The sequence below is a fragment of the Cryptomeria japonica genome, chromosome 11 (assembly GCF_030272615.1).
Source record: "Cryptomeria japonica chromosome 11, Sugi_1.0, whole genome shotgun sequence".
Taxonomy (NCBI): Eukaryota; Viridiplantae; Streptophyta; class Pinopsida; order Cupressales; family Cupressaceae; genus Cryptomeria; species Cryptomeria japonica.
The window spans coordinates 3,628,512-3,700,600 of NC_081415.1; positions in this window are offsets into that span (position 1 = coordinate 3,628,512).

A 72,089-nucleotide genomic window follows, 5' to 3' on the forward strand; every position below is an offset into this window, starting at 1 on the left:
TAATGCCTCCATTTCCTCCACACTTTGTGACGCCTAAATTTGACAAGTATAGAGGAAAAGGGGATCCTAAGGCACACATAAGACAATTTTTCACAGCTTGCATTGAGGTAGCAGAAAAAGAGACATATTTGATGAGATTATTCCCACAAAGCTTAGGTGATCAAGCTATGGAATGGTTCTCCCAACTTCCACCTGGTATTAAGTCATGGGGTGATCTAGCAGAGGCATTTATCCAACATTTCTCCTACAACATAGAGACGGACATATCAGTCACTACTTTGTGCAACACCAAGCAAAAAGAGGGAGAGTCTTTTGCATCATTTTTACAAAGATGGAGAAATCTAGCCAGTAGATGCTCTTGTGAAATTCCACAAAAACAAATGGTAGAAATGTTCACACAAAACGTTAACAAGGACATTGGCTATGATCTAAGGAAAGCTTGTTTGTCCACCTTCAAGGAAGTCATTGAAAAAGGTTTAGCAACAGAGAAGGTCCTAATTGAACAAGGAGTCATTAAGATATTCAAGGAGAACAAAGATGATTTTAAAGGAAAAGACAAGCCAAGATTTTGGAATAAAAACAAAAACACAGTCAATGATGGTGTTGTTGACGCCAACATGGTGCGACCCAAATTCGTCTTTTCAGGATCAAGTTCTACAAACAATCAAGTGAATACTCAAACAACTTCTAGATCACGAAGGAAGTACAGTCCATTGGGAGAACCACTTGAATCAGTCTTCAAAAAGCTTGTGGCAAACAAAGTGATTATAGTTCTAGATTTTCCTCCATATGAACCAAAGGTCAAACCAAATTGGTGGAATGATGATGAGTATTGTGAATTTCATAAGAGCAAGGGTCACAAGACAAGAAATTGTCATCGACTGAAGAACATAGTGCAAGACCTCATTGATAGAGGTGACATTGAGATTGAAGGACACTCATCTAACCAAGAACATGAGATGTTTAAGGAACCATTCCTAAAGCATGACAAGGGAAAAGCCAAAGTCACAGATGATCAAGCCAACTATACTAGAGCACCTTACAACTATGATTCAACTATCAATCATATCTCGATGGACAATCATATCTCTACTATTACCATCAAGAACAAAAATCCTGAGAATCCTCCTCAGAGACCCAAGATTGTCCTAAGAGGTGTTGGATCTTCTTCCGAACCGACCTCTGAATGTCATGTTACCACTCGTCGAGGTAAAATTATGTTGCCAGGTGCCTCCACTAAAAACATCGCTTCCTCATCAACCAAACCTGAGTATGACCTTGTAGAACAGTTAGGGAAGACACCCGTGCTCATCTCCATACTTGAGCTCTTACGCATATCCCCCGCTCATAAAGCTATTCTAGACAAAATCTTGAGAGACACTGCCATTCCTACTGATCTGAACATGGACCAGTTTCAAGCCATGGTGGGTTACCTTTCCATTCCACATTCCCTTACATTCACAGAAGCCGATGACGCCTCCGTAAGTCAGCCACATAATGCACCATTACATGTTGAAGCCTTCATACACAAACATAGAATAAAGCGAGTCCTGATAGATGGAGGATCTGGTCTAAACATTTGTACATTGAGCACTATAAAACAATTGGGATATTCTGATAAAGCTATGAATTCAACAAATCAAATCACCATCAAGGCATATGACGATGAAGAGCACTCATCCAAGGGCACAGTCACTCTACCTCTAAGAATTGGGCCAGTCACAAAGGATGTGGTTTGTCAAGTCTTGGATCTAGATCTCACTTATAATATATTGCTAGGACGTCCTTGGATTCATGAAATAAGGGCAGTCCCATCGACATATCACCAATGCATTAAGTTTCCTCACAACGGAGTCGAGGTAACAGTTAATGGTGATCCTAATCCGTTCATATATTGCAATAACTTGAGATCACATACTGAGACCATCATTCCCAGTAATCGTGAAGCTGTTCCTTCTTCGGCATACATTGACCCTGAGTCATTGAAACCTTCGACATCAAAACAAGGTGAACTTAAAGGCAAATTTTAGGACAAAGGCATGGGAGAATACACTTTAAAGAAGACCATGTATTTGCGACAAGTCATGAGCTCTCTAGAAGAATATGGAAGGCCACATCCTAACAAGCAAATATCCATCAGGGTACTCAAATGGGATCCTACTACCTTTCAAAGATGGGGCGAACTGGAAGAGGAAGGTTTATACAAAATGCTCTACAAAGAAATTGAAGATGACACACAAGATCAGATCAATATACCCTATGAGAAATATGGCAAAGGCTTCAAGATTCTACAAAAATTCGGTTATGATGGAAAAAGCCCTCTCGGGTTACAAAAAGAAGGCGTTATGGAGCCCTTACAACCTGAATTGACTGTAAAAAGGGAACGCTTGAAGGGACTTGGTTTGCTGACTCCCAAAATCCACACTAAAAGGACAGAAAAGGCATCACAAATCAAAGTTGCCAAAATTCAACAAGAGGATCACTATTCCACAGATTCCAACGAATTGGAATGGGGTTCAGACAAATCCTCCAGTGACTATGAGCTCACCGAGACATTCAGAGAGCTAGATGAACCCACAAAAGAAGAGGAATTTTATAAAATGTTCAGAGTTGGTCAAGAAACAACCCATAAGGATTCCACATAGGATGAGAACACCTGTCCCAGAATGCGCTACTAGTGATGACAATTTGGATTCACTTGTGATCAAGACTGATGAGGAGAGTGCCATCGATGACCTTGACGATTGCCTTGATATACCCGAATATAACCACATCTTCACTCTTAGCCCCGCAAACTCTGAAAACATTAAAGGCCTTCCCCTTGTTCACCACCAACTCATTGACTGGGATTATGAAGGATCAGCACAATTTGACACATTCCAAAATGACGAAGCTATTATTGACTATCTTGGCATACGAGATGATCTTCCCCCAGGGGACCATAAAGTAGGATACACTATAGAACTCAACAACATGGCATATTTTGGTGAGGGTGTCAGACCTTCCAGTCGTAAAAATGTGAAAATAAGAACAAATCAAGGGTCTTATGGCGAAAACCACACTGTGGCACTATCTGATCCCAAAAAAGTAAAAAGAAAGGACGTATCTGAGGGCGAAAACCTCTCTGAGGCACTCGAAGATGGAAGGCTTGACATTCTCCTAGCTTCATATGAGGAAAAGTCATCCATGTTGGTAGAGGAGACTATCAAAACAAACATTGGTACAGAAGAAGTTCCACACAACATATTCCTGGCTAAATCATTGACAGAGTCCGAAAGGTCACAGTTCATAAGTTTCTTCAAGGAACGACAAGTCAATTTTGCATGGTCATACGCTGATATGCCTGGACTAGATCCGGATTTGGTAATGCATCATTTGACAGTCAAACTGGGGGCAAAGCTAGTGAAGCGGAAATTAAGAAAAATGCATCCACAAGTGGCATTACTAGTCAAAGCAGAGCTAGAGAAGTTATTGGATGTCAGATTCATACGCCCAATTGATTATCCTGAATGGATCTCCAATGTACCTATCAGTAAACCGGATCGTAGCATCAGAATATGTACAGATTTCAGAGACATTAACAAAGCCTATCCAAAACATGACTTCCCATTACCAAATATTGACTTGATCATTGATCTCACAGCAGGTCACAAAATGTTATCATTAATGGATGGATTTTCTGGTTATAATCAAATTAGGATTGCACCTGAGGATCAACATAAAACATCATTCACTTGTCCTTGGGGAACTTTCTGTTGGAATGTCATGCCCTTTGGGCTAAAAAATGCAGGCGCTACATATCAAAGAGCAATGACCACTATCTTTCATGATCTCATGCACATAACTATGGAAGATAATGTTGATGATCTCTTAGGCAAATCAGTAGACAGAAATACACATTTGGACATACTTTCAGTCATCTTTGATCAGTTGGAAAAATACAAAGTGAGATTAAACCCCAAGAAATGTGTCTTTGGAGTAACCTCCGGGAAGCTCCTAGGATTCATTGTGTCCAAAAGAGGAATCGAGGCAGATCCAACAAAAGTCAAGGCTATCTTAGACATGCCGCCACCCAGAAATATTAGTCAACTTCGATCCTTACAGGGGAGACTCCAGTCTATACGAAGATTCATATCACAACTTGCAGATAAGTGTAATCCTTTCCAGCACCTGCTACATAAAAATATCAAGTTCAAATGGGATGATAACTGTCAACAAGCTTTTCAGACGCTCAAAGATTATCTTTTGAATCCGCCAGTTTTGATGCCACCAGTTCCAGATCAGCCTTTGCTACTATACATATCAGCTACTCCAACAGCACTGGGGGCACTCCTAGCACAACAAATTGCTGACGGCAAGGAAAAGGCCATATACTATATCAGTCGCACATTGGTGGGATATGAGCTAAACTACACACCAATCAAGCGTGCATGTCTTGCTGTGGTCTTTGCTTCACAAAAATTATGACATTATATGCTCACTCATAAGACTAAGTTGATTGCAAGAATTGATCCATTAAAATATCTCCTTAATAAAGCAACACTTACTGGGCGACTGGCCAAGTGGGTAATGATCCTTAGTGAATTCGACATCGAGTATGTGGACAGAAAAGCAATAAAAGGACAAGCCATCGCGGATCAATTAGTAGATGCCCCCATGATTGATGATGTTCCTCTAAATTCAGAATTTCCAGATGAATCCATTTTAACAATATCACATGCAAGGCCATGGCAACTATACTTTGACGGCTCATACACACAGCATGGGGTAGGAGCTGGTATTCTCTTCATAACTCCTCAAGGCAATTCTATACCAAAATCATACCGCTTATCATTTCCTTGCACTAACAATATAGCGGAATATGAGGCACTAACAACTGGATTACGAATTGTAGTTCAGTGGAAGATCCAGGAACTTCATGTTTTTGGGGATTCCCAACTTGTCTTCCGTCAAGCAACTAATGATTACCAAACAAAAGATGAAAAATTAATGCCTTACAAGCAACTGGTGGATGGTTTGAAACAACATTTCACAAAGATAGATTTTGAGCAAATACCAAGAGAGCAGAATCATGCCGCAGATGCCATGGCTACAATTGCTTCATTGATTGATCTACCTCAAAATGAGACCTGCTATGAGTTCTTGGTGGACAACCTTTTGGTTCCTTCATATGAGATCACTCCTATTGAAATGATATGTGTTGTTGGTCCCGAATCCCAGTTATATGGTTCCATCTTCACATACCTTCGAGACAACATCCTACCTCCTGATATATCAAATAACCAACGTCGCACATTCATTCACCAATCCTCTCGATATGTCATTTTAGCTGATACCCTATACCGGTGAGGTCTAGATGGCACTCTTCTTAGATGTCTAGAAAGTGATGAAGCTCAGATTGCGTTACGTGAAGTACATGAAGGGATATGTGGTTCGCATGCTAGTGGTCCTACCCTGGCCAAGAAACTCATTAGGACTGGATATTACTGGCCCAATATGGAAAAAGACTCATATCAGTTTGTCAAGAAATGTAAGAAATGTCAAATTCATGGAGACCTCATACATGCACCAGCACAAGAACTACAACCACTTGCGTCTCCTTGGCCCTTTTGTCAGTGGGGACTTGATCTCATAGGCAAGATTCACCCTCCTTCCTCTAATGGTCATAAATTCATTATCACAGCCACAGAGTATTTCACAAAGTGGATTGAAGCCGTACCTCTCACACAAGTCACTGGAAAATAGATTGCTACATTCATCCTTAACTATATCATTTGCCGATATGGTATTCCTGATTCCATTATTACTGATAACGGGCATCCCTTCAAAAATCAGGATGTTCGTGAACTCTGTGACCGCTTCCATATTTCCCATCATTTCTCCACACCATATTACCCCCAAGGTAATGGCCAAGCTGAGGCGTCTAATAAAACAATCCTTAAAATCCTCAAGAAGACAGTCGATGACGCTGGCCGTAATTGGCATATCCAACTCAATCCTGCACTTTGGGCCTACCACACAAGTGTTCGCACACCTACAGGAGCTACACCCTATTCACTTGTCTATGGCATTGAATCCATCTTGCCTATTGAGGTCGAGATACCTTCTTTACGGGTCTCTTTGCAAAACATCATCACTGATGAAGACTATAGGGTCTCTCGCTTACAAGAACTAGAACTACTGGATGAATGGAGACAAACTGCCTTTAATCATCTCAAGGCTTACCAACAATGAATGAGTCACAGCTACAATCACAAGGTCAAGCCTCACACATTTGAGGTAGGTGACTTGGTTCTCAGAGAAAACCCCAAGAATCAGCAAGACAGAGAGAAAAAGGGCAAGTTCGAACCAAATTGGCTTGGTCCTTACATCGTTACAGCAGCATATGGATCTAGGGCATATCAGCTCTCAACTACAGAAGGTGAACCTTTGGAGGATCCTATCAACAGCATGCACCTTCACAGGTTCTACACATAGCTCTTTGGAATATCCTAATTCAAAAATACAAAAAAATTGAAAAAATTCAAAAAAATACAAAAAAACTATAAAAACAAAACATCATTAATTGGTGAAAACCTGGCAAACAGGCACCTTGTGACACAAAAAACATTGAAAAATTAAAAAAGTAAAGAGAAATAATTTCGTCCAATGGTGAAAACCACTTCGGTGGCGCCCTGGGCAAGTACCATGGTGAAAACTGGGTCACCAGCGCCATGCGTAGAGACATTGCTCCTCCCTCCTCTAGGATTCACTTTCATCACTTCACTTTGCACACACTCACAACCAATTCATCCATAATAAACTTACCCATTCCCATCATGGCTTGTTCTTGATCTACCCAAGATTATTTTGCCATTCATAATAAACCTCCCTTTCCATCCATAATAAATCAGATCCTATCTGTGGCTAATGCAATTCCTATGTCTAGTGATGGGTGGGGAACTGAGAACATCACATGTTTCAAGGAGTATAGTTTCTTCCAGCTTCCTTCAGTCTATTTGCGCACAATCCACAATAAAGCAACATCTGCATCCCAGATTCACAATAAAGTATCAGTTTCATGGATTTAGTCAGTTTCAGATGAGACATCAGCAACAATGAGCTTCAACAAATCAAATCTTGCAACAGACTCAAACAACATATGGTTTAGTGCTATCTATCCTTTTTGTGAAAGTGAACATTGTGACCACAATCAAAATAAGACTTATACAAGTGACAAGAGACACTAAACTTGAGGACTACAGTGGATGTTGGTGTCAAGTCTTGGTTTTCTTTTGATTTTATCTTTCGTGGTGACATGTCTTTTAGCTTTTCCAGGATGTCTCTGACTAGAGATTCTATCTCCAGGATGTCTTTGACTAGAAAGGCGAGGATGGGGTATCATCACCTATTTTTGTTTTCTATTTGTGGATTGTCTCTTAGTAATGCTATGACTTGTCCAAGGATATGAGGACACTATGGGTCTAGTATGAACTGGGGCATTCCTTGCTCGTGACTGTCTTATCTCCATGCAAACAGGTACAATGACTTTCTGGGTCGAACATATGCCTTGATTGTCCTAACCTACTTGCCATAATAAGCTCAATGATGATAACGCACAAGAAACTCTCTCATGTTCATATCTTCTGTCTTTCATCCCCCTTTTCTTGATTGACTTCCATCTTCTTTTTTGAGTCCGCGTAGCCTGTTATCACATGACTGAGTATAATGACACACCAAAAACATTTGCATTTCATGTAGTTTGCACCTGCATTACCACATATAAGCATTTCATACATACATATAGATATCACAACTACATCACATCCTGCACACAACACCTGTTAGCACAATTTACATTTGCATTATTATATTCATCTGCATTACATACATTCACATTTGCATCATGCATCACATATATAACATAAAGGAACAAAAATATTGCATTGCATCATATACATATTTGTATCCATATTATAAGCATCACATAAAACATACATCATAAGAACATCTCATCACATAGGTATACATGCATATAGCTATCGCAAAAATGAATCATCTCATATATATAATCAAAAGTGTCATGATGCAATGATGTCAAAAAATCATATAGCTACAAAATCACCCGCAGGTGTCTACAATACAAAAATGGTACAATACTGATACATAGGGAGCCCCTCTAAGGCTATGATGAACTCCCTCCCTCGGAGCCGCCTGGCCTCGATGAAATCTGAGCCCTCGAAGGACCTGCCCCAGGATCATCCCTCCTGTCCCCTCTATTTGGTGGTGGTGGAGGACCCATAACCCCACCACTCGATGCCTGTCTCCTCTGGCTCCCTCCCGTAGCTGTCGCTATCCGTGATGGTCTATGGAAGCTCCTCGCCCGCTGATCTACTGGCATGACACCATAATAAAGGTCCCTCCAGTAGGCAATCTCCTCTCCTGCTCGTAGGACATATGCATAGCCTGCCCCTGTGTCCTCCACCGCCTGTCTCCCTGCCCTCAGCATTGTCTCAGCCTCTGTGTAGCACTGAATCGCCTGATCTCTCTCCCGCTCAGTATCCTTGAGCCTCGTTCTGAGCCGGTCTCTCTCCCTCTCCAGATCCTGTATCTCATCTGCCTGGCCCTGGCAGATCTCCCTGAGCTCAATCAGCTCATCCTCCTCTGGATCCCCACCCTTTGCCTCTGCCTGTGGCTCTCCCTCTGTGGGTGCCTGCCCCTGTACCTGTACCTGTACTAGCGCCTGTACGGGTACCTATCTCTGTACATGCCTCTGCGCCTGTACCTGTCTCTGTCCCTGCTCCTATGCCTTTACTGGCACCTGTCCCTGTACTTGTCTTTGTCCCTGTGCTCTGGGACCCTATGCTGCTGGTACCTGTAGGGGCAATCCACCACGACCCCTCACCACCTGGGCCTGTCCCTCCTGACCACCCACCCTCCGAGGTGCAACCCTCCTCTCCCCAACTACTCCCCTCCGCCTCCGTCGGCCTCTACCCCCATCACCTCCACCATCATCATCATCATCTCCTCCTCCATCTCCCTCCAGTAGCTCTCCTAGATCTGTCAATCGGGGGAATGGATGCTCTGCCCAATACGCTGTATACTCAGCATCCATCCCGGCATCCTCAATCTCCGGCCACATATCCCAGGGTAGAGGCACCATCTCTGCCAGCTGTGTCAGCGCCTGATCATATGACAATAAAGGCCCAAACTGCGCCTGATCCCTAACTGTACGAGCATACATGCCCGAGCATCGTGGCATCCTCTGGATCCTGCCATATTGCCTACATACCCTGTCCACCAGCTACCTCTCTAAAACATAGGGCGTCCGCACCTGCTCTGAAAGGTGTAGGGCAGCTCCACTGCATTATCCTCCCACTCCTTGCATCCCAGATACGATCTCCAGATGACCGCATCAATGTCATCTATCACTCACCGCCAATGCTCCAACCTGCCAATCCGCAGCTGCGAGGTGATCATATCGTATAAATGAACAAAACTGTGTCCATGACCTCTACCCCTGAAGTGTATCGGTTGGGTAATCGGCAGATGCTCATAGGCCCAAACCTGCAATAGTGTCACCCCGCAGCCCAATCCCACTGACCCATGGTATACAAACTAGTGAAGCTCGTAATATAAGTGGGCCAGCACACATGGGCCCCAAGCATATCTGGTGTGCTGCATCACCAGTGTCTCTAGTGCTCCTCCCTAGCCCACTACCAATCCCCGTGTCGCCCTATCCGGACACAGGAACCCACTGATAGCCCCTCTGATCACAACTGGCAATGCTAACCCTATGGCTATCATGGTGTCCCATGCCACATGTCCTGCCCTCATCTCTAGGCCGGGATCCTGAAACACCTGTCTCAATGCCTCCCTGTCTCCATCACAATCATAGGGAATCAGATCTCCATCAATCGATATCCGCAATATCTTGTAGACATCCTCCAGGGTGACTGTCATCTCACCCATCGGCAAATAGAAAGTGCATGTCTCAGAGTGCCATCTCTCCGCAAGCACAGTCAGCAAACCCATGTTTGCCCGAAACTCAGGTACATATAATATATGTCTCAAGCCCATCTCCTCGATAGCAGCTCGCTCCTCAGCTGTCAGCTCAGGTTGCAATCTCTGAGTCGACGGGAATCTCTCTCGTGACTCCAACATAGGCAAATACTCCTGCAGTCAAACAAATCAAATCATGTCAGTTATAGTGGCATTCACTGTTTATCACAAAATGCTACTCGCTATCTAAATGTATATGGCTATCTACTCTAATGACACTCACTGTTCATCACAAAGTGTTGCTTCTATCCTAGTAGTACTCACTGTTCATCACAAAGTACTACGTGTGTGACACTCACTGTTCATCACAAAGTGTTACTCACATTTGCAATCCCTGTTCATCACAAAGTGCTGCTCATACTTGGGTACTCCCTATTCATCATAAAGTACTCTATCTTGGTACTCACTGTTCATCACAAAGTGCCTTGATCTATCCTAGTCTTCCTAGAGGACCTGCTTGAGTGTATCCTCTCAGTAGCTTATCCAATCGACAGCATATGTTCATCACAGAACTGCCAATTTGACTTAGAAGACAAAACCTTGCATTTTTTGGACATAAACGCGCTTTTAACTCACAAACGCGCCTACAGACTGCACAAGTGTGCCTAAACAACACAGACACACTTGCATGACATAAACGTGCCTATATTATGCATAAATGTGACTTTGAGACACAAACGCCCCTGCAGGACGTAAACGCGCCCGCATTTGACATAGACGCAGTTCCAAGCACAGACGTGCCTGGCACCGACACAGACACGCCTGGCGGACACAAACGCGCCTGACACCGACAAAGACGCGGTTACACGGTTTTAGACTTTTTTGTACCCTATTCCTAAGCGCATTTATTGCTCTAACTAGCATGCATTAATGACAAAAGCAAATACCTCAAAAGTACGAGGAGGTTTGGTGGTACTTACTGGCTCTCTTGCCTCTGCTGGCCTTTGAAATCGATGAACGCAGTCGAATCTATACACGAAAGCCATCGCTACTGACTGTTGCTGCTCTTTTCTCGCTCTGCACTTTGATCTTGTGAAGGTGTAGATGACAATGACGATGTATTTTGCCCATGGTCTATCTTATAGCCTACCCTCGCCTTAGCCCTCATTTCCCGAGTCAGTCTTCTTCATCCCGTGACTTTGTCACTTTATCCAGTCAGTCCATTCTATCCTGTCTTTCTTATCAAGAGATTGTCTGCAATCTTTTCAGACATTTTCATCCAATCTCTCGAGGGGGCATATCATTCCCATACTGGGGCAACTCTGTATCAGTTCATCTTATCTTCTTTGAAACAACGCGACAAGCTGCATTGTCTCAAAGAGGGGCAAAATGTAGACACTAAAAAATTGTCATGTTTAATTAAATAAATATTTTATTTATTTAATTATCTAAGCCTAATTCTTCTATTAATTAAATAAATCTTTATTTATTTAATTAATTCATTTATCCTCTTCTAGCCTTATTTCTCATTTAAATAAATACATTTATTTATTTAAACTATTTTTTTTTCTAAATTAAATATTTTATTTATTTAATTGATCCCACTTTTTCTATTAATTAAATAGATCTTTATTTATTTAATTAATTCATTAATCCTTTTCTACACATGACACATGTCATTCATCTCTTAATTCCTACACTACCTACCTCTTTCATTATTTTATTATTTCTTCTACCTACCCTTTAATCCTAGCCGACCTCTTTTTTACACCTCTCAATCTTATCCCTCCATTTCATATAGTGTCTTCTATTTAAGAAGATGCCTCCTTCATTATCAAACCCTAATCACTATTCATGCTAATAACTTGATCAATTGGCTATACTACGATCCTACTTGCAACCACATTCCATTCTTTGTTGAGCTCTTGTGCACATAAAATCTGAGAGCAAATATATCAAGCAAGATCAATGGAGATAGGAAGAATGGAGATCAAAACCCTATTGGACATGTAATGGTATAATCTTTGTGATTTCATTTGATTTACATTGTCTTAGGTAATCTTCATATGTTATGGTCGATCTTTGTTGATTGTTAGGCTAGGGTTTGGTGGTTGAATTCATTTAGCCTTTCAATATTGTTATTATTGTATCTATTTTCACCATATACAGCTATAATTTTCTTTGTGCTCTCCAAGTGGAGCGAGGAAAAGAATTTCTATGTTGCTTGGCAAGAATACACGCTTCACATTTTTCAATTGTTTTAGGCAAAACAAGTAAGCCATCAACACCATTCTTTTGCAAGATATGAATGTTATCATAACCAATATGCCCAAGTCTTGCATGCCATAAAAGAACAAGAGATAGACTACCTTCTTCAGTAAGATATGCAAAATTATTAGAAAAAGAAGTGCCATTTAGTTTTAATAATCTCCCATCCTCACATTGAGTGAATGCAACTTGATTATTTGATTGTTTTCTAATAACAACTTGCCCATCTTTTAACATAATAAAGTAGCCTTGTTGTCGAGTCAATACTAGTGATAACAAATTATGTTGCAATTGAGGAATAAACAATACATCATGAAGCACAAAGTCTGGAAGATTAGGCGACTTAAATCGAACAGTTCCTTTTCCAATAGGTTTGAGACTTGATTTATCAGATAAATAAATTGGACCACATGCATTTTCATGAAATTCCTTAAAGTAATCACGTCGGAATGTCATATGTTGTGTGGCTCCAGTATCTAAGATCCAAGAATCATACCATGAGGAATTAGATGCAAAGTCAAAAATAGAGAGCACATATTGATCACCATCACTATCACAAGGAAATTGGGCTGCTCCTGGAATTTTATCATCTGAATGTTTATCATCATTATAAACTTTTGTTTTATCTTTTTGCTGAAAAGTATTTTCTGTAAAACTTTCTATCTTATCCCATGACAACTTGCATTCATGTGCTTCATGACTTCCTTTTCTATCACATCTTTTACAATATAAATTGTTGCCTATCATTTTGATTATAATGTTTCTTCCATTGACCTCTACCTTTGCCTCTATCATTATAACCTCCTCTTGAAGAGCTCTTATTTAGAGGTTTTTCTTGGTGAGCAAAACAAACATTTTCATTAGTATTATCTATTTTCCTTCCAAATGTTTTTTCACATCCAACCAACTTTTCAACCAATAAAACAAAAGTAATGGTTTTCAATTGGTTACTTGCTTGAAGGGACTCTAGATAAGTAGAATGTGTTGGAAGGAGTGCCTTAATAAAAACAGTGAGATAAATATCAACTTTCCCACCAGCAGCATTAACATCTTGTTTTATCGCTCTAATTTCAGAAGCCAAACTCATAACATCACCATTTTTTAATTCAAGATTGAACCATTTGAATTGTAACCGAATAAATTCTAATTTTGAATGAGAATCAAATAATTTTTTTAAATTGTCAAGGGCTTCCCAAGCGAATTTGCATCCTTGTATATGACGATATACATCTCCATTAACTGAAACTCTTATCAAAGCCAAGGCTTTTGAATTTTTATAATTCCAAATTTATTTTTCTTTAACATCTGTTGGTTTTGTAGGTTGGGCATCTCCATCACATATTTTGTACCATAAATCATTAAAAATTAATGTATTTTCCACTTTTCTATGCCATTCCAACCAAGTATCTTTTCCAATTAATATTTCCCCAATCAATGAAACAATAGACTGCATTGTAAATTGAAAATAAATGTATATAGAATTTGCACAGTTTGCAAATTTATAGGATTGCTCAAGATCTCTTGCCAAACTTTACCAAATATAACAAGATATAAAATTCTTGTACAAATAAATAAATTGATTTCACCTGAATCAATTTTTGTTTCTGTATTTTGATTCTGTAGAAAGCTGCAATCTTCAAATGCTTCACATAAAAATATACTCCAAACTCCAAAGCTCTGATACCACTATTAGCCCAGGCAGAAAATAACAATCTAGAATCTCTGTTAGCAGCAGATAGAAAAAAGAATGGAAAGAATGGCAATCTGAATATAATTTCTATTCAAAAAAAAAAACTGTACATTCAAAATAAAATAAATAAGCAGATATAAAGAGGAGGCAAAAACAGTTGTAAACTATTATACAAAACTGCGTGAACAGAAAAACCTAATAAATAAACTAATGAAAAATTAATCTAAATAAAATAAAACTAAACCTGTGAAGAGATATTAACACAAGCCTCCTGAATTGCAAATCATTGTTGTTACTAATAAATCTTGCCCAATGGATCCTTTCTTTCCCCAATGACACTATGTCCATGAAATAGAACGTTCAAGGCTCGAACTGAAAAGCTTGAGGCAAACCAATGACTCGACTAATAAGTGTTACCAAGTCTCCAAATTCTTCCTTGAAATCAACTCTGTGAAGACGGTTGGGAAGTGTAGATTGCCAAGTTCTTCTCTTTGACATCCAACACTTGTTGATTATTGCTTGACATCGGTCGGGATCATCCTCATAGACTGCCTTGGTAGCGTCCTTGCTCTTGTGTATCATATGGTTGAGTTGAGGTATATGGAAAGCCTCGACAATTGCTTCTTTGGAGAGATAAGCGAACTCTCTCCCATCAGGTGCCGTGATCACTCTTCTTTCTGGATCACAATGTCTCGCACATTCCACAATAAGCTCATTGCACTATACAGCTAAGGGGAAGCCTCTCGCCTTGATGATACCGCTGTCCATCATCAACCTGGAGACTCCTGATGGTTTGGTGGTGTAATGTTGCTCGATCAAGTTGTAATGATCTTTAAAAAAATCGATTAATTAAATTAATTTAACTTTAATCGCCAAGCATTAAGGATTAAATGTGGTCCAATCGTAGTTGCATCGCCACCTTTATTGATGACCAAAATCTAAATCGAGGCTCTTGAATTTGATCAATCAGATGCTTATATTTATCAATCGCCTCACTTGGTCATGAACAAGATGCATTGAGCTTTGTTCTTCATCGCACAAATGATTGTTTTGCAATTATCTCCTTAAATATAGTGCAATTATCGATTTGCAACTTGTCATCCAACTTCACCATTTGATTAAATGCTTAGCATTTGCTTTGAATTTCGTATGGATACTTGTGATCTTTGTTAAGTTTCAAATCGATCATTGTTTGCATTCTAGAGTTGCATCGTGGGAATTCCAAGTCTCATTTCCCAAACATTTGCATTGCACGTGCTGATGCTCATCCTTGAGCAGACTGATTGTTCGAAGGCCGAGACCTATGTTTGGAAGACAAAGCCTATGTTCAAAGGACGATACCTGTTATACTTGACGCTTTGCCTTGGACGGACTAATTGAAGGTATTTGGTCAAAGGACAGAGGGTTTGGTCAAAGGATGGGGTTCTTGACAAGAACGTCTCAATTTTAGCTCATGCCTTGGCCAAAAACCTTTTTTTTTCAATTTTGTTTTTTCAATTTTTTTTTTGCATTTTTGAATGTTATAAATTTTTATTTTTATATTTTAATTTTCAATTTTTTTTGTATTTTTTTTTTGTATTTTTGTATTTTTAAGATGACTCTAACTCTATATTAAACTAAGCTATGGCATCTAATTAAGCGAAACTTATAAAACAAATAGAGGTCCCCATTTGCAATGGGTCGATGTGTGATTTGGTCACAATAAATCCATAGCATAATGGTGTAAAATAAAGAAAGAATAGAACCCTTAAGGAGATGGTTAGTTGCATGATACATGCTTGTTCTCTTGATCCATCTTTTTGGATAGAAGCTACCAGTTGTGCCACATACATACAAAATCGGGCTTCCTAAAAAGATTTAAAGGTTATCACTCCTTTTGAGGCTTGGTGTGGTTGTGAGACATTTCAAGGTCTGTGGGTGTCCAACATGGGCTCATATTCCTCCATAGAAACATAAGGCATTGGAACCTTAGAGTAGGCCTTGCATATTTGTTGGATATCCCAAGGGTGTTAAGGCATATCAACTTATGGATCTAGAGACACATGAGTTATTTATTAAGAGGAGTGTTCACTTTGAGGGAAACTCTCTTAGCTTAGCCTCTCTTCCTCCACCTCCTTCCTCCATTGTGGATACTGATGATATTGACTCAGATGATGAAACTACCTCAACTTCAACATGCAGGGTCACACCTCCGTAGGGTCCACTTGTAGCTGAGGAAGCTCATCCTTCTTCTCCTCTTAAACCTCATTGTGATCGACAAAGTCTTGAGTCAATGAGTTCTCTTGTTGGGGATCCTTCTGATACTCAAAGGAATCATTCATAATATTGGGAGCTTCTACATGCTTGCATCGCTATTGTTTTTTATCAATAGGCCTTTCAAGAAGCATCAAGAGTTCCCAAAAGGGACTTAGCCATGGAGGAAAAGTATAGTCCCTGGATGAGGAACAACACTTGGGAGTTAGTCACTCTCCTTGTAATGGTGAAAATTAGGGTTTCCACCATTCGGTGAGTAAAACCATTAATTTTTCTTAGGGACCATCACATTAGGGAAATATAGGAATTTGATAGATCTAGATTTTGATCAAATTCCAAGGGTATTAGATGTGCATCTTTTCCTTTGAGTTGAATTATATTATTGAATTTCCTTAAATTAAGGAAAATGTATTGGAATGAAGGTAAAAACAAAGAAACTATGAGCTACAGTCATCAAATTGAGCCATGAACTTGGATTTGAAGATTGTAAGAGTATTCAAACCGTTTTCCTAGTAGGAGATCTAAAATTGTCAAGACCATGGTGGTGGTTGCCTTGGTCCTCTGCACTTTCCGCACTCTAATGGGGGATTGATTCGTCACTATAAATAATACTTATTCTGAAGATCATAGCTACGTAGCTACTCCTTACACACAAAAAGAAGAGAAAATAGGTTGGAAATTGGTTTAGGAATCAACCTTGAATGAAATAATGCAAATACTAAAATAAATGATGTAAGAATATACCTTAGATCTACAATGATTGATAATGACGTTTTGCTTCTTAAGTGAAATCACATATATGTTATATGAAATCACATGAACATGACACAACCCTAATCATATACACATGCTTTCATATGAATGATGTTGTTTTCTTCATAATGGATGATAGAAGAATATGTAGCCTTGAAGACCTCTATAAATGTTTTACGATGAATGCTTCAATGCTTGAATGCTTGTTTGCTTGAATGCAAATTGTCTTGATACCTTGTGATTCTCTATGTTTGAATCTATATCAAAATGACAGGGGAAGGCTTCATTTTATACTTGCTCATCAAAAAACATCTTAATTTTTTAACATGGGTCGACATGGAGATCCGTTTTCTGCTAGCTCATTGTGACCAGTGAGGGGGCCCAAATTAAGGTCCTAATTTAAGGGCCAAAACCAAGGGGCCATGTGATGTGTAAAGTGGAAATGAAGCTAGAATTGCATGATATGAGTAGAATTAGGTCCTAATCAATATTTGAGACACGAATGCTAAGGTGAGGGCCGAAATGAAGTCAAAATTGTAAGGGAGTACTATTTAGGATCCTACACTCCATAGGGGGAGAAAGATGGTTCGATGTAAGTGGATCTATTGAACCAAGTTTGCAGCAAATGGTAGTGTGGATAAGTATAAGGCTCTGCTTATTGCAAAAGGTTTCTCACAAGTTCTTGTCTTTGATTATATTGAGACCTTTGCACCCATCAGTAAGATCAATCTCATTTGCTTGACACTTGATATTGCGACAACTCATGGTTGGGTTGTACATCAGATGGATGTGAAGAGTGCCTTTTTTCATAGGGATCTTGAAGAGGATATTTATATGGAGCGATTGTAGAAATTTTTTCAGGATTCTTTATTGGTTTTGCAAATTGAGGAAATCTATCTATGGCCTTAAGCAAGCGCCTAGGGCTTGGTATGCCAAGATGGATTCCATTCTTCTCTTCACAAGATTCACTAGGTTTCATTCTGATTCAATTGTCTACATTTTATGATAGGATGACTCTCACTTGATAATTGTGCTCTATGTTGCTGACTTGATCATTACGGGGAGCACCTCATTCATCATTGGCAGTGTCAAATCTACTTTGCATGAGAGATTTACTATGACTGCCTTAGGTGTTTTGAATTGTTTTCTCAAGATAGAGATTTCACAGTCACCTTGCAAGATTACACTTGTGTAGACCAAGTATGCTTTTATTCTTCTAGTACAGTTCCACATGGCTAATTATAAGCCTACTCCAACTTCATTTCTTTAGGAGTTAAGCTTGAGGCTAAGTGTTCCACTCCACTTGTTGATGCCATATTGTATCGTCAGCTTGTTGGGAGTCCCACCTTCTTAACTCACATGCACCTTGATATTTCCTTTGTGGTTGGCATGGTTTCACACTTTAAGTAAAAACCACATTAGCTTCATTGGAAAGATTCCACACACATCTTGCACTACTTCTAGGGTACACATCACTATGGGATTCATTATACAGTAGGCACATGACTTGCCTTGGTTGGTTATAGACTCAAATTGGACTGGCGATCTTGATGATCATAAGACCACATTAGGTTACAATTTTCATCTTGGTTCAAGCCCCATTTATTGGCAGAGAAAGAAGAAGTATTCTATTGCTCTTTCTTCGAATGAGGTTCAGTATTGAGGGGTTGTTAATGAAACTATTGAGGCTATTTGGCTTTACCACTCCATGGACTATAGTAATTCATTACCACAATCAAAGTACCATTTAGATCTCGAAGAACGTGGTTCACCGGGTAAAAGCACAAACTTGTGTCACACTTTTATAAAGGAACCAACCAACACAACTAAAACTATTTAACTTCAACCCCATAAAAGTGACATTTCTAACTTGAATTTTGAAATGATGTAAACTAATCAAATGTAGAAATATTAATGAAATTTAGGTCTGTTATTTTTTTTAAAAAAAAATTTAAAAATTTGATATTTTTTTAATTCAAAGAGATTTTTCATTGCTGGAAAATCTTCAAAAATCAACGCTTCTAGTCGGCGTCACCAAAAAAAATGAAAACAGACTTTATTTTTTCTATTTTCTTTTCCAAATAGAGAACATATATATATATAGTGTTAAAAAAAATGATAATAATTTTGATGTATATTTTTCTTGTTATAATATTTTGAAGGCCAACATATTAGCTAAATTTGATAGTTTTTATTCGATGTCACTTTTTTACTACTAAATTTATCATTAACCAAAAAAACAAATATTGGCAATTGACACTCATCCGGTGATTTCAAGTGACTTGCGGTGGTTAATTATTTTTTTAGGGTTCTCATTGATGGAAACTCTTCATGGTGGTTCGATCCAATTTAGTCGTGACTCGGCTTATCAAGAAAATAGAGGTAACTAGTGGACAATTTATCAACAAAACAGGATAAAAAGGGGTATTTCAATAATGTTTTGATCTAGAATGGTCTCCGATGATTACAGTGTTTTTGGTGATTATTTTTGTGATCTCCATGATTGGAAAGACCTTTAGGAAGCATGTGGTTATTATTTTTTTTCCCGGTGCTATTTTTTGTTCGAGATTGAAGCCGACTTGAAGGAGATTGTTTTTGTGGTAAGACCGGATATATAAGATTGTTTTGGCAATTGATCTTCAGTGTGTTAAGCATATGGTGATTAGTTCTGGTGTGAATAAGCATAGTTTCACATGCGCATTTTTCTTTCAAATCAACCAGTAATTGACTGAGACCAGAACAGAGTATTCAATAGGACAAAGATAGTTAGATATTCGGAGCCTAACCGAAACTTATTTTTGCATTATCGGATGCCTTCTAAGAGTTCATTTCATTGTACTTTCTCATTGTAATAAATTGTAAGTTAGGAGACTTCCCTAAGGGTTGTAGCCTTCCAAGCAATTGTAATTGAGTAGTGAGCTCTAGACAGTGAGCCTAAATGCAAGTGTATTCCCCATCTATGTAATATTTATGTACTCTTGGCCATAGTACAACCCCACCATGGTTTTTCCCTTTCCAGGTTTCCACATAAAAAATCTAGTGTTTTGGATTTGTGCTTTTATTGTTGCTTGTTTATGTTCATATTTGTTATGCATTGTTAACTAGTGGATAAATAATAGGTTTGTGGTTTTAACTTCTGGTAGATGACTGATTCACCCTCCCCCCTCTTAGTGATGCCTAATTCTAACAATTGGTATCAGAGCCCAGTTCCTTTAAGGAAGATCTAGGAGATTGATTCAATGGATTTTAGTTTCAAGAGACAACTCAATGTGGTAGTTGAGGATCTTGATGCTGCAAGAAGTGAGGTATATACCTTGAAGAAGAATTTGAATGTTGATGATAAATTAATTAGTGATCTAAAGGATCAATCAAGTATCTACAGAGAAAAGAGGAAGGAATTAATGGACAAGCTGATGGAGAAAGAAGATCAGATCATGGAATACCAAGACAAAGTCGACGAGGTTAACAAACTTGAGAGAGAGAATGTTGCTTTGAAGAATGAGATGCAATCCATTATGATGAGACTGACTAAGGAAATTGAGGATCAGAAGAATAATGAAGAGAATCTGGCACAATCATTGAAGGAAAGAGCTGATGAATGCTTCGGGCTTACCTATGAGAATAATCAGTTGAAGCTTGAGTTGACACAATCAAGGAATAATAGTCAAGAACTTGAAAGATGGGTTGTTATCCTGAGTGATGAACTTGCTACTGCCAATGAATACAAAGACAAATTCAAAGCTATTTTAGCAAGACTTGATGAGATACTGGGAAGTCAGAGACATGGGAAGGATATGCGGGGTCTAAGATATGAAAAAGGTGAATCCTCTAGATATGGACAAGGCAATGCTAAACCTGATTAGAAGAAGAGAAAGAATCCTCCGATAAGACAACCTAAAGCTCATAAATTTAATGGTAGATGTTTTACTTGCAACTAATCTAGTCATATGTCAAGTCAGTGCAAAAGTAGGATGAATAATGGAATGATGAATAATAACAATATGATGAGCAACATAAATAATGTTTCCACCTTTACTGGTCAGTGTTTCATATGCAATAATTTTGGACACAAGTCAAATGTGTGTAGAGTTGTGATGAATAAATTCTAGAACAAAAGATGCTATGCTTGTGGAATGTTTGTACATATCTCTAATCAGTGCAGGATGAGACAGAATCAGATGAACTTCAGATCTACGAAGAATAATGTTGTTTGTAGAGCATGCAACAAAACCGGTCACATTACAAAGTACTACAAAAGCAAGAATAGTGCTCTGGTAGAAAAGAATAAATCAGATGAGGAGGGTAAAGGGACAGTGGAAGAGATTAGAGAGAAGCATGAGATAATGTGGGTGAGGAAGGATCAATCTAAGGCAGATAATGGATTTGTACCTGAATCCAGTGCAGGATCTTCATATGGTAACTAGGGCTTTTGCCCTTAGGGGGAGGCAAACCAATGCAAATCTTCCAATTCCCCTTGATGAGATCTGTAGTCAATGGATTATAGATCAAAGTTGGTATCTGGAACTCAGATGGTTGATTACGACATCTGGTAGCAAAACAGGGCATCTGGTTGAATATTTGAGGTGCATTTATTTCAAAGTGAAATTAGGGTTTGCAAAGTTAAAAGGGCATATACGAGAATTATTATTTACTTTATGAATAGTGTTTTTGAGATGAAGAACCAAGCAATCAAAGAGCTAAAAGAAATCTGATGAAGCGATCCAGGGCATCTGACAGTTGGTTAATGTATTCCTTGAAGGGCATTTTTTGAGTCTAATTTTCTGAGATTTTAAAATGGCATATGCATCCTCCATTGCTACTCCATTAGTGGTTGAGGTTAAGGATAGGACTCGTCCTATATTTAAGAAACACCCCTACAAGTCCATGGGGGACGACCCGATTGGAGAATTTTCTTTCATTCCACATGGAGTTTTGCATGTTGATGATGTTCGAGCTTACATTCATTGTGAAATTGAAGAAACTAGCTTGAAAGACATCTTGGACTTGTACACTGACAAAATCATGGATGACATCGACAATCCTAAGCCAAAATTTTCACAACTGAAAAGAAAGGGTTTCACCCAATTTGTGAACTTTCCAACTTTTGATGAGGAGTGGGTAAGATATGTGTTGAGCAGGATCCATGCTGAATTGATGTGGCTAGACCAACCTTACAAGATCACTACTGATGTGATTAAGGTAGTTACCCATTTAAATCAAATCGGTGAGAAGCCAAGGTTGCGAAAGGTCACAAACCCTACTGTGAACAAGCCAACTGGTGCAGAGTTTGATGGGTGATCAATGAAGATCAACACAATAAAAGAAGATGATGTTAAATTTTTTGCTATGGTGATTGGTTACAAGGTGTATCAATCTAACAGACTAAATTTGGTATCCGACATTACAATCCATGTTGCTTACAAAATGGTTAAGGAAGATGGTCACTATGACCTACGCACTATGTTGTGGGAGGAACTATTGATAAATTTGAAGAAGTTTAAACAAGATAAGAAACATGTTTTCAAATTTGGATCTTTGATTATTTGTCTGGCCTTCTGCTTCATGAACCAAATCCTTGGAACTAACAGAGTTCAATGGGCTTATGAAAGACCGGTTGCACAACAAATAAAGTAGGGACTTGACAGACTTGGGAACTAGGACAATAAGAATGCTTTATTATGGGCTTTCTTCAAAAAATTTCAAGATAAAATGAAGCAAAGAGTGAGAATCCCCAAAGAAATTGACAAGAAATATGAGGGGACAATCTGCTTGATGGTGAATAAGGATGAATGTCTCATGGAAGCGATTAACCTCAAATTGTATGGATAATGCCAATGGGGTATGAGGTAGATGAGGCTATCTTGGATGCATATGCACAACACTAGCTAAATTCTCTAGAAGACACCAAGGAGGAGAGGTTCAAAACATGCAAAGAGAAATCAATGGAGTTGCACTCCAAGTTCTCCGAACTGGCGAGGAAGAGGAAGGTGGAAAAGATTGTAGAAGATATTCTTATTGAGGAAGGCCATCCCCAAGAGAGAGTCAGGGCTTCTAGGGCAGCAAGGGATCCAACTGAAAAAGAAGAGAAACAAAAGACTACATCTGCTCCTGTTCAAATTAAGGTAATAGGACCTTCTCCCGCTCCAGTGAAGACACCTCTTGCTGAAGCTGAACCCTTTGGTATATCTGCAAAGGGAAAAGGTGTTCTGAGCAAGAAGCATAAGACTCTGAGAGAGTATGTGGCAGTCACTCTAGTGCAATCAAAGACAGAATCTGATTCAGATATTCACAAGGCACCAAAGAAAGGTGAATTTTCTAGAGTGATCCAGAAACCCCAGTCTAGTGCTAAGAAGGATGAGCTAAAGAAGAAGAAGGAAAGATTTGAACTTGAATCGACAGGAAGGCTGAAGAAAGGAAAGAAGACAAAATCAGATCTGGATGAGGTCATAGAATCCAATAAGATGAAATCTTCTAAAATAGAGTATCACATTGTCCCTCTGTTATCTACTCGGGAATTAATTGATGAAATTATTAAAGATGGAAATTTAAATAACATCTCTGTATATTATGTAAATATGAATGATAAAGATTAGAGCCAGATTGAGGAAGTTGTAATTTTGTACATGGATGTATTTAGTAAAGCATTGATTGAATTAGCAAAATATCTTCCCAAAGATTTGTATAGCCTAATTGATGCTAGGAGAAAATCTGCTAGCCAAATGGATAGAGAAATAAAGGAGAGTGAACTGGTTAATTAGTGCACCAAAATTACTATAGAAGAAATTGATAGATTAATTTTGTTGGTGAATAAAAAGGAATATAAAAGCAAGCATAGGGTCAATAGTCTGATGGTTTGCCAAGTTGAGGAAATAAGGAGAGAAACTAGTGAAATATGGCAAAATTTTCTTGAACCGACTTGTAGATACTATCTCTCAAAATGATGCCACTTGGTCAAAAGATCCTCCAATAGGTAATGTAAATAAATTAAAGAAGAGGATACTCAGTATGTTGGAGAACAACAAATTTTGGATTCTGTTGAGGATGAGCCTACAAAAGAAAAATATAAACCACCAGAGGAAGAGGATGGTGCACCAAGTGGTGACACAAGTGCACAAGAGGCACCTAAAGATTTTAAATCCGGACCTATTGATGATAAGAAGAAAGAAGAGGTGAAACATGATGAACCGTACAAGGATTAGGGTAAGGGAATGGAGACTCCAGTACTTGTGGCAATTAACATTGCCAAAACCCAAAGCCTAGGGAGTTTTCCACATTTCAATATCAATTTTGATAAACCCTTCAATCAAATGTCTCTAGCTAAGAGAATGATAGTTGTTGCTTCTCTTCAGGCGCAAGCTAGTCAAGAGTTAGCACAGTCATAATCATAAGAGAAGAGACATTTTAAAATCGGTTAAAGTTTTGGAACGGGTGTTACCAAAACTACAACTTGATGCAAGCACCAGTTCATCCGGTAAGCTTCACAATTTAATTGATCATATATCCACCCAATTTGATTCTTTATCTAAAGTATCATCCTGACAAGCTATGGAGAAATTTAAAGATGCTAAAGTTCAAATATTTTTGCAAATGATCAGTAATGATAAGGCCCAATTAGATAAAGAGATAAAACTAATTGATGAGGCCTTAGTGAAAGGTGGTAAAATATACAAGTATTGTCTAATTTTGACCAATTTTACTATTGAGATAGAAAAACAGATAGAGAATTGTAAGGGGTAGTTAACTCCGATTTCTTAGGCCTATGATCCCACAGCAAATTTAATCGGTAGTCTTGAAGGTCAAATTTTGAATATCACTGAGCAGATTAGGAATTTTGAAAAGGAGAACTCCAAAACTTAATTGGTCCCCGGTTGGACACCTTAGTGTATCATAAAATGGACTGCATTCAAAACAAGTCTCAAGAGACTCGTACTAAGATTGCAGCTATAGAATTTCATGCTAATATTTTGAATGGTTTTGTTTCAATTTTGGAGAAGTTGTGAGTAGGTTGGAACACATATCTTGGGTTCCTTAGGATGGCATATGCAGATATAATGAAGCATATATAGATTTAATCCTCTGGTAAATGTGTATATATGTACAACAAATTTTGATGCACACCCTATCTTTGACATTGCTGTCAAAGGGGGGGAGATGAGGTGAAAAATGTATAGTGTACAGACTAATTCTATGGAGTGTAGAGTCCGATGTATTGCAAATTCATGGATTGTTGATCTAAGGGGGAGCCTTGGAATTCTTGTATTTCATAGAATTCGTTTATTATTTCATCTGGTTGTATAAATTTCAATACTTAGCCATTTTCACAAGTGTTGCCATCAATGCCAAAGGGGGAGATTGTTGGCAATTGACACTCATCTAGTGATTTCAAGTGACTTCTGGTCATTGACTATTTGTTTAGCGTTGTCATTGATGGCAACTCTTCATGGTGGTTTGATTCGACAGTTGTGACTCAACTTATCCAAAAAATAGAGGTAATTGGTGGACAGTTAACCGACAAAACAAGGTAAACTAGGGTATTTCAATAATGTTTTGATCTGGAATAATCTCTGGTGATTATGGTATTTTTGGTGATAATTTGTGTGATCTCCATGATTGGAAAGACCTTTAGGAAGCACGTGGTTATAATATTTTTGTCCAGTGCTATGTTTTGTTGGAGATTGAAGCCAACTTGATCTACACATTACACTTATTGAAGCCGACTTGAAGGAGATTGTTTTTGTGGTAAGACCAGATATATAAGACTATTTTGGTGATTGATTTTTGGTGTCTTAAGTGTATGGTGATCAATTTTGGTGTGACCAAGCACAATTTCACATGCACATTTTGCTTTCAGATCAACCAATAGTTGACTGAGACTGGAACAAAGTATTCAACAGGGCAGAGATAGTTAGAGATTCAGAATCTAACTGGAACTCATTTTTGCATTATCAGATGCCTTCTAAGAGTTCATTTCATTGTACTTTCTCAATGTAATCAATTGTAAGTTAGTGAGACTTCTCTGAGGGTTGTAGCCTTTCGGGCAATTGAAATTGAGCAGTGATCTCTAGGCAGTGAGCCTGAATGCAAGTGCATTCCCCATCTATATAATATTTATGTACTCTTGCCCATAGTATATGAATATTGTGGGTTCTAGCCCCACCATATTTTCTCCTCCTTTCCAAGTTTCCATGTAAAAAATTTGGTGTTGTGGATTTGTGCTTTTATTGTTGTTTGTTTAAGTTCATATCCATTATGCATTGTTAATTAGTGGATAAAGAATAGGCTTGTGGTTTTAACTTCTGGTAGATCACTGATTCACCCCGTCCTCTCAATGATCCTTGATTCTAACAAAAAATACCCTTTTCAAGAATATTCTCTCATCTAGTGAAAAATATTTTTAGATATTTTTAAATTTTTTTGATGTCATTTAATATTTTTTTTAATTTCTAATTAGCATCTTTTTTAACTTTAAAAAATACTCACAATGTTAATTAATAAAAAATATTAAAATTAATCAAAATACTAAAAAAATTATATGTCTAGATTTGTGACTTCGAGCTCTACAAAAGAGTATTTTTTTATTTTTGTAAAAAAATATTATGTTTGAAGAAAAATTAAGTAGAAGTGAAAGTTCTAGAAATACATAATTTTTCACCTTTTTGTGCCACATCACATGACACATAGGCTAGTCTGGAGTCCAGTCGAACTCAGTCCGGTTGGACTAACCTTAGTTCTAATATAAAAAAAAAAATGATTTCTTTTTAATGAAAGAATTTGAACTAAGGGAGTCTGACCGAAATGAGTCTGGCCAAACTCAGTATGGTCGGACTCCCAACGCCATTTTGGTACCATGTGTTGCCATATGGCCCAAGGATAGTCCGAGTCCGATGAGACTCAATCTTCTCTGACTACCCTCGGTTGGCCCAATGTGTGACATAGCTCCATGCTTTTTCCCCACCATCAGTGAACCAAACATATCGAGAACCAGATGCATTACATTAGGTAGCTGATTCAGGAGCAGGTCATTGATTTTCAGGATTTTTCTATAGCAAAGCAGGTTACAGACATTTTCACCAAACCCTTTGTTGAGAGTAAGTTTCATCAGTTGCGAGCTTTGTTGGGGGTGCGGGATATTTCATTAGGGGGGGTCATCTGACTTCTCCTTCCTCTCTTACGGGGGGGACTTTTTCCTCTCTCGAGGTTTTGTCCTTCATTGAGAGTTCTTTTGTATTTTCATCTATCTTTTGGGAGGGGAGTTTTTTCCCACTGGGTTTTCTCTCCTTCTCCATTTGTGAGAGATTACATTGCATTGTTTTCATTTGCATTTGTTCATGGGTACCTAACATGGCCTCATAGTCGAGACCCATCTTGCATAGTTAAATTGAGTCTACATTCCCCTAAGTTACACTTAAGGGGGGTGTTGGTGTAAATTATGTCTCATAATTATAGTTTACTTAAGTTAACTTAGGATAATGCATCTCATAATAGTTTTCATATGACACTTAAGGAAGTGTGAATCTAGGGAACATGGTTGTAGGAGAAATTCCACTTTTTGTCATCTTATCTTGTTGTCACATTCCACCTTTGGTGGGTGATCCACCTCTTGTGAAATATTTTATTATTTCTCCTACCTACCCTCACCTACCCTTCTATCTCATTGGGCCACATGTCATGATCATGTGCTCTCATATCCATATGGCCTTGCCTTTATAAGAAGGTCCATCTTCATTGTAAGGTTTATCCAATTGATTTTTTCTTGCATCTTGATGAGAACACAGTTTGTTCTTGTCCCATATTATTTCTCAATTTATTTATTTTGCTTTTTATTGGCCTCTAGATCTTGGGTTTCTATAGGCAAATTCTCACAAATATATTTAGTAATGATTTGGTAGTGATAGTTATTATTCTTATCATATTGAAGCTAATGAACTCTAGTTAGTGATAAATTGATTTATGATGTACTTTCCTTTCATGCTGCTTCAACTATTTTTACTATTCTTTACTAACAATTATAACCTAGTAATTTGAAATGAGACTATGAGGGTATTGAGCAGGTGGAACAAGCTTTACATGGATGAGATAAAGTAGTCTTCTTATTTTATTGTGTTTTAGTATTGCAAGAGAATACATTTTAATGCTTTGGTACAAATTTGGTGTATATGCATTGATTCTATATTTTATCATCTATCTAGATTTGAAGGATAAGTTAAAAGCCATATATAGGCTCGTTCATTTAAAATTATAGAGTTTGTATTTTTCTTGTAACATTAAGAAACATATTATCATGTGCCCATAGTGACCTTGAGATCATGGATGAACTATAAATTAGTTTATTTTCATAAATTAATTTGTTTTCCTTACATAGTGATTCCATGTATGTTTGTAGATTTTATTTTTTCCCTCGATTGCATTTAAGTAGCATAGGTAGATCCACATTGTGAAAGACATGTCCAATATCACGTGATTATAATTTGATTCACCATAAGTTTTTTGTCCAACAAAGTTGATCCCATATAGGTGTTTTAATTTATAAGAGCCCATATCACAAGATTGTAGCAACTATCAAGATAAGAACAAATGAAAGTTATATGATGATCTTCCTTGACCATTTTCAAGTCCATATATTTCAACTAGGTGTCGAACTCATTCATATTGTCAATCTCTAAATCACCATAATAAATTTCCAAATAATAGAGCTTCTTTCATAGAAGATGATTCTTTCTGACCTTTGACTTGGTTTGTTATAAATTCCCCAAATTATCCCAAATTATTGTAAGGAGCTTCTTTTATACGAATAATTTTATTATTTATATGCATAGAATTTATAATTAAAAATTACCCCTCGTATTCAATCATACATATATATGATAAATGAAGTGCTCGAGCTCACCTTATGTATCAAAACTCAAAAAAGAACAAAGAGTTATATAAGAACTAGGGGAGAGGACCCATTAGTTGTGCACCCTAACTTCGCGCTTCTCAAAATCTTACGTGGAAATTTCAAATCACTCTGAATTTTTTACAGAAGCTTACTTGGCAAGTCCCCTACTTATAAATAAGGTTTCAAGGCCACATCATCAAATATGATGCCACATCAGCATGCTTTTTGCCAAGGTGTCCAAAATAGCCCCCCAAAAAAGTGAGACCAATAGGTGTGCAAAAGAGCCCCAATACTTGTGCAGCTGATGTGGCGTCACATGATTGGTTACTTTTCACAATAAATGGTATATTTCATTCAATTATTGGTATTTATCATACAACTATTGGTGCAATGTTGTACAAAAGTTGGACATTAAATCAGCAAGTATGGGGTATTAAATCAACAAATTCTATCACAAGAATTGGAATGCACTCAACTACTGGGTCCTTTCCTATGTATGCTTTATTTCTTTTCAAAAATTTGTTATTGTTATTTTAACATGGTAGAGATATCACTAAGTTAATTGCCACGATTGGTTATCTTTCGGTAGAACTTTCTAGTGACAATGCCACTCAAAATATGTGTCACGTTGTCATTTGAATTTTATACATAGTCATCAAATTGCCACATCAATGGTTTGGTAATTATTTAATTAAAAGAAGATATATTTAAAAAAGAAATATAGTTTTAGTACTCATTAGTTGGATTTATAATTAGAAGTTTCTCAAGTTATGAAATTGATATTCATTGGATTTAAATAAATACCTTCTAATATTCATGCATTATTGAATTATAAATTAATATTTAGAACATTTAATGATATTTTGTAGTGATTAGATAGCTTAAATATCAAGCCACTAACTATGATCCATTCTTTAGTTTTTTATTGTTGATGTAATTTCACATGATTATCATTATATAAGTGAATTCTCATTAGCGATGTTGATGAGCCTACATAATAGCTCATTTATGTCTATGTCTTTTATGTCTTTACTGGTTTTGTTGGGGGTTTGGATACTTTAATAGATCCTAAGACTTTGTTAATGGTGGTTCTATGTTGTTTTCTTGAACTTGACAAAAGTGGGCATGAACTTACCCTTATACTTCTTTTTTGATTAAATGATGAAAGATGATAGTGACCTTGCTATTTGATTTATTCAAATTAATATTGCATGTAGTTAAATAAATGCTATTCTAATGTGAAATGGATATGCCTTTGTTTTGTACATGCTAATGTCATGATGTAGGAATAAATAAAGGAGCAACAATTATCAAAGCTTCACAATGTGGGAGTTCATGCCAATTAACTGGTTGAAGACAAAGTCACGATAGGATGAACATTGAAAGAGTCAACAACTGATTATTTATAGCTCGTATGGAGTCATAATTTGACTTTAATTTTCATGCTTGTAGTAGAGTAGATATAGGGAGGATTAGTTATGATACATTTCCTTTGCAACTGGAATAGCTTGATTGTTTCCTATTTGGAGCATAACTCCCTTTTCTTTTCTTATGTTGTAATAAATTGCATCCTCCTAATGTATTGGGAGTGAACTTGCAACTACTTATAATTAGCTAGGTGTCTTCTTGCTATAAATAACATTTGGATACTTCTTCAGAAGGAGGTTGAACTACATCTATATTGTAATTTTAGTTTTTAGTTTGGTGAAGGACAGTTTCAGCTACATTATGGTGTAATGGTGTTTTTTTTTTGGATAAGTAAGACGATGATATTCTAGTTTGAAGTACCTAGTTGAGCTTTAGGAAGACTCACTTTAAGGGGGGCCACTTAGTGAGAATTCCAATCTTCGTGTCCAGTAGTTATCTTTCATATAATATTTAGTTACCATCCTAACGGTTGACTATTCCTATAGCCACTAAAAATTTCGTCATGTGATTGTTCTTGTAGCCAAAGCAAACAGAGTATTTTCTTGCTTGCTTGCCATGGATTAGATTGTTGTTATCCATTTGAGTTCAATTAGATAATAGTGTTTGTTAATTATTTGAATTGCTACATGCACTTTACTTCTAGTACCATTTCCTTCATAGATAGCATGACTACAATTGGACCTCTAGTGCATATACTTTGTAACCCATTTCAAGTATACACCCTCAGGTTGACAGAAGATGAGACTTCATAATGATGAGATAACCATGGGGGATTCACTTAGTGGACTTGGGTTATAGCATGTATGTTCATGGCATACTAAAAAATCCCCCTATTTTAAAAAAATATTGCCCCAAATTCCTTTTTTGTCACCTCCTCCCAATGCACAACCTAAATTAAAAGCCCCCTTATTTTCACCAAATATTGTATTTTTTCATAGCTCGAATTAAAAAGTCCCTTATTTTCATCGATAGGCAATATATTGTACCCTCAGTTTGGGATATTAAACCCCCCAATATGAATGCACATGATATAATATTGCCTAGACAGTGAATCCCTCGCGAAGATAACTACTTAGCATGGATATCAAATCCCTAAGTTATGGTTCTAGGGCCTAGTTATTAAAACCATTAGAGGAGACCAACAAATATCATACTACAATTAATGTTATTATAGTTTTGTCTATCATTATATTCTTGGTCATTTTATTAATAATTTAAGTTCTAGTATTAGTATTATTATTATTATTATTATTGATATAATGTTTGGTCAAGCTAGTATCCTCTTGATAATTTAGATTCACCTTCTTTAATCAAGTTGTTATGCATTAAACTTGTTTTCTTAGTCATTTCTTCATATTAATATATTCAAATATCTCATATTATTCCCAACATCAAATATGTCTTGAAAATTAGTAGTCATTTTTAAACAATTTTATATGTGCAATAGCGACACAATAATAACTAACCATACAATTAGACTAAACTAACTAAATACTAGACTAAAATCAAATATAATCTTCTAACTACAAAAATAAGCTGAAAATAACTTCCTCAAAATAAAAGCAAGAAATCAAGCAACTAGACACCTAGCTAACATGACTAACAATATGTACAAATATTAGGACAATAGATATCAAGACTTCCTCTCAATGGTTTTCCAATGTAAGATTAGTAAAACACCTATCAACGTCCTAAACTTGGCATACTAATTTGTGTATTATAAGAAGTGCATTTCACACAAAGTAGGCTCATATTTAGAAAGTAAATAATGCAAATTCAACAATTGAGGTAACTCACTTGGACATGATTGAGTCATTCACATGTTCTTAATCATCATTATATTCATAATCATCACAATTCACTAAGAAAGGCCCAGATATAGCTTAGCTTTTTATGTCATCAACTAAATGTAGATTCTCACCAATAATTGATATGTATTCTAATTCTACTCATGGCTTATCATTCCTTATACCTCATGTGCATATATTTCACAAAGTGAGCAATCAATAATAAATAGATTATAGTAGTGGATACTATGTAAATAAAAAATATCCATGTTGGATTTACATAATTGGTCCATATTTAGGGGTGTCTTAACACACTCATCAACATGAAACTAGAACACAAAATGCACCATAGCTCTCCTAAAAGGAAACCAACCTCAAAAGGTTGATAACCCTAAGGTCCCTTTTTCTTAGATCTTAACAATATTGGATAGTTTAGTGGCCTATGTAGCTAAACCCACACAAGGGTTTGTTGGTAATGAAGTGAACATGTGATTAATTATACTAGGAGGTAAACAAATAAGATCAATAATGCATAAACAACTGCTCCAATCACCTATTGCACAAAATTCAATGCAATTAGCATTGTAAGAATAATAGGGTTGTTGGAATCAAGGAACACTGAGAGGGGGGGTGAATCAATGTTCTATAATTTTCAACATTCTTAATCTAATTCTTCAACCACTTAATGAAAATCAACAAAAGAAAGATGCAAACACATAGAGCAAATATCCACAACATCATAACACAAATATTTTTACATGAAAAACCTAGTTAAGGGAAAAACCACGGCGAGATTAAGACCCACAATATTAATATACTCTACTAGAAGTATATAAATATTACATAAGGGTAATGCACATGCATTCAAGCACACTTCCTAGAGCTCACTGCTCAAATTACAATAAGGGCTACAACTACGAAATTCTCACTACCTTATAAAATTATTACAAATATAATTGGAATGTTTGAACTAATAAAAAACATCTACAAATGCCAAAATATAGTTTTGGTTAAGCAAAAAATACTCAATCTTACTCTACTCTGCTACACTGCTTTGTTTTGTTGTTCTATGTTATACCAGAGCACAAGTCCTTCACTCGTGCACATGAAATTGCACACAGTCGCTCAAAAACACTTTCCACACATCCATCAATATCCAAAATGATCATATCAACCGATCTTTTATACCCGCACCATCAATTTAGGTCTTCTACATGTCAGCTTCAAGAACATGGTACAAAAGATGAAACATGTAACCAAGTTGGCTTAATTTGAACCAAACCAATCATGCAAACCAAAAGTAATTGTCCACACACTTCCCATATGTCAGCTCACCATCCTTAAACATAAAAACAATCACCAAGTCAATCCAAATGATATGCACAATGAATATCCACATGTTATTGATGATGAACACTGTTCTAACCAAAAACCTATCTATCGGACCTTCCAACTCACTCCAGAATTAGCACCAGAGGCCACAAACCAAGAATATGGTAGATCTGCAATGCTTCTCTAAAATCTGCAACACCAAATATTCAACACAAGTGAAGTGCTGAGAAAAATACTATACACTATGTCGGATGTCTTGTTCTATCTCATCAGACCTCACCAAAACTCAAACTGTCTTTCGATATGAATAAATCACACTCTTTGGATATGTGCATTAGCATTAGTTGCCATCAATGACAACATTTGACCATCTATGCAGTGTCTCTTACCGACAAGGGCAACTTGCAAACATGAGAAATCTAGTTTATACTAACCATTTGTCAGAAATAAGATCCTATTCTAACCCTAACCTACTTCTAAACTAACTAGATATGAAAAAAATAAAAGATAAATATTTAGAGAGGAAATAAACTAAAAATAAAGAGGGTTAGCTTTGTATTTGATTTTATTGCAAATCAATAGAATATCAAGCTACATTATGAGATGGGTTTATATAAATGTGATGGGTGGTGAACTAAGTGCATCAAATGAGTCTCAAATCAAAACTCCAAATTGAAGATAAAGAAGATTTAATGAATAATGAATCAACCTCTACTCAAGAAGAACAATCTATGAAAAATAGGCTTGAAATTCATACTAACAAAATAGGCTCTAAATTGTTTAGCAAAGATGTGATATGATGGAAGATAAATTGGCAAGGATGATAAAGGATTTTTTGCCCATCATAGTGAAAGAAAGACCACCATTTCAGGGCCTTGATTATGCAAGCATGAAGACTAGAGAAAGCTTTGTGAAAAGTTCTAGACCATGTACAAACTAAGGACAAGCCAAAGTAGGTAACAATTCCTCCAATATCATCTTTATAAAATCTCAGAGTGATTGTATGCTATCTCCAAAGAAAGAGTAGTCCAAACAAGTAGAGGAGAGAAAGATTTTATCTAAAAAGAGAAAAGAACATTCAAAGATGAGGACACCTTCAAAGAAAGGGAATAAGAGAATGACACTTAAATGCAAGAGCATCTAGCAAGAGATATGTTTTTTGATAACTTCCTTAACATAGTGTTTGGAATTTCATAATAGTTGGTAGTAGTGGTAACTAATAATAGTAATAGACTTTTCTATTGATGTTCAGGCAGTTGTAGGTGTTTAAAATATGATGGCTCCTCCTTTATAATGCATTAATTTTCCTTTAATGTAAAAATATGCAATTGTGGAGAAAGTGGCATGGGAAAAAACAATGAGAAGGTGTAGAGAGGCATTGAATAAGGAGTTTGCCTATTTTGGGGTTAAAAAAATAAATATGGTGCTCACATTTAAAAAAATAAGGAAGCATGGAAAATAGGAAAAAGAGAGTAAGGTGGAGGAGAAAGGAGGAAGGAGGAGGAGAATGTGGGAGGTTGGAGCGAGAATAAGGCTATTGTCCCATGGAGTGGGGCTTTCCAAAAAACTTTCGTGGGTGCTATTTAGATTTTTTAGGAATATTTTGAAGTTGGTGGTCTCGGTAGTATAGTTCAAATTAAAAGCTTAAAAGTTTAAGCTCTAAATTTTAGGGAAGTTGGCAGTCTCATAAACAATACTATGATTAAAATTAGTAAATTATCATTTTTCTCCCATTTTGTTTGGTCAGAATCTAAAATTTAGATGATTGATAAGTGGTAGAAAAAATTCCTAAGCTGGTGGTTCAATTTCTACCTCACCCCAATTTCACAAACTAAAATATGCAGTCCTTAAAGATAAGGCCTCCTATTTTTAAAAAAAAGATTAAATTCAATTCTGAAATTCGAATCAATTCTATACTATTTTGTTTTAAAAGAGACCTCCTGATCGATTTTGAAACCCCATGGAACCTCACCCTATTTAAAACCTGCAAAAAGTTGTATCGTAGGCAGAGAGAGGTGATATAGAAGTAGGATAATTTTCTGATAAATTAATCTTTGGGGCTGGGCATAGGCATTGAACAAAGATGTTACAGCCTATCAAGTGATATATTTTTTGAATTGTCATTATAAAAGCTTTATGTAGCTATAGGTGATAGCTACCTATTTCTGAGTTTTCTTTCAATGTCATGTATGTAATTAGTTTTAATCAATAATGAATGTGAGTTTTGAGTGGTGAGTGCTCCCACAAATTTAAGGAGATTTGGATATGTGAGTAGCTATAAGTAGCAGGATGCCATTAGTTTGGTTCCCTCTCCTTGACTGCATCGCAATCTACAATAATGCAAGAAAAAATGGGAAGATTCCATTCCCCCTACTTCACCAGTATCCAAGCCCAAGGAGGTACAGTAGCATTTGGGAAAACAAGGTAAAAGGTCTATCTTTTGTTTCAATTGCAAGACACGATATATTGCACAATAATGCAGATTACTTGTTCCTCAAACTAGTTGTTGAAGAAGTAACCATTGTTGAATGGTGTGCTAAACAAAAAAAATTGAGTAGCATATGTTCCATAACAAGGATGATAGAAAAAAGAAACCACTCTCCTAGACAAAGGGAAGAGAAAGATGAAGAAATAATCCAAAGAGGTAATTAACAAGTTGATTTGAATATATTCACAGTTAACAATTATTCTTTCAATATAAGATAGAAGGGCAATTGGGATGGCAAGTGTTGAAGGCTCCATCCAAAGCTTCACCCAAAGAATGGGAAAAGCAAGAGAGAGCAACCTTAAGGGGAAGAGAAGCATGCTAAAGCACCTAGTTTAAATAGAGAACTCCCAAGTGAGCCCACACCAAGATTGAATGCTAACGGTATGTCCTTTGATACTTGGATAGAGCATTTACTTCATTTACAAAATGTGAGAAGGGTGAGTTGTTTTCATTTGCATGAGCATTTAAGTAGCACTCAAAGCTTTTCCTATGGATTCAGTTGTGATCAATTTTCTAACTCCACTTATAGAGAAAGCAAGGAATATGATGTACTCACTATGGGTGAGCATGCTAAACAAATCTACTTGGAAAACAAGCAAGGACAAGCAACGACAAACAAGATGAACATGTATGAGGTTGTGGGTAAACTTCAGCCTTCATAATTGTTGCAAATTTTTGATAAATTGTCACGTCCTTTTGGTTGAAAGGAAGAAACCAAAAGGGTAGTTCTGATGCTTGCTACGTGAGGGTATAAGTCCACTAGCAATATGAGAAAAATTAGCAGCATGGACAGCTTGAAGGAAAATAATCTTCAAATTTGTAGACACGTATGTTTTGGGCAATATGTTGTTGCAAATGTGTAGTTTCATTCCACTTGTATGGGAAAAATAGGGGTAAAGCATTACCAAAATCATAAATTTGGTAACATGTGTAGCTCTATGACATATGCTTGCGTGTTGTAAGCATGTATATATCCATTGGTTGAGCATGGGCATCACAACGAAGTAGATTTGGGTATTGTAGACATGTAGATTTCCATTGATTGCATGAGGACATAAGGCTTTTTTAGTAATGTAGACATTGTAACATGTCATAGATGAGATTAATTGCAGCCAAGAACATAACAATATTAGTATTCACACAAAATCTTGTCATAACTATAGCATTTGTGTAGTTGCAGGATGAATCATTTTCTATCTCTCTAAACATTGTAAAATGAATGATCTTCATTGTGTCAAGTCCTAAAGTAGGAAGAAGGTTTATATATGAAAGTGGTTGTGTGATATGAGATTCATTGCAATATAGGTTACAGTATGAGAACAATTCATGGTAGCATGCTATATGTTGTACCATGCAAAGACTAACGTTGTCACATAATTTCTAGTCAATGTAAATCATGGTGGCACATAATATTCAGCATATGTGGGATGAAGAAGTGATCACCATAGAGTTGATCATGAGGACGACACAAAGACAACATATTTTCAGACATATCCAAGTTTTATGGATCTTCCTTGTAACACTATTTTTCTTGAGAATCACTTTAGAGATGTGAGGGGGCTTTGTTGTAATCAAACAAAATAGACTCTTATACATAGAGCACTACCATCTTCTATCGCTTAGGGATTTCACAAGAAGAATGTGAGGGAGTTTTGATCAAATCAGTTTGGATTTACAAGTTTTAGAGATGCGGGGAGAAATTCTATATTTTGAAAGTAATATATTATGTGATCAAAAGTTCTCTAAGAAGGGAGTACTACTCCATTTTGGATCAAGAAGGAAAGCTCATCATTTTATGAAGTCATTTCAACAAGTTCTAGGCATAAAAAATACCCCTAGAACTTGGTAGAACAATGCCACTAGTTTACAATAGGTGGCAATTTCAAATTGGGTTTCCAATAGGGTATGGTTTCAAAACTACCATGGCAATTGTGTAACTGTCTTCACAATTTCATAAGCAATGTAGTGAAAATGAAACCATTGGTTAATAAAAAGGGGATGGTTTTGTTCTGATTCAGAAAATAAGAATTTGAAACATTTGAAATATGCCTGTGGAGTAATCCAACATTCTATTTGAATACATTGACATCATAAAACAAAATAAGCTTGGCAAAGGTTGTATTTACACTTGTACTTATCTATTTAAGCAATATACTCCGACAGAAGAGAAAATGTGACTAATCGTTTGAGTTTTTTCAGCCTTCCACGGGGTTTCATAGAGTAAATCTTGTGTTGCCTTCTTTTCTCCATTTCTTTGTTCACATCAACACTCTTATTCCTCTACATTTCATTGTCATTTGGAAATCCAAGTAGCACAGTAGCATTAAATTTGGTTTTCTAGTTTCTAGCTGGATTTTAGTGGAAATTACGGATCTTTATGTGAGTGGGAAGCTCAAATTAAAGACATTGACAAGGATGAAGCTATTTGTGATGCAATTATTGCTAAAAGTGAAGCTATACCTCATGGATTGAAGGTTAGATATAAGCTTGGATGCTTGCTTAAATGCATCATCCTAACGTAGTTACTTTCTATGCTATCATCCAGGATGGGTCTGGGGGGACTCTGGCAACCATGGCAGAGTACATGGTAAATGGCTGACTCAAACAATTTCTTCAAAGGAAAGATAGGTATGGTTTCTACTATCATGTTTCAATTTTCTCCATCCCATCCATTGGATTCTAGCTTTATTTTCACTGTATACTCTATTGCTAAGATTCAGAATAAGAGACCAATAGAAGGAAAGAGAACTTTAATTCCATTGCATATGACATAATATTGCTATCAAGTGAAGAGAAGTTAACAATCTTGAATATTACAAGATACAAGAAACTTGCAGGTTGATTGATCATAAAAAACATTTGTTAAATCACAATGCTGCTGCTTTTGGAATGGAATATTTACATAGCAAGAATATTGTGCACTTTGACTTAAAATTTGGGAAGTTGTTCTTAACATGAGAGACCCTCAACATCCTATATGCAGGTTATGAGTGTGCTCTTCTTGCACTATCTACTTTTTAAGGTTTTCATCTCTTGTTTGTTGCTTCTGAAATGTTTTCTGGTACCTGAACCATTTCAACTTTGTTTGATTTCTCCTTCCATCTTCTTGTAAATATGGATTATAGTAAATAAAGAATTGAATAACCTTAGAATTCCATGTCTTATTTTTTATCAAAAATTAAAGATCAAACCTTAGTTTCTGTTGGTGTCCATGGAACCCTCATGTGGATGCCACTAGAGTATTTAATGGCAGCAGTAGCATGTTTTCGGACAAGGTTAAACAGAAGATGTATTAAAATTACAATGATTGCATGAATATAAATACAATGAAATTGTATTAAAATTAGAATGATTGCATGAATATAAATACAATGTTTAACCACCATAGAAACTGAAATTACGGTGGAATTGGAAATTACGAAGGACATGCATAAAATGTTAAATGTGCACTCTTCCTCTGTTAGCTTAGATAAAAACAATGCATGACTTCTTGACTATAATGCAACACAAGTCTCCCCGTAAATCATAGAGAGAACAGAAAGTTGAGGTCAGTTGGAAGTTGTAGGCACCAACACCCCTCCTTAAGTCTAACTAAGGAGAGATAAACCTAATGAAGGAAAGAGGAAAGAGGGAAAACCTAGTGGCAACAAATCCCCCCCTCAAAATTTACACAAACTCTGCATGATACCTAATATGCTTCAATGTCTTGCAAGCCAAGAATGTCTCACCAAAAATGCCTATTTGTGCCTCTACAAAGAAGAGAAAGAATGTCAATACAAAATGTAGCATAGTGAATATTGTAGTAGGTTCCTCTGCAAGAAATGATGCCTCTTCCTTTTGGAAGATAGAAACCTCGAGATGTCAAACTATTCAACTCCCACTCCAATGAAATGTATGAAGGAATCAAGATGAATGGTTCTGAAAAATAATAATGTTTCTCCAATCCGATGTTGAACTGCGACTCTGCCATACAAGACTCTACAATAGTAACCACTGAAATGTGAGATTTGTTCAGATATAAATCAAGATGTGTCAAGATAGTAGCATGGAGTGGCTGAGAGAAAATAAAAGAATCCAAACCAAAATAAGATGCAACTTGATGTGAGCCAACATTAGAGAGAAGACATGTGTCCTTAATATTGTCATCATGATCAGAGAGAGATTCAACAAACAAATGATAAATGTCTGATAGGATGGCATCTCACTCATCAAGAGGACAAGAATTAACCTGCTGAAGAGAATCTAAAGTAGCATTCAAAGAAACCAATATCTCTATCAAACTGGTAGTTGGAGGTGACTGAACAACTACCAATACTGGAGGTGTGGAAAGAGGAGAAGGAGGAGGAGATGTCTCTATGTAATCAAGACAATCAAGACTCTTCCAATAAGCAATTTCCTCTTTAGTGTCATCATCATACATAGGATCATCGTCATTATCAAGGGAGAGAAGCATGTCTTCATCTAGAAATGGAGGTTCATTGGGATATCCACACATTTCCCATAAAGTGGCCCAAAGAGTGCGAGGACACTCAATGTGTGATAAAGCCCATAATGCGTGGTCCCCAATAGTTATACCAAGCAATCCCAAGACATGATCATTTCTACTTTCCCATGCAGATGTCTGCCAACAAGTACTTGGTTTGGGAATAAGTCCATATAAATGAGGCAAAAGATGAATCCAACGACAATACTTTAGGATTCCATAATGCTAGGATTTGTAATTTTCGTCTTCCAAAAAAATGACAAATGGATGATATCTAATTTTCATTTTAGACTAGACTACCCCCTTTTGGAACTTTACTTTAGTTTATTTTTAATGCAAAAACACTAACATATACCCCCAAAGTAATGAGAATTCCATTCTAAAATAGCTCAGATCTTCAATACCTGCAAAACATAAATGTTCTACTCTTTTCTTATAGCTCCCAAGCTCTAATAACATGTAGAATTTTGCAACAATCTCTGCAAAATAAAATAGATCTAGCAGAAAAGAAAGAAGCAAACTTGCAAGTGAAATAGAGAAGAAAATCAAAATTGAACTAATGCAATTCAATCATTTCCATTATTACATTATAAATTTGTATGAATTTACAAATTATATATAGATCACAAGATGAAATTATGCAAGAAATGCATGTAATTTCTTAAGATGTAGATCAGTTAAACTAAAATTATGAGGTAGAGTCTAAGTGAGTCTAATTTGCAGTTCTCCATAATTAACTTAATGTACAATAGAGCATGTGATATAAGTTCACCGTGTTCTCCACAAATCACGAAGAAAGATAGGAGCTTACTGAACATTAACACCCCCTCTTAAGCCTAACTAAGGAGAGATTTGGCTCCTAGTAACACAGCTTGATCAAGAACCCAATTACAAAGAAGAAAGGAGAAAACCCAATTGAGAGAAACTCCTAACAATTTATTCAAACTAAAGAAGAAAGTTGCAATTGTCGATGAAGAATAACTGCAAATGAATCCACATTGCAACAAGATTGTATCAGATTCATAGAAAGCACTGCATGAGTACCTCTAGGATACTTTGAAAATGTAGTTGTATGTATTCTGCATTGCTCAAATGGATGAACAGACAGGTACATGGTCTCTGACTATAGAAACTGATCATCTGAAGATGGGAAAATATGAATTTGCATAAATGTGCTCCAAGTTGAAGAACTGCAACGATGTCCTCTAGTTGGCATGATGTCTTTGTTTATTCAGTGCTCAATAATGTCCCACTAGAAATAAACTATGGAAGCACTCGAGGATGTGACTCTGGAATCTCATGTAGTTAGGGACCCTGCTAGAAAGAATCTCTAGGAGCAAGAAAAGTTGCAACATTGGAATCTCATGTAAAAAGAAATTTCAAACAAAAGAACACTTTTGACTGCCAATAGGAGGAAGAATGCAAAACTTAGTGGTTAATAGCAACTTTAATATTCTACGTTTATTCAGGAAACTTATTAAAAGAAACCTAAGCTAGATGCTTTAAGAAAAAAACCCCATCTAACTTTATAGAAGTTCAATTTTTACAAAGCTCCAAATTTCCAGATCTTTATCAAGCAGTACTTACAAAAACACTCACAATTTCTAAAGAATCAACATAGGAAAAAAAGAAGAAGCATGCAAAAATTAGGGGAAGAATATGCATGTATTGATAAAAGAAGGTTTACGTCAACTTCCATGGTAATGAAAATCTTCACAAAAAGTTGTCTGATGCTTCTTCTTTCTAGAAATCTAGCTCTCATACCATGTAAAATTTTGCAGTTGTAGCTACACAGCATAGGATAGATCTAGCTAGGAAAAAAAAAAACTTGCAATGCACTAGAAGAAAAAGAAAGAGCAATTAAGAAAAATAAAATTGTATTAAAATTACAATGATTTCATGAATATAAATACAATGTTTAACCACCGTAGAAACTGAAATTATGGTGGAATTGGAAATTACAAAGGACATGCATAAAATGTTAAATGTGCACTCTTCCTTGTTAGCTTAGATAAAAACAATGCATGACTTCTTGACTATAGTGCAACATGAGTCTCCCGATAAATCATGGAGAGAATAGAAAGTTGAGGTCAGTTGGAAGTTGCATGCACCAACACTATTGGAATAGTAAGATGAGAGTTGCTCACAGGTGATGAACCATATGCTAGTGTACATTATGGAACAATCATTGGTATGCCCTTGATATAATCCAAAGTTGTGTTGTTGCCTATGAATTTGTAATTTTTAAGTTCTTTAGATGGTTGATAAAGATGAACAATAAGTAATTTGGTAAATCTTCTGGTAATGGTATAGTAAGATGGTTAAATCATGATGTGGTTTTTGTTACCAAGATTCAAACATTTTAGAGTGTTATTGTTGAGTGTTCATATTGAGGATGAGGTCGACATATATGACCTCATAGATTGATATCTCTTATCAAAAGTGTTTGCCAAAAGGAAATCTCATGATCCATTTTTGGAACCTCTTCTTAAACTTCCTTATGATACTGTGCAAGTGATATATTGTGCTCAAATTTACCAAACCAAGTGTGACCCATCATGGAGGTCATTAATGAAGTAGTACTAGTCAGCTAGCCCTAATGCAAGATCACCTTTTGTAAAAATATTCTACCGATTACATGCAATGGCCATGTCATTTCATTCCAAGGGTTATGGTCATCATCCTCACATTTGTTGATATGATGTTTTCATATTGTTTATAATTTATTATCTACAAGGGGCTGGAAATTCCCCAAAATATTCTCCATGGTGGTCATTTTGCATTTACTTGTAGGTTAAGTGTACAAAGCATGGAGATCAGTTGTTTAAAGGAGTTGATTGTAGTTTGTGTTTTAAGTAACGTTTGATGTACGATATAAATGTCTTGCTGCATACTTTTTTTTTTAATGGTCAATTGATATTTTATTTTGTTTGCATTCAAGATCAGGGTTTTTTTAGATGAAAAAAGTGAATCAAATTTACGTTATTTTCCAATGTAGAAGAATAGAGGCAATAATCCCTGAAATTTAGAATGTGACGTGTTGATAGGGAGGTAGTGCAAGTGGGTTGCCCAATAGGCTTGTATGTTATTAGGTGATAGGTCCTTTGTTAGTTTCAAGGTGTAGTCACCAAAATCAGAATGCAAAAAGCTCAAAGGCAATCTAGCAACTCTCCTTGGTTACTCAAGGGCTTCAACTCCATAGTTGTTGGCTTAGTAATCTAACACTTTGCTCACTCAACTCGGATTCATTCCCTCTATCCCTGATCTATTCTCTGACTACACAAGGTCTCCTTTTATTGGATTGCAAGTTTGTGTCAAGTTATACCCCCATGGGTGTCTTTGGACTTCTACGTTTTGGAGTGTAGTGATCCTTCACAAGTGCTACAAACCAACTTATGGAGTCTACCTCACCAAATATGCTAAATGTATGCAAGAAAAAATTGTCTCAACTGGATTTGATGGGTTTTAGGCTTTACATCCTACATTTGTGTACCTGATTTGACAAAAAACTAATTTTGAGGCCTAAAACGGCCTACAAGGAATTAGCCCTCCTTTTGGGGTTTTGTGCTCACCCTGCTCCAATGATGGACTTCCATACTGAAAAAATCTCATATATGGATACCCTTTTGGGATTTCTTGAGGATTTTCTAAGTTTTAAGGTCCATTAAGCCTTCTCCATGACTGTCCCAAAAATGGGTGCAAAAAGGAGGGTTTGCAAGGGTTTTGGTGGCAAATATTGACTAACAAGTTGGGGACCTTCAATATGAACCATACAAACTTGGTTCTACCATGTTACATGTTAATTATACCATGAAAAGATAGTTTTTACACCTTCCAAGGGTTAGGAAACAAGATTTACAAAAGTTGCTCACAAGGAGTATGCAACATTGACAACTTTTCCATTATTGCTGTCTACAAACACTTCTTTAGTATGAAAACCAATTACATTATAAAACATGAGAACATGTCTATCATTAGAGACACAAAATTAACACACTAGCTCTGCACAAAAGGCATTAGGCAATTACAAACAAAGAGTTATTCACTGTCAAGGAAATTATGACTGCATTTTTGCCTTCTCACTATTTTTCACTTTAGACCTGCACTTTACGCTGTCAAGATTCTTATTGAAGGTCTGATTAGTGATTTTTAGCAATACTCTATCTTTGGATGCTTGATGTCCTTCATACCTACCACTTGGAAGAGGAAGATTACAAAAACCAATCAACCAAGAATACAAAAATCAGTCGTAAATGACTGTGACAACCAACTGGGCATTACAACCTTGCCTAAAGGATCATTAATTGATCTTTGGCAACCTAAAGACCCATGGGAAGGGTCAAAAACCATTCCTTGATCTTGTTTTCAAACAAATAGAGAGAGGTAAAATTCTTTACAAACTCCAATGTATCGTGGAGAGTAAGCAAGTGAAAGGAAATTAACTCCAAAATAGTGACTCACTGTCTTTTACATTATTTTCACAAACTAAAAATGAAATCATCCTCCTTATGGCTTAGAAAGCCTCTTTGCCTTGACATACAACCTTAAACATCAAAGCAAGTCTATCCATCTAATAAATGCATTTGCTATAGAAGAGCAAAACATCAAATTTCTTCAAAGACCCTAGCCAATTGGCACACTTGCCTAGGGCTCCATGGCCACAAAACTTTTTGCACCTGCATTCTTGAAATCAAAACATATATTTACATATCTTACAATTTGACCAACTGGTTCTTGGGAATCCATGAACATTTAGGGCTTCAAGAAGCCAAGTTGGTCAAGCATCCTTGCCAATTTCCTAGACAAGGCAATGAAACTGTCAAAACTAAATAATTTTGCACAAACCTCAAAACTCAATGAAATTAAATGCTACCAAAGGGAAAAGCTTCAGGAAGCATAAGAGGTCTGGAAAATGCAAAAACATTACGGCCACGTATAGCAGGTGTACGGACTGCTGCTCACATGGAGTCAAAACATAGAGGAAAACAAGGTAAAAAGAGTGCAAACTTTCAAAATGCTTAATAACTTTGAATAATCAACCCTTACAATGGTTCAAACAAGAGAATAAATACCTCTCCAAGTCAGTTATCCTCCTATATGGATAGGTACATGTCCAAGAGCACACAAATTTGACATTTTCAAGTCTAAAATGACAACTATTGATGCCTAGATGATGCAAGGTTGATCTCAAAAACCACCAATCATCTTAGAACACTACTCACACCTAAAAACCAAGCACAAAACATGCCTAAACACTTTTTAAAACAAAACACATTAAAAACTCACTTTTCCCAACATTTTGCCAGGTAGCTCCAAACTGGCAATTTTGAGCAAAAAGATGAAAACAGGAAACCAAGACCACACAATGAGTTCAAAACTCATCCAAACAACCTAGAACAACTTCAAAAACATCTTAGACAACTTTCCAACTGAAAACTAATAAAAACCAAACTTGCTATCAAACCTGTGATGAAAATGAGGCCTAGGTGCTCCTGCACCACATGTTCCTTATGTTTATTTTTTTTAGATTGAATTGCATCTATGTTGTTCAGTGTTGAGAGGGTAAGCATCAGTGTCCATAGAAATGTGTTTTTATTTTCTTGTAGTTGTGAATTTTGATTATGCTCAACCGCTTCAATCATTGTGCTTATAATGGATTTAATTATTGTACAGATCAAATTTATTTAATAATTAAATGAAAAAATAATTTTATTCATTACCTAAATTTAGACTTTTTTAAGTTTATTTTCGGGCTAGGCCTGTGTGGGACTTCCAGGGTGTGCTTCTCTACCACCCACCTTTTTTTGTGAATATATATCCTATTTTAAATTAATAATATAGTGCATGCCTATTCATAAAAAAAAGGAGGTTTTATTTGGACTTATTCAAAATTGAAGTTTGATACATTCTAAATCATGAAAAATTATCTTCATAGTTCATTATTTCCTCTTCTCGGTTTTATTGAATTGTTGTTCATATTTATGATCATAACCCTATGTTAAGGTAAACAAATTATCAATGTCATTCTACTAAAATTGATGGTTGTAAAGAGCATACAAAGAAGAGGGGATGTTGATTAATATTTAATTTTCTATATCAATATAGGGTAGAAATAGTTAGTCAATTTGAGTCATTTACAATTTTGCCCAAACATACACTTTTTGTTGTTATAAGTTTTTTGGTCATAATGTGGGATTTGGAATGTTTCTTCAATCTTTGTTTCTAATCATTGCAAGTAGTTACTCGAGTGACATTGTAAATACTTGATAAATAGGAGATATTGTCCATAACACATCAAATTATGATATTGTTATCAAGATTCAATTGTGTAGTTTTTCAATTCAAACTTATTGAGCCATGTTTCATGAGTACTGGTTCATAAGAACACATCTCTCATGAGAATGAATGGTACACTTAGCACTCATTGCATCTAGGTGATGCTTATAGAGGTGAAGCATTGGGCCTATTTGGGAGGGAACCCATCCCAGTACTAATCCAACTCAAGTGTGCTTTACTACAAAGTTTCCTCTGCAGTTAAACCCACTTAGCTAGTTAACCCATTGAAAACCTTTAGCAAGTATTGTGCCTTACAAACCATTCATTTTATAGCCTCTTTAGATCAATCAATTAATAGATAGGAGATATTTTCCACAACACGTCAAATTATGATATTGCTATCAACTAACTCATTGACCCATGTTTTCAGAGTAGTAGTTCACAAGAAACCATGTTTAATGAGAATGAATGGTATGCTTAGAACACATTGTATCTAGGTGATGCTCACAAAGGTGAAGCATTGGACCTTCCTGGGAGGTTGCCCATCCTAGTGCAACTCCAACTCAAGTGTGCTTAACCATAGAGTTTCCTCCAAGGTTAAACCCTCTTAGGTTGCTATCCCATTTGCAAAACCTTTAGCATGTGTTGTACCTTATGAACCATATTATAGAGCCACTTTAGCTCATTAATTGATAAGTAGGAGATATTTTCCATAGTACACCAAATTATGAAGTTGCTATTAGGATTCAACTATGTAGTTTTTGAGTCAATTTCATTGATCCATGTTTCATGAGTAGCACGTCCATAATAACCCATCTCTCATAAGAATGAATAGTGCACTTAGAACTCATTACATCTAGGTGATGCTCATAGAGGTGAAGCATTGGGCCTTACCGAGAAGTAACCCGTCCCAATTTTACTCTAACTCGAATGAGCTTAACCACAGAGTTTTGCCCAAGGTTAAACCAACTTAGCTTGCTATCCCATTTGAAAAACCTTCGGCAAGTGTTGTGTCTTATGAACTATTCATTATAAAGACCATGTAGCTCATCAATTGATAAGTAAGACCTGAATGGATCCAAATAAATGATGAAATGACATGAAGAACAAAAGTCTACTACCAATGGACGAGAGGGAAATATTGGATGGCGCACGTGCGAGCTCTTGCGAGTAGCCGATCTAGGGCTTCGATGCCCTAGCATGAGGGAGGCAGAGCTGCAGGTGGGTCATCGAGGGGAGGTTAGTGCAGGCACTGCGGGGGTTTAGTGTTGCAGGCAGGGAAGGGTAGGGTTTGGTGGAGGGAGTGGTGGGTGTTTTGGGGGGCTATGGGTGGAGTGTTGACTGCGTGCGGCTGGGCATTTGGGCTGCTGTGGGCCGTGGGTTTTTAAGGGGTTAGGGGTTTCAGCAAGCTCTCCCTCTCGGTGGGCTTTGGGGGGTGGAGTTGCAGGTTCAATGATTTCCCAAGAGGCCCTTCGAGGTGTGGGCCATTTTCTATACCTTGTTTATTTTTTTGGAGCTCTGATGACAAGTATTGGTGGTGAGGACTCGCAAGTTCCTCCAGCCATGGATTTTCGTGTTGCAGTGGGCTCATCTGAATTAGGATCGGGGACTACTGGCGGATCTCACATTATGAAGATTAATGGGTGCCTGGAGAGATGTAGTGAGAGACTGAAGCTGGTTATTCCTCCTGAACTGATTGCTGAAGACATTGAATACTTTTCAAAACATTCTCTTTATTGCAAGTTTTTGGGAATGAGGGTTTCTTTGTAGTTTCTGGATAACTGGGCACAGAGGACTTGGGCTCCAGAAGGGAAAATGGAGATTATGATGCTGGCAAACAACTATTTCATGGTTACATTCAACTACATGGAGGATCGCAATAGGGTCTTTGAGGGAGGTCCGTATTTTTACAATCAGGTAGGGTTGTTTATCAAGCCTTGGCATGCAGGGTTTAACCCTTTGGAGGAGCTCCCAAATAGGGTTCCAGTGTGGGTTCATTTGCCACGTTTTCCTATGGAATGCTGTCGGGAGGATGTGCTACAGTTGCTGAGCACATTGCTTGGGAAGCTAGTGGGATCCTCAACCCAAACCCTAGGGAGAAAGGTAATGACTTTTGCATGTATCTGTGTTGAAATTGATCTTAGTAAACCTCTACCAGATGCTATAGATATGAGTGCGCACTCTTATTCATGGGTCCAGCAGCTAGATTATGACTTTACCTTTTCGCTGTCGTTTGTGTCACGAGTATGGTCATTTACAGTGTAAGTGCCCTAGATATAAACCGGTGGTACACCAACCTCAATAGTCAACCCAGAGTCAAGACAGGGCTGATAAAGGAAAAGCTACTATGTCGGTTGAGGTAGAGGGTGCTAATGGTTTTGTCTCAGTTAAGACAAGGAACAAGAATCGAGGACAAAAGAGGTCCTTATAGGAGAGATAGGAGGAAGATACCTTTAACAGATTTGAGGCCTTGGATGACCTTAGCCATCAGGAAGTGAATCCAGGGTTAACTCCTTTGGAACAAGGTTCTTCAGGGGGGGGTCCGGAAAGAGGGATTGAGGATTTTACTCAGGCCCTGCAAGTGAGTGGAAGCTAGTAAATGGAGATGGACCAAACGGTAGGGGTCCAGCTGGGAATCACTTCTAGTTCAGAGGTAAATTTGGTTGGGGGGGAGGGCTCTCCGATAGCCCTGAAATTGGAACCGGCTAGGGCTAAAAGTAACAAGTCCTCCATTCACTTGGGTCTGCATCAGAAAGATATTAAGAAAAGTGTTATGGAGAAGAACTCAAAGGTTGGCAGAAAGAAGGATTTGGATAAAATCAAACTAATGGGAGAAAATTTGGTTGAGTCAGGGTTAGTAAAGACTTTGGATTCTCACTTTTCTAATCCTCCTATATGATTGTACTCTCATGGAATGTAAGGGGCTTGAATAGTGGCCCTAGACAAAAAGTTGTTCAGGATTTGATCAGGAATCATTCACCTGATGTCCTGCTCTTGCAAGAAACTAAACTCTCGGTGGAGAGTATGATGGGTCTGTTGCCGAAGCTTTGGGTGCGAGGTGAATGTCAGTGTATTTATTGGGGCTGTTGGTTCCTCTAGAGGGGTGGCCTATCTTTGGAACCCTTCAAGGATTCGCCTTGTCTAGTGGATGGCTTCCCGATCTTCGCTATCCAGGGTTGCCTCCAGTCTGGAGACTAGAGATCTTATTTTGTTTACTAATATATATGCTCCCATTGATTTCCAGGGCAAACAGAACTTATGGTCTCATATTTCAGGTATACGAAGGCTGGTCCCTTTCCATCCTTGGATTATGGCTGGAGATTTCAATGCTATCCTGGAGTTTAGTGAGAAGAAGGGGGGTGTCATGCGGTTGGAGCCCTCTTCTCTCCTTTTTTGGGATAGTATTTCATCGTTGCATCTTGTTGACATTAAGCCTGGTAATGGTTTGTTCACTTGGAACAATAGGAGAGTGGAGGAGGGTTGGATTGCAGAGAGGTTGGACCGATTTTTGGTTTCCAGTTTTTGGGTTGGTGGGGGGTGGTCCACAAGTTCTGAGATTCTTGACTAGAGAGGGTCAAACCATTGGCCTATCAAGTTGGTTTCTTCTTCTGTCCGGGTTGCTCACTCTCCTTCTTTCAAATTCCAACTTATGTGGCTTCGAGATCCTTCTTTGCCGGCTCTTGTGGAGTAGTGGTGGCAGAAGGGGAGGTCGGCCTTTAGTACTGCTATGTACACTTTCACCAAGCAACTGCAGTTTGTTAAGTTCCAGCTTAAACAATGGAATCGATAGGGTTTCGGGAATATTTTTCATGCTAAGAAAGCAACCCAAATAGAGTTAAATGGCATCACTAGTGAAATCAGAGAGCATGGCTTATCTAAAGATTTGCTTAGGGAGGAGCAGAGGGTTGTTAGGGCCTTAGAGGAATGGGAGCTCAGGGAAGAAATTTACTAGAAACAAAGAGCCCGTATTGATTAGCTTCAAGCAGGCAATAAGAAAACACCTTTCTTTTTCAACTTTGTGAAAGCAAGACGTCATGGAAACTCCATTCCTACTCTGGTCAATAATAGAGGTGAGGTGTTATTATCCCTGCAGAAGATATCTAGGGAGGCTTTACAGTATTTCTGATCCCTCTTCAGTGAGGAGTCTCAGGGGGAAGCGATGGAGGAGAACTGGGTTCTTGCTTGCATTCCTCCTCCTATTACCGGGGAGATGAATGAGCAGCTTATGGCCCCTATTTTGCTAGAATAACTCGAGAGGATTATTCTTCAGTTGAGGAAAGGAAAAGCCCCTAACCCAGATGGGTTCCTAGTTGACTTCTTTCAAGAGTTCTGGGATATCATCAAATTGGACTTACTGGCAGTAGTCTAAGAATCCCAGAGGAATAAACAGATGATGAGGGCCCTAAATGCGACCTTCATTGCACTTATCCCTAAGTGTGAGGGGGGCGACAGGTTAGGCCAGTTCCACCCTATATCTCTCTCCAATGTTATTTATAAGATCATCTCGAAGCTGATTGCAAAGAGGCTGAAGAAGTGTCTGGAGGTGTTATCTCTGAGGAACAAAGTGGGTTTGTGGAAGGGCATCAAATTCTGGATGGTGTGGTCATTGCTACGGAGACCATTCATTCTATGGCTACCTCCAAGGAAAAAGCTATGTTTATCAAGTTGGACATGGCTAAGGCTTACGATAGAGTTCTTTGGTTTTTCCTCCAAAAGATCCTTAGGGCTTTTGGCTTTGCTAAGGAATGGATTCAATGGGTTATGAGTGGAGTTACGTCCACTTCTTTCTTAGTTCTAATCAATGGGGATCATACCGAGCTGTTTGGTGCATCTAGGGGCCTTCGTCAGGGGGACCCCCTCTCTCCTTACTTATTCATTCTCCTGGCTAAGGGCCTGGGGAGGCTGATCAAACATAATGTGGGTCAGGAGTATTCAGGGGTGGAACTGGGTAATGACTTGTAGTCGTAGTCTCATTTGCAATTTGTTGATGACACGGCCTTGATGGGACTTGCTCGGATCAGAGAAGCTACAAATCTGCGTAAGGTTTCGGATGTTTATTTGGCAGCCTCGGGTCAGTTGATCAATGAAGATAAATTTTCTATCATTTTCTTCAACACCCTTGAAGCTATTCAAAGGAGGATTTCTCTTATCTTGAGATTCCAAGTTGGCTCCTTGCCCTTGACTTATTTGGGTATTCCTATCTCTCTTGGCAACCCTCCTTGGGAGTCATGGCAGGATATCTTGGATAAATTTCGCTCGAAGGTTGAACATTGGACTCATAGATGGTTGTCATTTGCTGGGAGGGTTCAACTAATTCAATCAATGGTTCAGGCTCTTCTGACCTATAGATGTATGCTTCAAGTGGCTCCCAACTAGTTCTTGAAGGGCCTGGATTCTTTGGCAAGGCAATTCTTATGGGCAGGCAATCTGTCCTCATCCAAATGGAGTTTGGTTAATTGGGACCTGGTGTGTAGCCTGAAGCAATCGGGGGGCTTGGTTTAAGGCAGGCTATTCTATTCGGGGAGGCTTTGGCACCAAAATTGTACTGGAGGTGGTGTGTCGAGCAAGATCATGGTTGGGCTAAGATTTTGACCTTCAAATATATGCAAAGGATACCAGCCCAAGAGCTTCCAAGATATTTGTTGGAGGGTAAAGGCTCTACGATTTGGTATACTCTCAAGAAGGGGGCTTCTCTCATTAAGGAAGGGCTCTTTTGGATCTATAGGAGGGGGAAGAGGTCCTTTTCTAGAACGACTCTTAGGACGGATACCCCCCCATTCTTGATCAGTTTCCTAATCTTGGGAACCTTAGCCAGAGGTTTTTGGAGGCAGGGTGGTCAAGAGTGAGTGACTTCAAGACTGTTTACAGGTGTGGGCGGCTGGAGATGGAGCGGTGGAAGGATCTTAATGAGTGATCGATTGCTGGGATGGAGAAGGATTGTACTGAGTTACAAGGCATTCTAGCGATTAGACACTGTAGTGGCATCAAGGGTAGGGATGGACTTGCCTGGTCTCCAAATCCTAAGGGAGTCTTTACTGTAGCTAGTGGTTATAGGGAATTGTTGAACCGTAGATTGGAGGGAAGAGAGGTGCACTGGTGGAAATAGGTTTGGAACAATTCTTCTTGGCTGAAGTGCAACTATTTCGCTTGGACTCTGGCTTGGAATAGATGCCTTAACTAGGATAATATTTGCAAGCGGGGTTTCTCGGGGCCTTCGATTTGTGCTTTGTGTGGCAATGGGGAGGAAGACTCCTCACATTTGTTCTTCAGATGCCCATTTTCTATGCTTATCTGGTATTACTAGTGGGGGGTGTGGAAGTGTCCTTGTGTTCACGCAGATTCTCTAGTGGAGTTTTGGAGCAATTTGGGCAGACCTCCTATCTTGTCCCCCTTCCTCCAGATGGTCTGGTATATTGGGCCCATCTTCATTCTCTAGCAAATCTGGCTTGAGAGGAATAGAAGAATCTTTCGTGAGGCCAGACTGTTAGTGCAACAAGTGTGGAATAGAATCATGGTCATGATTCGAGAGACAGTGGAAGCTAAATGTGAGGTGATTTTTCCTTTGGATAGAGTTGAGGCAGATATCATGAGTAGGTTTGGCTGGCAGGAATTGTCTCCTACCTCTGCTTGTGTCAGAAGAGGTAGGAGTGCTATGAAGAAGTTCCAAGGGATGGGAAGGTGGAGGCCCCCCTAGGAGGATATTATCAAGATTAACACTGATGGCTCCTCCAGGGGTAACCCAGGCCCGACAGGGGTTGGAGGTGTTGGTAGGAATTATTTGGGGGAGGTGGTGTTCTTATTTTTAGTGCATAAAGGGAGGCAATCTAATAATTTTATGGAGGGACTTTCTATTCTCTATGCCCTGGAGCGGACTTGGGAGCTAGGTAGAAGGAAGGTTATCTGTGAATCGGATTCACAAATTATTGTGAATTTTTTTATTGAGAAGAAGGTAAGTGGGATTCATTGGCAGCTGGCATGGATAGTTCATCAAATTCTTCAAATTAGTTCTTTAATGGAGCAGGTGTCCTTCATCCACATTCCTCGTGAATGGAATAGAGCAGTTGATTGTTTGGCTAAGTGGGCTTCGGAACATGACAGTGACTAGAAAATTGAAGGTTGGGAGCATCTCTCCCAAGATTACTATGAGGTCTTGCAGAAGATTTTTGCAAAGGATATGGATAGTAATGATGTTGGCTGAGCTTGGTTGGAGCCTGAGGTTCTCTTTTTGGAGCCTCGGCGCTTGGGCTCTCCTTGTAATTTTTGTGTCTATGTTTCAATAAAAATTTTACCCTTTTATTCAAAAAAGTCTACTACCAATGTTTGATGAGACTTTAGGATCTTGTTTGAACTTATTTTTTATTTGAGGGGAAAATTGTAGGGAATTTTACATTCTTTTGGTAATTAGCATAATAATTGAGACATTGATTGGGGGAAAGTGCATGTGGTATAAAAATAAAAATAAATTATTCTTGTAGGACATGGACAAACTTAGGATTTGAAATTCAAATATCTCATTGGCAAGTTGGTGTTTGACTTAGTAAAAGTGTGATGACCGATTGATGACTCCTGTTGAGGGCACCTAGCCACTGACTTCTTAAGAAGGTATTTCAACCTTGCTCTTAATATTGATATATGAAGAATATATGTTGTGCCTCCTCCCATAGGACAAAGTCTCAATGTGAATGGTAAAGTTGTTGCAGCTCCAATTGAGATCAAAGATAATGAGTATGCCACTAAATCTCCCTCCCCTACCGACAAGATCTTCCAAATGTTTAAAATATAGCTAATAAATATTTTTTGTTTTGTCATATCTCAAGCTTCCTTGGTTTGTAATGCTCCAACATTCATTTTACTTTGTATTGATCAATCTCTATATGTTGTTGATTTTTGTTGGTTGCAGTTTGTAACTCCATGTAGTTAATCTCTACAATTGTTTCTTTGTTGGGCTTTTTTGCCATCAACTTTTTTTATCTAAAACCTTTGTATCTAATATAATTACAGGTGCTCTACAACTCTTACTAAAAAATGAAGTGAATTTTCGGGCTCTACAATTTAAAATAAGGGCACTAATGGTGTTTTGAACCAAATGTTAAGGTCTGCAAAAGTTTGGCCTTTCAAATTGGAAATTTAAAAACATATAGGACATAAAAAAGAGTTATAAGGAGTTACACTTGTTGATCAACTTATGATACAAGTTAGGACAAATCATTAGGCATCTCTGAGTGGAGATAATGAAGTGAAAATGGAATGCCTGATTAGGTAAGTGGTCTATATCCACTTATAGAAAGTGGAAGGAATATGCTATTTTTAGCTTATGAAATCATCTTGGGATTTGAGTGTTAGTTTTCTAAGTATTTGGGCACCATTATTTGGGTAATTTCATTGCATGTGTAGACGTCTAAAAATGGTCAATGCTTGTGGAGTCATACTTTAACATTTGCGCATTGCCTTATTTTAGGGTTTTTGCGTCACATTAACATTTCTTCTATGTTGCACACTTGGTCTTTATCATTTGTGAGCATCGAGTCCTTCTTCTGCATTCCTCATGTTTATCGCTTTTGAATTTGGTCTTGTCGATAGCAATCTTCAGTCATGATTTTGGTCGATCTTATCCTATCGCATCAATGTGCGTGCTCATTTATCATCATTTTGGACACCGTCAATCCTAATCGATGATAGAATTAGGGTTTTGTCCTCTTGTCAATCCTGTCATTTTACGATTGATTTGTCATCGATCCTTGTCCTCTTGTCAAATCTTGTCATTTTGCAATCGATCCTTGTCCTTGTCAATCTTGTCATTTTGCATTCGATTCGTCATCGATCCTTGTCCTTGCCAATTTCATCATTTTGCGATCGATTCATCATCGATCCTTGTCTTCTTTAATCATGTCAATTGGCGCTTTTCAATTTGATCTCCTTGTCAATCTTGGTCAATTTGTCATTGATTTTTGTCACCCAATCTCAATCATTTATCAACACTGGTCCTTTGTCAGTCAGAATCATGATCGAACCTACATCAATTATCTTTTGTCAAGACCTAATTGTCATCCTTACATTTCTAATTCATCTTCTAGGGTTTTATGATTTATTCATTTAATCTTGTTTGTCATTTTCCCTCTAGGTTAAATAATTTATTTATTTATCCTAAGTCTTCTTGTCACAATTAAATATTTATTTAATTGGCTAATTAATTCCCCCTCTTTTTGTGAATTAATTAATGAATGAAAAATTATTAATTAATTCACCTAATTTTCTAATTTCATCAATTTCTAATTTCCTAATTTCCAATTCATCATTTCTAACCTAATTTTCTAATTTCTCCTAATTTCTATTTCTATTTCAAATTTTTGTCATAACATCTTGCATAGCAATTTGTCATAATTTGTCATAAATTGTCATAATTTGTCATAACACCTTGCATAGCAATTTGTCATACACTTTTCATAATTTTGCCATTCTTGATTTGAATTTCCTTTCAAATCTCTTCATGCTAATCTTGTCTTTTCTCCAATTTATCTATAAATTGGATGAGTTCCTTTGTCAGTCAATCAATCACATTTTCGAGCAGCCTTATGCTACAAATTTCATCAACAACTTGTTTTCCACTTGCAAATGACTTTGTAGGTGAGAATAACATCAAATTGGAAGGTGAAAGAAGAACAATGGAGCCACATGAAGGAGATAGCTGCATTTGGTTTGCTTTGATTTCATTTTGAATATCTTGTCTTCATGTTTTCATTGATTAGATTGGGATTGTTCTCATTGCAATTTTTGGCTTTGTGGTTAGCTAATGGTTACATTTTGGTGAACCCGACATGAACTAACCATTTAACCATATTTTGAGTGCTTTTGAGCTATTTGCAGGTGAAAAACTCAAGAAACAGGGAAACTCAGACCTTTCTGGACACTTTTGCGCCTGTGTTGAGGCATTCTCCGCCTGTGTAGAAGAGATCTGCGCCTATGCAGAGGAGATCTGCACCTATGTAGGAGGGATCTATGCCTATGTTAAGGAGATTTGCACCTATTTTGATGAGATCTGCGCCTGTGTAAGGCCAGAAACAGAGGTAAAAATTAGTTGTTTTTCTTGCAAGTTTGTTTGTTTGCAATTTGTTTCTTGCATTAGGGTTTTTCCTTGGTACTAATTCTCTGTGCAGCATCTTGGCGTTACGTATGATGAAGACAAAAATGCAACTACTAACAAATCTTATGTAGGACGCAATCAAAGACTCACATTAAAACATCTTGCTTGCAAATTTTTAAAGTAGTTGCACATTTCGTTTCTTAAAGGATAATGAACACCATGCATGCTTTGTTTGTTTTCAATTTGATTGTATGTTTTAAGCCTTAGATTTGGGCCCACCTCCCTATTTGCCTGGCACTTCACACAGGCTTTGGTGAGAGGGAATGACCCAAAGTGGTGACGGGCTAAAGCCAAGCTCTTCCGAACCACTCTAAATAACTGTGGATGCAATGAAAGTTGTAGACAATGGGTGCTGGAATGGTATTGCGATGATTTATTCGCTGGATCACTACCCACCCAAACAGATGCCCTTACTAGACTCTCTTGTTTAGATGCCAAAATCCTTCCATCTGTTGGCTCAGGCGTTGTGATATGTGCATGCCAAAGACACCTCTCATGTACTCCTTAGTTAGAGATAGCAAGTTCTTGGGAAGTGATGCCCCTTGAACTCGAAACTTGGTATGCCCGAGAAGTGAGTGCACTGTAAGGGGGAGCCAGTGCTACCAAGCATCTAGCTATCCGGCTAAGTGTTGTATTTTATGGATAGAGGATTCAACAGATATTGCCCTTGCCAGCCATAGGGTTTGTTGTAAATGTGCTTGATTGTCTTGAGTCAAAGTCAAACAAACATTATGTCTTCCGTGATTGTCGAAAGTTAAAATCAAACTTTCAAAAGTGCTCATAAAACAACAACCTTCAGTTCAAAACAAAATCAAAAGCAAAAAGTCCAAATCCATCTAAGTATTCATCCAACATTTGAACATGGTTTGTCAAAACATTGAATACCTTGGTTTCAAAATTCATGTCACTTTAGGCTAGGTCTTTGCATAGTCCCACTTAGGTCCTAGGACATATTGTCATCTCCCTTCATTTTAGTCCTTTTTCATTGCAAGCGTCCTCATTTTGCACTTAGGTTTAAAATCATTTCCTTAAGTTTGCATTTCATTGTCATATCCTAAGTCATTGTCATAATCATTGCCTTCTTGCATTTAGTCTCAAAAATTTGGTTTGTCAAACTTAAAAAATCAAACACTTTGGATGATACCCTAAGTTGTTGTTAGGAAGTCTTGACCTTGTCTAAATTTTGTCTTTTCATTAATATCATTTTTGTCAAACCTAGCTTAGTATCCAAGCATATAGGTGAGACATTGTCAATTTGTCCTATTGTCATTTGGTCCTTTGTCCTTTAAGGTCTTGGCTTCATTTCAACTTCCCAAGGTTGAGTCTTTAGATTTGCATTCCAAAAGTTTGTCCAAATCTTGAAAAACAACAAAAACATAGGTTGCATTCTTGCCATAGATTGCATTTTTGTCTATTTAGTTTGCATTTAGTTGCATATCATACATCATCCTTGAAAAATTCCAAAAATATTGCATTTGCATAGTGACATGCTTGTTGAAACAAGGTCAAAATCTAAGAAGATGGGCGAACCAACATATCAACCCATTGATAACATATCAAACTCATAGTTTCAAACTAATCAAACAGTACAAATTGAAGGTTCGTCAAACACATCATTACCACCATATGGAATGGTTCAACTTGGACCACCTCCATTATATGAACCAGTGTTTGTACCCATGAAACCGAGATATGGGAGTGTTCCACCAACACCAAGAGGAAATGCACCTTTTGATTGGAATCAACCGAACCTGCAGCATGACATTCAAACTCAAACATTACATGAGGAACAAACTCTTTCACAAGGATTTGGTTCAGATCAAGGTATTCAACAAGAAATAAATCCAAATGTTTTACCAGATTCTTCATCAGATTTTGATGCTTCCGATGATGTTGATATGTTCCTTAAAGATCCGATGTTGACAAAAAAGATGGATAAATTCTTGAACAAGGTCTTTAAGATGTTCCCACAAAAATATCTTGACATGATGAGTAATGTGACCTCCTCAAGTGAGCAACTTAAGGTGCAAAAACAACAAGGTGATAGTTTGTTAAGTTTTTCTCCACATCCAAATGAAGAAAATGTGCAACAAGAACCTCAACACACATTGATGAGTAAGCGTGCTTCAAAAACGTTGACAGTGACTATTCCTCAAAAGTCACCATTTGAAACAATAAATAATCCGTTATTTAATACAACACCTTTAACACAAGATCAAATGATGGCCACACAAATATTGATAGTTGTACCTCAACAAGAAATGATTCCTCGAATACTTACAAGTGGATCAAAGTCTAAGATGCAAGAAAGTTTTACGACTGGAATGCCTAATCTTACCAATGTCCAAACCAATTCCACAATGCAACAAAGTTCCTATGTCCCATTAAGTTCAATATATTTGCCAAATACTCAAGTACCTGTTATGCAAAATATTGTGACAGATCCTTCGATAATGGCAACACAAAGAGCCACAAATAGTGGTTTGCACCAACAACAAATGTTGCAACAATTGAGTAATACACAAAAGGCACAATCGAATGTGCAAACAAGAAATGCACAACAACAACAATATCGCATTCAACAACATGTTGCAGTGTCTTCTGCACCATTACAAGTTAATTCAAACTTGCAACCACCACAGTGGATTGGACAAACAACACAGCAAGTCAATGCAAGTGTCATACCCCATCTAAAAGAGAAACAAAAGAAACCTCACAAACAAAGTTTTTTGCAAATGATGGGATTTACATCAGGACAACAACAATTGGCACAAAGTCAGCAAATTCTGATGCATCAACAACAACATGTGCCTCAATATGGGCCAGGAAGAACAAATTATCATACATCACAACCACAATTGATGTCCATGCAATATCAACAACACCCTCAACTGCAATATCAACCAAGGCTACAAATGATGATTCCATCACAAGAAGCACAACAAAAGGGACAATATCAAGGCATGGCACAACCACCGCGACAAGAGCTGTACCAAGAACATTATATGCCAGAGACACCAAAGACAACAATTTTAGAGCATCAACAGCCAATGGAGAACACGATGTATAGACAAAGAGTATACCCAAGAATGAATGATGAACTTCCAAAATCTTCGATATCTGACACAGTGGCACAATAGCTTGAGAAGTTGCAATGACAAATCGAAGCATTGCAAACCAAAGAGGCAAAGAAATTATACACCGATCAAGATTTATGTCCTAATCCATTTGACAAAAGCTTGTACATGCCTCCCTTTCCTAAGCATTTTGAGGCACCTCATTTTGAGAAATATAAAGGGACAGGCAACCCAAAAGACCATATACGAGCATTTTTTGCCGCATGTACTGAAGTGAGCTATGAGGAAACATATTTGATGCACTTATTCGTGCGAAGTCTCATAGGACAAGCCATGGATTGGTATTCACATTTGCTAAGGAACAAAAAGACATGGCCAGAATTGGCTCAAAAGTTCATATCCCACTTCTCATTCAACATTGACACCGAAGTGACCAAGTCAGATTTATGTAACACTAAGCAAAAGCAAGGTGAACCATTAGTGACTTTCTTACAAAGATGGCAAAGCTTGTATAGTCGTTCTTCCCTAGATATACCTGAAGAACAACAAGTGAACTTGTTTATTCAAAATTTGGTCCCAGAAATGATGTACGAGCTTAAACTGAAAAGTCCTAGTACCATTGAGAAGCTCATTAAGAAAGGGATGAACATTGAAAATGCTCTTGTAGCTAAGGGACTCATTAAGCTCAACAAAGACAGTGACAACACAAACAATTCAGGGGACAGAAATAGATTTTGGTACAAAAACAAGAATGTCACTAATAATGGAGTTGTCAATGCAAGAGCACTGAATGCAAATCAACCCACATTCACAATAAAGAAATTGAGTGCTCCTAATATGTTAGCTATGGAACAAAATCAAACACCAGCAAGCAATGTTACTCAATAGCCGCAATACCAACAATATACTCAACAATATAATCAACAACAAGGTCAGCAACAAAACCAGCAATGAAAACCTTTCTGATCAAGGGATGGGCCTCCTCGACAGTTTACACCATTGGGAGAGCCTATTGAGTCAGTAATGAAACAATTAATACAAGCAAAGTTTATCAAGTTACCAGATGTCAAGGAAGAACCTTTGGTAAAGCCGCATTGGTGAAATGATAATGCATATTGTGAATACCATCGGTCAAAAGGACATAAAACCGCATCATGTTTTCAACTGAAACATATGATTCAAGACTTGCTAGATCAAGGAGTAATTGAGGTAGACCCACCCAACGCAACCTCTAACACTGATCATACAATTTTCAAAACTCCTTTACTTGATCATGACAAGGGTAAAGCATCTTCTTCAAACTCTACCCAAATAGAGAATCTTAATTATGCAAATAATGGTTATAACAATGTCATCAATTGTTGTTGAACGTCAAATGAGTATGTTTCCACCATAAGAATAAAGGGACAAGATCCTTCTTGCGCAGTCACCACTCGTCGATCCAAAATAGTACTGAAAGGAGTTCCTACAATTCCTCCCAAATCAACTCCTACGAGTCAGTATAATCTCCTAGATCATTTGGGGAAGACACCTGCACAAATATCAATTCTTGAGTTGTTGAAAATGTCCCCTATGCATCGCGCAGTCCTAGATAAAGCTTTAACTGAGTCCACTATCCCGACAGACATTGATGTTGACCAGTTTCAAGCCCAAATTGGACATCTAGCTATTTCCCAACATGTCGCCTTTTCTGATAATGATATTTCTCCTGATAAGCTCCCTCATAATGATCCTTTACATCTCGAAGTCTTTGTCCATAATTGCAAAATCAGATGAGTCTTGATAGATGGTGGAGCAAGTCTTAACATCTGTACCTTGAGGGTAGTCATTGGTCTTGGTTATATAGAAAATGACATTTATTCTTCCAAAATAATTACAATCAAAGCATATGATGATGCTGAGCACCCATCTAAAGGGATAATTTCATTGCCTATCAGAGTCGGTCCAGTGACAGAAAACACTTTCCTGCAGGTCCTAGACCTCGATCTCCCTTACAATATGATTCTTGGTCGTCCATGGATCCACGCAATGAAAGCAGTTCTATCTACTTATCATCATTGTTTAAAATATCCTTAAAATGGGACTAAGATAACAATTCCAAGAGATCGTAATCCGTTTCAATTTTGTGCTAATCTAAAGGATTCCCTGAAGCAACAAGTTCCAGTCAATAGAGAGGCCCACTCACATAATTATGTGGATCCTAATGGGTTGTTAGATGTTGTCAAAGGAAAATTGAATATACAGGACCAAGGATGCGGAGAGTATTCAATGGCCCAAACATTCCTAATTGGGAATTTACCAATATCTCCAAAATCATATGGCAAACCACATTTGTTGCAAAAGGAACCTAAGATAGTCATTCAATATTAGCCCCCCACTACATTTACAAGATGGGGTGAACTTGACAAGGAAACTTTGGATGATGATGTCATAGATTGGCTTTATAAGGATCCAACTAAGACACCACCTGTCAGGTTGCCAGTGGAGTAGTATGGAAAAGGGTTTACTATACTGCAGAAAAAGGGATATGATGGTTGTTGTGGCTTGGGCCCTGACAAGAAAGGAAGACTAGAACCTATTATACCCAAGATGCGACATCCAACTTTAGGATTAGGTTTTGTACCATTGTGAATTGGACCCTTGTCTACCAAAGTGACCATGTGTAGAAAGGGGCGTGACTTTGATGATGAAACGACACCTGAGGATACCCAACCTGAAACTGATTCCAATGAATGGGAGTGGAGTTCCTTTTCTTCTAGCTCCTATGCCCTTGAAAATGTTTTCCTTGACCCTGATGATTTGCCCATGGGAGATAAACATGAAATAACTTGCCCACCTAAAACATGTCCTAATGCTTGGATAGAGTCATTCTGGGACCCAAGCTCCAAATCAAATACGAGTAGTTCAGACAGTGATAACACAGACATTTACATCTTTACCATCTCGACCCTCTCTCTCCTTAAAACCGATGATGACATGCCCCTTGTCTATCCTTAGCTTATCCAACATGACCAACAAGAACCACTCACATTAGATTGTTTTCAAAATGATGAAGCAATTGCCGAATTCCTTGGACTACGAGAAGGCATACCACAAGGTGATCATAAGGTAGGGTTTACTATTGATCTAGATTCCACAACATATTTTGGGGAGTCAACTCCATCTTCTAGTCATAAAAATGAAAAAGAAAAAGAAAAAGTAAAAAATCAAAAGAATGAGTCTTTGAGTGAAAACTGTAAGGCGCTCTCTAACCATGGAAAAGTAAAAATAAAAGACGTACTTGCGGGTGAAAACCTCTCTAAGGCGCCCAAAGATGGAAGATTGGACATACCCCTATCAAGTTAGGATAAATAAACATTTCTTGTGGAAATGACTGAAGAGATAAATTTGGGTACACCTGACAACCCTAAGGTCATTCATTTCGCTGCTTCTCTATCAAAACAAGAAAAGATAGATTTTGTCAATTTCTTTCTTGAAAAGAAGATCAGTTTTGCATGGTGTTATGCAGATATGCCTGGCCTTGATCCAGAATTAGTCCTTCATCACTTGCCATTAAAATTAGATGCCAAGCCCATCAAACAAAAACTCAGAAAGATGCATCCCCAGGTGGCTCTCTTGGTCAAGGTAGAACTAAAAAAATTATTAGATGTGGGCTTTATCAAACCCATTGATTATGCAGACTGGATTTCAAATTTGGTACCTGTTAGCAAAGTAACTGGGGGCATCAGAATCTATACGGATTTTAGGGATCTTAATAAAGCATGCCCTAAAGATGACTTTCCACTGCCGAATATAGACATCATAGTTGACATGACTGCTGGATATGAGATGTTATCATTGATGGATGGTTTTTCTGGATATAATCAAATTCGCATTGCTCCTAAAGATCAACATAAGACTGCATTCACATGTGCTTGGGGTACCTACTACTGGAATGTGATGCCTTTTGGTCTTAAAAATGCTGGCACAACATATCAAAGAGCTATGACGACAATTTTCCATGAATTTATGCATACTTTGATGGAAGACTATGTTGATGACCTATTATGCAAATCTATCACAAGAGAGAGTCATCTAGCCATCCTTGGCCCAATCTTTGATCGAATGGAAACCTACAAGCTCAGACTCAACCCAAAGAAATGTGTCTTTGGTGTCACAGCCGGCAAATTATTAGGGTACATTGTTTCTCACAGAGGCATCAAAGTAGACCCAGAAAAAGTTAAAGCAATAATGGATATGCCTCCTCCTTCCAATCTTCGTCAATTAAGAAGTTTGCAAGGGAAGTTACAGTCAATCCGTCGGTTTATAGCTCAATTGGCAGACAAATGTCATCCCTTCTAGCATTTATTGCATAAAGGTGTCACTTTTAAATGGACTGAGCAATGTCAATCAACATTTCAAACTCTCAAGGATTATCTGTTGTCGCCACCTATTATAATGCCTCCTATAGAAGGGAAGCCATTCATATTGTATATCTCTGCAACTGAAATGGTACTGGGAGTTCTCTTAGCCCAACAAGATGAGACAGGCAAAGAACGGACTATTTATTATATAAGTCGGACACTAGTAGGCTATGAGCTGAATTATTCAACTATTGAATGGGCATGTTTAGCAGTGGTCATTGCAACACAAAAGCTTCGACACTATATGTTAAATCATTAGACATTGCTAGTTGCAAAAATTGATCCCTTGAAATACTTGCTTAGCAGGGCAGCTTTGACAGGTAGCCTAGCAAAGTGGGTTATGATTCTAAGTGAGTTTGATATTGAGTACATTGAGAGAAAGGCAATAAAAGGACAAATCATAGTGGATCAACTTGCAAAAGCACCTATTCATGATGATCATCCAATGTTGACGGATTTTCCAGATGAATCAGTCTTTGTTGTCACATCTTCTAATGAATGGAAATTATATTTTGATGGATCCCATACCAAATTTGGGTCCGGAGCAGGTATATTGTTTGTCACCCCTCAAGGTGATGTTATTCCCAAATCCTACAGAATAACTTTCCATTGCACCAATAATATTGTAGAATACGAAGCTCTGGTCATAGGACTCCGAGTAGCAATCCACTGGAACAACACACATTTGCAAGTCTATGGAGATTCCCAGTTAGTCATCCATCAAGTGAATGATGACTATGAAACAAAAGATGAAAAGCTTATTCCCTACAAGCATATGGTGGATTTCTTGAAGACAAAATTTACGGCTATCCATTTCAGTCAAGTTCCAAGAATTCAAAACAAGTCAGCAGATGCGATGGCAACTATTGCTTCCATGTTAAATATGCCCCACAATATGGATAGATGTGAATTTTTGGTCGAACAGTTGCTTGTCCCTTCTTTTGAAATTTCAATAGTAGATGTGATGTGTGTTCTTGTTGGTCCTAATTCCCTGTAGTACAATGACATCTATCAATATTTAAAATCCCAAACCTTACCACTTAACCTTTCCTCTAACCAACGTCGAGCCTTCATACACCAAACCGCCAAATATGTCATCATCGCAGACACCCTTTACCGTCGTTCTTTTGACCACACCCTCCTCAAGTGTTTGGATTCTGACGAGGCACAAACGACTTTACGCGAGGTTCATGATGGTATATGTGGGGGCCATTTTAATGGTCTGAGTCTAGCTAAAAAGTTGTTTCGTGTTGGATATTATTGGCCCCCTATGGAAAAAGATGCTCATGATTTTGTCAAGAAATGCTACAAATTTCAAATACACGGAAATTACATTCATTCTCCAGCCCAAGACCTTCACTCTGTCATATCTCCGTGGCCCTTTTCTCAATGGGGATTGGATCTTATTGGCAAGATTCACCCGACATCTGCAAACGGACACAAATTCATCATCACGGCCACAAAATACTTTACAAAATGGATCGAGGCTATCCCTATGACCTATATCACTGGTGTGCAAATTTCAAAATTCCTACTGAATTATATCATATGCAGATATGGGGTTCCTCTTGCAATAGTCACAAATAATGGCCGTCCATTCAAGAATAAAGATGTCAAGGAACTCTGTGAAAAGTTTCACATCCAACACCGTTTCTCCAGTCCTTACTATCCACAGGGTAATGGTCAAGTCGAAGCATCAAATAAAACCATTATTAAGATCCTAAAAAAGGTGGTCAATGACACTGGTCAAGATTGGCATGTACAGTTGAATCCAGCACTATGGGCTTATCATACTTCTATCCGCACACCTACTGGCACAACACCTTATTCCTTGGTGTATGGTGCAGAAGCCATTCTACCCTTGGAAGTGGAAATTCCCTCTTTGCGTGTTTCCTTGCAACATTTGATTGATGATGAGATGCACAGAGTCTCTCGGTTGCATCATCTTGAGATGTTAGATGAGAAACATCAGACAGCCCTGACACATTTGCAAGCATATCAAAACCATCTTCGTCGCTCTTATAATAAGAATGTAAAAGGGCGACACTTCAAAGTGGGAGATTTGGTCTTAAAGGCAAACCCCAAGAATACACCATCTAATGACATCATCAAAGGAAAATTTGAGCCTAATTGGGTTGGACCTTTCATAGTTACTACAGCCTATGGTTCGGGGGCATATCAACTTGCAACCCCAGACAGTGAACCTTTGTCAGATCCTATAAATAGCATGCACCTTCGAAAGTACTGGACATAGTTTTCTATCAGCAGTTCTTCAAATATGATCCTAAAAAATACAAAAAAATCAAAAAGCTCAAAAAATACAAAAAAATAAAAAAGTGAAAGAAATTTTTTTTTAAAAAAGTGAAAAATTGAAAAGAACAAAAGTAAAGAAAAATAATTCGTCCTCTAGTGAAAACCTGGCAAACAGGCACTTTGGGCAAGTACCATGGTAAAAACCTGGCAAATAGGCACCATGTGTAAAAGACTATTGCTCCGTTATCTATCCTGACTCCTAGCTATATTTCCCCCCCACAGGTTTATCATGATTATCCTTACATTGACCCAATGTTCTGTTCCCAGCCTGTGATTGGTCAACATCATTGTCTTGCATACTCGGGTTTCCAATCCTTGTACATATGTTTTGGTCCTGGTCGTTGTATATGTCTGTCCAATTTTCATTGGGTGCTCGCGAACTGGAGCTTAAAAAATAAAAAAAATCAAATAATGTCCTGAAAAAATCCAAAAAAAAAAATCACATAATGTCCTGAAAAAATCCAAAAAAATCAAATAATGTCTTGAAAAAAAAAAATCCCTAAAAAGTCAAATAAAATCCTCAAAAAATGAACAAAAAAATTGTAAAAACTCGAAAAAACAAAAACAAAATTTTTTTCAAAACATTCAAATCCAGAAACAATTTTTTTGGCATTTTGCACTTTGTCAATAAATGGTCCCCTTTGTGCATAGATAGATCGCTAAGCATACCTCCAACGACAATCAATCAAACATTTTGCTTTAATGAAATCACGCATTAACAGATGAACTGTTCGATCAAACCAGACATTCAAACTGATCAAAATTATCATGTCAATCAATCAACATCAATATCATTTGTCCTTGTCACTATTATCATGGGTCTTATATAGGGTGTGGTATACTCGAAACCAGATTGTGTCCTGTCTTCGATGGGGTACCGCATTCCCTGAAACCAGACAGCATGATCATTCTTGTTTTCCACTTTTTACAATGACGATCAGACTGTTTGTTTGACTTGGTTGAATTTGTCCGTCTTATCTTTTTACTGATTTATCTTTGGCTTCGATCATGTTCCTATGTTGCTCGATGATGTCACTAAGTGATTTAGAGTGACCAGGATGGTTCATGGTCCCTTTCCTTTTTTGTTGTGTTTGCTGAATGTTTGTCACCAACTAAGGCAACTATATCATTGGGTGTCTATGATAAGTACGTTCGCTTTGTGAATGCCGCACATACCTCGACCCTTGATGTATGCACCCTAGGATGATTCACTCATTCCTTGTGTGCGATGTGTCTGTCTTTTGCAAAAGGGGTTGTGTTCCAGCTCTGGCCTTCAATGCCATGATGCTCTGCATCCGCTTTGCTACATTAAATAAAGGTTCTCACCTACTTATGTGCATTTGTGAAAGCAATTTTTCCTTCATCTCTAACCGTCCTCTGTCTAATTTCTACTTACTAACATTTCTTCCGTCAATCTTGGCACACTGCTTTTCCTTTGTGCATCTGACCTTCGATTTTTGATCCGTTCGAACCTATCATTTTTTGTCATTCTTATCGATCAATTGGCCTCTTTTCTGGATTTTTTCCGGCCAATTCCTCGAGGGGGCATGCATATGTCATTGTTATTGTCTGGGGCATTTTCATTATTGTTCTTTGAAACAATGTTTAGAATCGCACTGTCTCAAAGAGGGGCAAAATGTAGATGTCTAAAAATGGTCAACGCTTGTGGAGTCATACTTTAACATTTGTGCATTGCCTTACTTTAGGGTTCTTGCATCGCATTAACATTTCTTCTATGTTGTGCACTTGGTCTTTATCATTTGCGAGCATCGAGTCCTTCTTCTGCATTCCTCATGTTTATCTCTTTCGAATTTGGTCTTGTCGATAGCAATATTCAGTCATGATTTTGGTCGATCTTATCCTGTTGCATCAATGTGCATGCTCATTTATCATCATTTTGGACACCGTCAATCCTAATCGCTGATAGAATTAGGGTTTTGTCCTCTTGTCAATCTTGTCATTTTACGATTGATTTGTCATCGATCCTTGTCCTCTAGTCAAATCTTGTCATTTTGCAATCGATTTGTCATCGATCCTTGTCCTTGTCAATCTTGTCATTTTGCATTCGATTCATCATCGATCCTTGTCCTTGCCAATTTTGTCATTTTGCGATCGATTCGTCATCGATCCTTGTCTTCTTTAATCATGTCAATTGGCGCTTTTCAATTTGATCTCCTTGTCAATCTTGGTCAATTTGTCATTGATTTTTGTCACCCAATCTCAATCATTTATCAACATTGGTCCTTTGTCAATCAGAATCATGATCAAACCTACATCAATTATCTTTTGTCAAGACCTAATTGTCATCCTTACATTTCTAATTCATCTTCTAGGGTTTTATGATTTATTCATTTAATCTTGTTTGTCATTTTCCCTCTAGGTTAAATAATTTATTTATTTATCCTAAGTCTTCTTGTCACAATTAAATATTTATTTAATTGGCTAATTAATTCCCCCTCTTTTTGTGAATTAATTAATGAATGAAAAATTATTAATTAATTCACCTAATTTTCTAATTTCATCAATTTCTAATTTCCTAATTTCCAATTCATCATTTCTAACCTAATTTTCTAATTTCTCCTAATTTCTATTTCTATTTCAAATTTTTGTCATAACATCTTGCATAGCAATTTGTCATAATTTGTCATAAATTGTCATAATTTGTCATAACACCTTGCATAGCAATTTGTCATACACTTGTCATAATTTTTCCATTCTTGATTTGAATTTCCTTTCAAATCTCTTCATGCTAATCTTGTCTTTTCTCCAATTTATCTATAAATTGGATGAGTTCCTTTGTCAATCAATCAATCACATTTTCGAGTAACCTTATGCTACAAATTTCATCAACAACTTGCTTTTCACTTGCAAATGCACTTTGTAGGTGAGAACAACATCAATTTGGAAGGTGAAAGAAGAACAATGGAGCCACATGAAGGAGATAGCTGCATTTGGTTTGCTTTGATTTCATTTTGAATATCTTGTCTTCATGTTTTCATTGATTAGATTAGGATTGTTTTCATTGCAGTTTTTGGCTTTGTGGTTAGCTAATTGTTATTTGCTTTGATGAATCCTCAATTTCCTATTCTACAGCATGGTTTTGTGTTTATATTTTGATGGTTTCATATGCTTCACCTCTTGCTTATAGGATGTTTGAGATGTAGGTACATTTGGAAGTGAGTTTATAAGAAATGTTATATTGTTAAAATTATTTCAAAACTCTAGTTGGTGATACTCCTATAGGCTTTCTCTGCAGGTGTACTATAATTGTGCTTAGTTTAAATTCATTAGATTTCCATAGGACCCATACTATTGTTTAATAGTGTTTCTAGATTTGATTGTATTTAATTTATTGAATAATACATTGGGCTTCTTTGGAGTGTGAGGTTTTCCTACTAAAAGATTTTTACCCATGTATACCTATGTTGTGCTATGATTATGTTTAAATTTAATACATGTTTCGCTTTTTTATTATAATTGTAAAGATATGATTTTTTCACAATACTCTTGGACACAAACTTGTAGTGAAGAAATGACAAGCACATCTAGAAAAAAAGAAGTTCTTAGGCACAAAATTTTAGCTTTGGAAGCTTCGGATAAAAGATATGCTTTTAGATAGAGATGAATGGCCTACATTATATGGATCCAAACCATCTGCTATGTCACAAGAAAATTGGGACACAATATGCAATAAATCTTAAGGGTCTCAATATAATATTTTTGGCCAAATTAATATTGCTAAATGTACATGACAAGACCACTACAACACTTGGAAGAGTTTTATCAAGCCAAATCTCTAATTATTTTTTTTTAAAGGAAAATTTGTATATCCTTAATATGGAGGATGATGGTTATGTGATAAAACACCTAGAAGTGTTTAAGATGGTTGTTATCTAGTTACACTTTGTCAGAGAAAAAATAGAGGAGAATTATTGCATGACTTTGATGTATTATTTTCCAAATTTATGGGACCACCTTGTTATGGCTATTGGGGTCACTACCAACAAGTTGAAAATGAAAGAGGTTGTAGCTTCATTTCTTTTTGAAGAGACACAAAGGAAGTCTTCCAAATTTTCCAAGGAGACCCTAATTATTCATGGTAGATAGAAAGAAAAAAATAAGGACAAGAAGCAAGACAAGTCTATATTAAAAAATTGTGGGAGATTCAAATCTCTTGGTAAATGTGGCAAGACTAGCCTAGATCAGAGTATAAGAGAAGAAAATGAAAGAAATATTTTAATGATAAATCTAATAGGTCCTCCCAGAATGATGGTGATGGATTTGTTGTAATACTGACTACAAATGCATCAAAAGGTGTCAGACTAAATGATATTTTTGCATCTTTTCACATGACACCACTCAATATAAAAACATTTGTACACAATTATAATAAGATATTTAAGAAATTCAACAAACCTATGTGAACACTAATAATATTATTAAGTAATTTCTCAACAACTTAATATTATGACACTTATTCATAATACTAATTTTAGTACTCACATAAAATCTAATTTATAATACCTATGTGAACGCTAATTCCCAACACGAAGGGAAGGAGTACAATTTAATAGTAAAAAATGCATTCCAAATCATTTTCCTATGTAGGCTTTTTCTTGTGTCTCTTTTTGGGTGTACATTTGTATAGCTACAAATGGCACCTAGTCCTGTGCTAATCACTAATCCTTAAGCTTATGTGCACACAAAGCTAGCCCAATTCGCTTATTTGTTTGATTTTGACCAGTAATCCAATTATACACTATCTAATCATGTTTAAAACTAACCCAACCTTTCTATCTATTCTAGGGCATGTTTGCAATGATGAGAGCATCCTGATAGCTTCAATATTAATTTTCCTAAATATATTAACATAAAAACTATTTTTTTTAGTTGACTTGACCCCTTCTACAATTTGGCCTTAACCTAACTATGCATAAGCATTCACAATTTGGTGTTATGTTCATCTATAAAAAAATAAAAGTTTGGATTCATGTTGATGAAGGTCGAATAGACAAACACTTGAATAAGTATCTATACATGTACAATAAAATCAGAATCGTTGCCTTATTTTGAAATCAACCAAATAATATACCATTTGATCAAATAGTTAGTCTAGTGCATGTGAAACACCTACCAATCATTGTAGAATACATTTGCATGTTTGAAGCATGCTTCTTGTCAAGGTATTTATGACCAGTATTAACTTGATGGTCAAAAGTGCTATGTAGTAGAGTGTGTGAAAGGATATATACGGTCCAATCATTAAGGATTCAAAAACTATTCAGAATAGGAATTAAACATTTGTAGAGGTCAAGTCTATTGAGATAGTGTAAGCTTTCCATTGCAAATAGAATGCAAAGTGACAAAATATCTTTGATATAAGGTAATAAAGAATATCTTGATCATTATCCTTTCACACAATTATCTAGAACATTTCTAAATAGTAAGACGCATTCTCTTAAGAAAGTCAATCTCTCTTCATTTATAACTATTCATATTGCCATCATATTTATTTAATTTGATTCATTCTAGTCTAAC